This window comes from Lactuca saligna, chromosome 5, assembly GCF_052625555.1.
Source record: "Lactuca saligna cultivar CGN05327 chromosome 5, ASM5262555v1, whole genome shotgun sequence".
Lineage (NCBI taxonomy): Eukaryota > Viridiplantae > Streptophyta > Magnoliopsida > Asterales > Asteraceae > Lactuca > Lactuca saligna.
Genome location: NC_136421.1, coordinates 162,908,579 through 162,980,667, shown reverse-complemented (window position 1 = coordinate 162,980,667; position 72,089 = coordinate 162,908,579). Strand labels below are relative to the sequence as shown.

General features: G+C 40.2%; 2 protein-coding genes across 3 annotated transcripts; both read right to left on the bottom strand.

Annotated features, from left to right (window-relative positions):
• Positions 1-28,766: 28,766 nt before the first annotated feature.
• On the bottom strand, positions 28,767-31,944 carry LOC144997649 (protein PHOX1-like). Of its 2 annotated transcripts, XR_013659883.1 has the most exons (6): positions 31,089-31,944; positions 30,871-31,004; positions 30,025-30,672; positions 29,726-29,893; positions 29,552-29,631; positions 28,767-29,438 (listed from the first exon to the last, which is right to left on the bottom strand). XR_013659883.1 is itself a non-coding variant. In XM_078957530.1 (5 exons), the coding sequence occupies exons 3-4, from the start codon at positions 30,377-30,379 to the stop codon at positions 29,766-29,768; spliced, it is 483 nt and encodes a 160-aa protein (XP_078813656.1). In that variant the 5' UTR covers positions 30,380-30,672; positions 30,871-31,004; positions 31,089-31,944; the 3' UTR covers positions 28,767-29,438; positions 29,726-29,765. The 2 variants fall into 2 exon arrangements, 1 of the variants encoding a protein (XP_078813656.1); XM_078957530.1 differs by lacking the exon at positions 29,552-29,631.
• Positions 31,945-32,445: 501 nt separating this feature from the next.
• LOC144997080 (endo-1,3;1,4-beta-D-glucanase-like) lies at positions 32,446-34,782 on the bottom strand. Its single transcript, XM_078956903.1, has 7 exons — positions 34,597-34,782; positions 34,309-34,330; positions 33,805-33,922; positions 33,601-33,691; positions 33,235-33,324; positions 33,008-33,108; positions 32,446-32,741 (listed from the first exon to the last, which is right to left on the bottom strand). The coding sequence occupies exons 1-7, from the start codon at positions 34,742-34,744 to the stop codon at positions 32,583-32,585; spliced, it is 729 nt and encodes a 242-aa protein (XP_078813029.1). The 5' UTR covers positions 34,745-34,782; the 3' UTR covers positions 32,446-32,582.
• Between the last annotated feature and the right edge of the window lie 37,307 nt (positions 34,783-72,089).

Below are 72,089 nucleotides of genomic sequence, written 5' to 3'. Positions count from 1 at the left end.
CTTAAACTTAGAATGTTAAGTAATGATTGTGAGGAGTGTGTCAAATAGATTTAGGTAATGCACCTGAATAGACACAAGCACTAGCTTATTTTAGGAATTATGCCTTAAATGCTTTTATGTGCTAAATGCTTTATGCCTTATATGCTGTTATTTATTCGGATCTATGGTCTGTTGCCGACCGGATCTGGAAACCTTATGTGTTTAGGATTCTAAGCATTTAACTACGATATTAGAACTAGCATATAAACGTTTCGAAGTGATAAGGATGATTTAAACGTCAATCTTAAGTAAAGGTCTAGATTCACCTTATTCGGTGTATAGATCAAGATGGCAAGGACCCATAGCGGAAACATGAATGCAAATGGGAACCGAAACCAACCCCCGGTGATTGAGCAAATACCGGTTGTGGTAACCGCTGCTGAGCCAATAACAATGGCCAGAGTGCAAGCGATGATCCAGGCGATGTTGGATCGTCAAATGGAGGAAACTAGGCGTTTGCTCCAGCAAAATCGACAGGAAGAGACCGTTCAGATCGAACAGCCTGAGTTGAATGAAGGGCAGACTGAGGAGGGAAACTACAGTGGGACTGTTGGTCAAGCCAACCCACCAATAGTTAGGCAAAACCACCAGGATGGAGGAAATGATGGACGTGGATGCAAATACAAGGATTTCATAGCGTCCAAACCACCGAGTCTATCTGGAAGCCCGACGCCGGTGGAAGTCATAAACTGGCTCTCCGAGATGGAGACGATGTTTGAGAGTTATGAGTGTAGCAACAGGCAAAAGACCGCTCTCGCGGTTCCCCTGTTGAAATTTGGAGTACTAAGCTGGTGGAAGCTACTAGCTAATTCGATGCCCAAAGGAGAAGCGAGCAAAATGTCATGGGAGGATTTTTTGGTGCAGCTAAAAATGCAGTACTGCTCTGAACAGGATCTTCTGGAAATCAACAACGAGTTTCAGAATCTAAAGAAGGGAAAGATGAGTGTCATCGAGTATGCTGCAAGTTTTACGGAGAAAATGAAGCTTGTTCCTTATCTAGTTCCAACTGAACTCTCCAAGGTCAATAAGTTTGCCCACGGATTACCAGCAGACTTTGGTCTAATGGTCAAACAAGCAACCACTTTGAAAGTCGCCATCTAGGCAGCCAAGAATGTCGAGACCCAAATAAGAGAAAAGGGTCTAGAGAAAGTTGAAGTTGGTGAGAAGAGGAAGTTGGAAGGATCCTCAAGACCTGATAATAAGGGAAAGTTCTCGAAGTCTAACCTAGACGACCAAAGGAATGAAGCCAAGTGGTGTGAGAAGTGCAAGAAGAAGCACTTCGGAAGATGCGATGGAGAAGTGACGTGCTATAAGTGTGGTAGGACCGGTCACTATTCCAGAGATTGTACATTCGACAATAAGAAGTGCTACGAATGTGGAAATAATGGGCATATTTCAAAGAACTGCCCAAAGAAAAATAAAGCAGCAAGACCAGAAACGCCACCAAGGCCAAGGGCATTTCACGTGATCCTCGACGAAGTAGAAAACCGTGCGAGGAATCAAGGATGAGGACTTCATATCCAAAGATCAAGTTATGCAGTAGCCATAGTATTGTATGATGTAGCCTATTAGAGGCATAGCCTAGGGTGAACTTGAACACCTATGTAATTGTTTCAAGAAATAATATAAAACCTTTGTTTTTTTATCTGATGAGTTAAGTTGTTGTGTGATTCGCTGCATGGTGACTTGGGAAACTGCGAGACAATACTTGGGACGAGTATGAGTAAGTGTGAATGGTAGTAAAGGCCTATACTACCGGAAGCACAGGACTCACACTTGGATCAGGGAAAGTCACAAGGTTACCAAGAAGCCAGTAATTGATTTCTTTTTATTCAAGTATGTCGTTACCATTGTTTCGGTAATGACTAAGAAGATTGTTGTTATCCCAACCCTAGTGGTCATGTCACATTGAGTCTGACTACGATGAGTAGGTTACGTGGTTTAGAGAACCAAGTTTGATGTAGCGTCCGACTTTAACCAAATAACTGAATTAAAGCGACCAATAGAAGTATCGGCTCGACGCTAAAGAAGTTGGTAGCTAAAAATGCTACATGTTAAAGTGTGATTATATCACATTAGAACGTGAAGGAAGGCATAGTTTATTTCAGAATTTAACTCTAAAAGACCTAAGTCTAAACGAGTGTCACATGATGATAGGTCATAATTTAGAGTCTAATTTGAGGTAGAGAGCAGGTGCACGATCAATTATTGCTTACAATCAATAAGTCTAAGAGATAGACTTGAAGGAATAAAGAAGTTATAATTATTACATAGGATGAAGAGATGACGTATGGACTCATTATACAACCCCTGTTTCGTAGATGATTCCGGGATGTAATCATCCTAAGGGGGAGATAATTGTAACGCCCGTAGATCCAGGCTAGTCAATTTAGAAGCAATAGGGGTCGAAAATGACTTTTTGAGAAAAGATTATTTAGAATAAATAATCTTACCCAAGTTGTAGAATATGTCACAAGGTTTCCGTACATATAAAGAACGCCGAAATCCGAGTTATAACGAAGAAGTTATGGCCCGTTGAAGTTTCGCGACGAAACCGGCACGGCACCGGGAAGCGTAAATAGTGAATTTACGATGGAGGACTTTTTAGCCTTAGTGATCTAAATGAAATTCGTAGAATATGTTAAACTAAGAGCGTCGATTAAAAGAACGCCCAAATCTGACTTCGTATGAGGAAGTTATGATTTTTCTAAGATTCGGCCTAGTAGTGTACAGCCCGAAACTCGAATTTTAGTTCGAGCGGTTTTTAGCTTATGTGACCTAAATGAGAGTTGAAGATCTCATTAATAGGAACTCAACGGTAAAAAGACAGATGAAAACGGATTCCGTATGAAGGAGTTATGAATTCTTCGCGGTCATTTAACAGTCTAAACGCCTCCTACTGTTAAATTTGAGATCGGTCAAGAATTAGCCGACGGCGTCTAAATGAAAGTTGTAGATATTGATTTTACCTACGCGTGGATATAAAGAACATCGAAAAAGGAGCTCGTATGCGAAAGTTATGATTTTTCTAAGTTTGAAGGCTGATACGCGATAGGGGGTGACGTGTCACCACCAGAATTGGACACGTGGCACCACCAGAAGGGTGCCACATGCACCAACTCGACGAGTCATGACTCAGACTCGGCGAGTCCATCAGGTTTCTCCACTATAAATAGAGGTGTCGGGTTCCATTCATTCTCACACCTTCAAACCCTTCTTTCTCTCTCTAAACTCTCTCTCTAAGCCTCCCTAACCCCCTAAAGCCTAGGGTAACTCCATAGCACGAGGCGGAAGCCCCGGAGCGCCCGACGGCTCTGAGAAAAGAGCTTTTCGGCTCGGGACACGCTGCTCCAGCGAAGCCCGGTTTTGCGAAAAACCCGCTGTTTTATCGAAGGAATTTGTTTTGAGAGTATCGAAGCGGTGTCCGAATGCTGAGTCACCACCTACTCAGGTGAGTGCATGGTCCCTTTCATCTTACACATAGATATGAAGTATTTCAATATAAATTACGTGCTATGTGTGCATATTGTTTGAATACTTGTTGTCTATGCTGGATGAATGATTTATACATGTTTTAAATGATTTAAACTGTATATTTATTTTATATCTACAAATATGTTGGGATAAAACATGGGTAGATGAAATAGTTGGTAAGTGATGAAATAAAATAATGAGAGATAGGTGATGACAGGAAGGTGATGATAGATAGGTGATTATGAATCGGTGATGTAGGATACTACAACCTTGTCCGACAATTTGGAGATGTAGTCATCTACCAGAGTATAGATGGAGACCACGGACTATTATAGACAACCCTGTTGAAACACCAGCAGGCTAGTAACCTGTAGGTGATGAATTACGAGTTCAGGCGATGTTGTAACTACGTATTCACGCGATGATTGTCTAACCCTTATTATGAAGTACGAGTCCAGGCGATGTTGTGGCTACGTATTCATACGATGATAGACTAACCCTTATCATGATTTACAAGTCTAGGCGATGTTTTGGCTGTGTAATCATGCGATGATACCCTAACTCTTGCTAGACACATATTGAGGGAGTAATCCCCGGAATAGTATTGTCTATGCAATGTAGGCGATGATCCTTAGGTAAAGTTCGTAGGAACAATCATATAAGGAAATACGATGTAAGGAGATGAGAAGTAAAAATGATATAGGAGATGACCCTTGAGATAATATCTTTAGGGAAGACTAAAAGAAGATAATGGGGATGGGTAATTGGGTTGGGTGTTTGTTTAAAAATAATAACTATATTATTGTGGGTTGAAAACCTTATGTACTCACCAGGTTTCCCAACCTGACCCACTCAGTTTATTTACATCACAGGTGGCGATATGAAGTGACATTACACTGAGAGATTTAAAGAGATGTAGATCACTAGTGTAAATAATTGTAAGTTCTGTTTATGCTTATGTTTATGTATTAACGATGACATCCCAAACGTTTTATGATGAATAAAAAATACGTTTCTTTGAAAATGTTTTAATAACGTATTTATCGTGTTTTTCTGGGAACAAATTCCGCAACCTTTTTATAAAATGAAGTACTCTGATTTTTATAAAGCATAAACAAAATCGGTCTTTTCTGGCCGTGATTTTGGGGATGTCACAAGTTATGATTTTTACAAAGACTAACAGTTTAAGCCTATCAAAATATAACTTTAAAAATAAAGTCAAAATTAGCCAACAAGGTCTAAATGAAAGTTGTAGATCTCATCGATAGATACATAAGGATTTACAACCCTTCGAAAACAAAGCGCGTACGGAGAAGTTATGCACTTTTTAAGGAATCCAAAACCGTCGCGCACAGCCACGCACACTGACCAGATGTGCGGTGCACCTGACACCTCCACCCATCGATCGACATGTGTCACCATAAGGGAGCTGCCATGTTAGCAGCCTTAAGCATATGCATAACACGCAAGGGACCAGGTGCGCAGCACGCTGCCTACCTAGGGCTATAGATACCTTCATTTTCTGTTTAATTCCTCCAAAACTCATCCCATATCCTCAAATCCTCAAGAACTTTCAAGTATTGGTTTTAATAGATTTTAGGTGCTTATATCGAAGCCCTACCACGTTAGAAATCTAGAGAAATAGAAGTATGCTCAGTATCAGTGTCCTGCCCGTGGCTTTTTAGGTCTTTCGCTACGAATCTCTGTAAGTGAAGATATGCTAACTAGGCTTTTTAGAATAACTTATATTCATAATTATACTCGTTATAGGAACCTATAAATGCTAGATTCTTCATTAATTGCAAGTTATAATACTTATTGATCTACTTACAGGAGAGGTGTCTAGAATAGTTATGTTGGCATGGTTGTTGGATTTCAGAAAAGCTATATGACGAAATGGTCATGCCTCCCAACTGATCCTTATTTGATAGAACTATCAGAATTTATTGGGATTAGTGATAGTGTAACATTCCGTTTAAAATAAAGTAATTAAATAATAAACCTGGACCCCCAAGACGTAAATTTATATTTTATATTATTTTATAATGGCCCTAAAATCCATAATATTTAGCAGGGTTTTGGTTTCGGGGAGCCAAATGATATAATTTAGACTTTTAGGGGTTAAATTGTAATTTTGGGATTGATATTGTAAAGATTTTCAGAAGTCAGGGGATGCTTGGTAAAATATTGAATCAGATTTGGAGGTTAAGGGGCTAAATGGTAAATATTAGGGTTATGTTGAAAAGTTTTGGTGAAAGAGGGGCCAAACTTGTAAAAATAGATGGATGTTTGAAAAGAGCACGATTTTAGACCATGACTACCCTTCCCTTCCCGCTTCAAGATTTAGCATCGGAAACCGTAACCCTAGAGCATCATTTCACCAGCCGCCACTACCTTTGCAACGCCCTCATCTACCACTGTTTTGCTGATGAATGCCACTACTAGAGATGTTGTGAGCAACTCGGATAGCCGTCGGAGGCTGAAAAACGGACCATAATTGTTTTTGTCTGGTTGTGAGTGATTGGGAAGCCTTGGGTAAGGCCTTCTAGAACCTCCCTCTCTACTCTCCTTTGCATTTCTCGGTGAGTTGATGTCAGGAATGTGGTTGCAGCCTCCGGTGGCCCTATGGTTGTCATTTCCGCTTATTCCAGCATCCTCAACCGCCTCGTCGGTGGTTAGGACCTGTGGTTTCGTGTCTTTAATATATAGGTGTTTCTGTAGAGCCGTGAAGTGTTTGTGGGTGCTTGTTTGACCAGAAAAACTCAAGAAAACCTACCATGGCTGCCAACCATGGTGGCCGCCGCCATATCATCTTCTTCTGCCACCACCAGACACGGTGAGGAGGTGGTTGTGTGCGTGATTTGGTGTGTGTATGATTCTATCTCATAAGCTTACTGTTGTATGGATCTTTTCTTATCCAGGAAACCGAAGAAAACTCACCACCACCACCATGAAGTGGTCACTGCCACCTTCTGTCGTTGTTCCGCCACAACTAGCCACCACCTTCGGTGGTTGTAGGCTTCCGGGTACGTTTGGATTGATATTTGGAGTTCTTTTGGTGTTTTTTGGCTGAATATCATAAACACCACCACCGTGAGGTGGTGGCTGCCACCATGAACCACCACCAACCACCACTACCCGAGATGGTAGTGGGTAGTACCCGACTTCTAAGACTTTAATTAATAAAAAAAACTTAACTATTGGATTAATTCATTTGTGATTTGGTTGGAAACCCTAATTAGGGTTTAGAAAACCCTAATTTTGGGAATGTGAATTTTGGATTGGTAGGGACCCGTGATTCACCGTTGGAATTGGAATTTCGAATTACGCCTAACCACATTGTAAGTATGGTCTATTGGAGTAATGGAGTTAATGGATTGAGTCCTTAATGGGTTAAGTACGAAAACTTAACCTTAATCTTCATTTTATGTGAAAAAACCCTAATTGGGTTTGGGTTCTTGTTGGGCCATTTTTTGGACTAAGTTGTTGTGGGCCTTCTTGTGTGAATTGGGGAACATGTTTATGGACCAAGGAAATTATTGGGCTTTAGGATAAGGCCTATTGGAAAGGCTTGTGCCCAATTTGGAAAATTAGACCTTAGATGGGCCATCACTGGGCCTTAATGATTATGACATATTAGACCATCAGAATGCCAAACGTTTAGACTAGAATAAATGGTTGGGCCTTAGGGTACGACCATGTAGAGGTTTTAGCCCAATTATAAAAATCGGGCCATATGTAGGGTTTTGGTTCATTGTATGACTTTTGAACCATTGGAGTGGGAGTTTGGCCCTTGTGCTTGAATCAAGCTAGGTTGGGGGTAAAGTAGTCTTTTAACCCCAAGCATGGACTTATGGTTATCTATTGGAACCCAATTATTAATTTTGTGTTGTATTGATGTTCACAATTCGGGAATTTGTCAACCAACAGCTAGACTTTTATCTGCGGGACTTCGATAGTGGGAGGTGAGTCTCCTCACTATACCAATGGGTCAAAGGCACCAAGGCCAGCCCATTATGTGTTATGTGGTATGCTAGTTAATATTGTGCTATATGGTATACTAGTTGATATTGTGGTATGTGATATGCTAGTTGTGTTTGTGATACTTGCATGGATGAACATGGGTCCCAAGGCACTTGGGTGTAAGACCTTGCAGGTTTTCCATGGAATCCTAAGTAAAGACATCAGGGGGTTCCCGAGGCACTAGGGTGTAAGACCTTGGAGGGTTTCCATGGCATCCTTAGTTAAGACCATGTGGCGGTTCTAATGGAATTAGGCTAAGACCATGTGGGGGTTCTTATGATACCTGGAGTAAGACCCTGGAGGGTTTCCTAGGCTTCCTTATATGTTTGTATGTATGATTTACATGGAAGGTAGTTAAGACCATGTGGGGGTTCCCATGGCATTGGTTAAGACCACTTTGGGGTTCGAGTTGAACTCAATGTAAGACCTTGTAGGGTTTCCAGGGCATCCATATATGTTTGTATATTTATCTTATATGTTTGAATGTATGGTTTGATTGGTAGCTAGTAAAGATCATGTTAGGGTTCCCATGGCACGTAGTTAAGACCACGTGGGGGTTCCAGTGGCACTTTGCATAAGACCTAGGAGGGTTTCCATGGCATCCCTATATGTTAATATGCATGACTTGTGTAGTTGATATGATTTAGATGATTATGTGTATAAAACCTTGGAGGGTTTCCATGGCCTCCTTATTTGTGTATATGCATGGATTATGTGATTGACATGGTTTATGTGATTATATGGGGTATGCTCTGGGGAACTCACTAAGGTTCGTGCTTACAATTTTGTTTATGGTTCCAGGTATCATCGGTTTGGAAAGGAAGGGTCCGGCTTGATCACATCACACACACCCATGTTTCCGCAATATATGATTTTAAGATGAACTATAATAAAAAAAAAATTAATTAATAATGTTTTTTGACTGTTTAGATTTAGAAGATATATGTATTTTCACTATAATAAAAATAAAATTTTTACCCTTGATTTTGGATCGTTACAAGTTGGTATCAGAGCCTTGGTTTGAGGGATTCAGACATACTTTCTGGTGTGTCTGAACTCAAACTGAGGATTTGTAAAGTTTTCAAAAGAAAACTTTTTTAGAGAAAATAGTTTCTTGAGATAAGAGAAGGGAGTAGTGCATACAATCAGCCGAGCTCAAGTAAGTTTCCCTAGAATACTCATATATGTTATTTGTTATGACTTGATTTATGTCACACCTCAAAACTGAGAACGGCGGAAATGTTCTGGGGTGGAGGACATCATGTAATGTATCACAACAATGTAAAGTAGTAAACAAGAAACAACATCATCGATTGCATTGATAGTATAATCTTAAATACATGTGTGTCCTTTCATAGTATAAAACAACATAATGAATAATCAAAATAAAAGACGATTCTTGACTGCTCCGTCTTCACAAAACCTGGTCGTCGTACCTGTCAATTTGTGACCTGAGAATACAAGTTATTTTGAAAGCGAGTATCAGCAATAAAGCTGGTTAATTCATAAGTATTTATGTGTCTTTGATTTGTAAAACTGTAAAGTAAAGACTTGTAAGTATTTGGAGTAAAGTTTGTAATAGTATGAAAATGTTTGTAAGTAATTGTGAACGTTTGAAAACTCTATAAAATCCCATATTTCCTACTACTATAAAAGTAGTCTTCTACCAAGACTCGACTGTTTTGAAAGTAGTCTTCTACCAAGACCCAACTGTTTTGAAAGTAGTCTTCTACCAAGACCCGATTGTTTTGTAAGTAGCCTTCAACCAAGACCCGACTGTTTTGTAAGTAAGCATACCTGTAAATGAGATGGTTTTTCCCTATTTAGCTATTATTATAAAACTATAGTCTACCTCATCATTTATGCGTATGTGTCACAATATAAAAGTAATAAGGAAAATAGTCTATCTATATCAAATATATCCTACCTCATCGTTCACGTGAATGTGTCACAAAGTAAAGGAAGGAAAATAATATAATAACTAAAATTGTATCCTTTTGCACTAGGATATTCACGACATGGAAACTCACCGAACAGTACAATCGTAGACACCCGTCGATGATCATTTTTCGTACTGTAGCTAACAGCTTTGGGGGTAGAATGGTAAGTCCTGAAACGTTTGTAACAGATTCTACATAATAGTATCTATTAAATGTATTAATGTGAACATGTTCATGTAAGCTTATCTATGTAAACGTATTCATGTGCGCGTATCTACGTAAACCTATTCATGTAAGCATATCTCTGTAAACGTATCTGTGTAAACGTATCCATGTAAACATATATATGTAAATGTATCTATGTAAACGTATCTATGTAAACGTATCTCTTCATATAGTATGTAATGTATTAGTATAGACTCATGAATGAACTGACTCTTGTGTGTATTAGTATAGTTACTATTAATGTACGTGTATAACCGAAAGTGTGCCTTTGCTACCCAAAGGTACTTAACTGACTGATGGAACCTTTATGTCTATATATGTATACATGATATATAACTAATATTTAGATGACATTCGGACAAATAATCGGTGCTCTAAGGCCACATCCCAACGAGGAAAAGGAAATAAAGCGAGCTAGCTGTCCTAAGTCCTTTAAACATTACTTGTGTAACTATACATATATAGGCATGCATTTGACAATATAAAAGTATAAAAGAAGTTTTGTAAAACCTTTGAAAAGATTTAATAACTAAGAAATGATGACTTGATGTCAGTTTATAAAATGATTTGAATGTAGTTCGTTTGATAAGACAGTTTTAAGTATAAGGAAAATCTTTGTTTGAAACACAATTGTAATAGAGTTTGAAAGGAATCATACAGTATGTAAAGCAGTTTGATAAAGAGTTTTAACATGTAAAAACATTTGAGAAAGTCATTTGAAGTAATTTGTTTGGCAAAACAGCTAAAAGTACAGTAAATCCATTTGTATGCTACTTATTAATCACATGTGATTGATATAATAGCTAGCATGATTCAACTTGTATGAATTGGTAGACTTGCATGCTAGTGCTGAGTAGTAAACGATAGATTGGCCTGATATGTGATTCATGTAGCCTTGGAGATACTCTATGCTATGCTGGAATGAGAATGACTATTGGTATCAGTAACTGCTAATTGTATGCTTTAAAATTTGTATACGGTCAGGACCTTATAGCCATAGAATAATGTATTTGGCCTTATTTCTTGTTCTGTATATAATTTTCATGCATAAGGCAGTCGACAGTGAGGGTGGATGTGGACAACATGAGTAATGGTATATGGGTCGAATGTTCTTTGATAGCTTCATGGGTCAGAGATTACCCTAGGGTAAGCCTACGATGAGATTAGTGACAGGAGTTACTAGATCGCGAATTTTATGTGTGGATAGAATTGCTTGATTTGAGAATCTTGGTTAGTTTTTCCTTTGTCTGAATGCTTCTTGCTTTGTGCTTTGTAGGACTCTTAGCAATGTGTGTTAGCTACTAAGTGAATTGGTTAAGTCATATGTGGCACAGGCTGGATAATATCAGAGTGATGGACTTGACCCCTATTACGCAGCTCTTGTCTGATTCCAAACGTTCTAGGGTTGAGTCTTTTACTCGAAAGATTATTTGATCTATGTCACATGTGGCTATATTCATGAGGTAGCTAGTTAAAATGAATGGGAGTCTTTCAACAACTTAGGACTGGGTGGGTTCAGGATCCTAGAAAAGCCTAGGATATGCCCTAGTGGGTTTAGTGAGGCGATTTGGCGAGGTAGGTGCTAGGATTTGAGGAAGTGACTTAGAGGATTCGAGAGGATTATTGAGGAAAATATGGATAGGTGTGGAAGGTAGTATTGAGCTTGTACTACTGAAGCATAAGATCCATACTCGAATCGGTAAGAGTCTTGGAGAATCTAAGAAGCTTATGGGAAGGAGAATTCTTGGTTATGCTCTGATCGTCGGGATAGCTGCTTTGCTAGATGAGGGTGATCACACATCAGGAAGGACTAGGGTTTGATCCTGGCTCCGGTGGTGAGCCAATTAGTGGAAAGACTGCCAGGGATTTGATTTCGCGTTGGAATAAGGGATGAAAAGTGTTTTCCACACTAGTACCTACCTCTTAGGAGCTAGGATTCAGTTCTCCTTGGATCTCTTGTATCTCTTGTATTGGGTGGAAAAGATTGATTGTGCGATCTTTTATGTTTTCAGGCTTAGAGACTATGTCTGGGGAGTATTTTGTAGCCCGATTTAGGATAGAGGTTGCTCTAGTTATTGCAGTTCAGTTGTTGACGATTGAGCTGGTGAGTGTGCCAGGGTACAAGACCCCAAATGATATGATTTCTAGAGTCCAAGATCGGGAGATTGATTTGGAGCACATTAAGAAGAAGGAACCAGATCAGGTGCATATATTGGAGGGTTTCGGGAAGAGACCCAATATTTTGGATCAACTTTTGAGAGGCCAGCAGGACCAAATTTGGTGTAGCAGTTGCGGGAAACTGCACGATGGAACTTTTCGTTCCAAGGGTTTAGGTAAGTGTATCTCTGGGTTTGTTTCCCTGCATGTGTTTGGGTTGTATCTTCAAGTGATGACGCATTCCATTTGCATGCCACGAATTCTTTGTGGTTAACGAAAGGTCATATACCTATTTACGGGTTGGGACTGTGTAGTATTAACATGGTTTATGGTCGAGATTGGTTCAAGGGAATTATGTGGGTGGTCTGCGGACAGGGTCCAAAGGATGGTTAATCAACATTATCAGAATTTGGTGGTTTTAGTATTCATTAGCGGACGAAAGCGCCAAGGGAAGTGGCTCGCAGTTAAGGTATTTGTGGGAGCATCTGTCTTTTGGTCTTCAAGAACTATGTGTCGTATCATTTTAGGTATTAGATATTGTAAGTTTCACTAGGATTCAAGAGGTTTCCCTCTGGTCTTTAGGAGTTGTGCAGTCTTTGGGTATTGTCTAGTGATGGAGCATTAGTTGGTAGGCACTAGTAGTCATCGGGTGGATCATTGTAAGTTAAGAAGGACTGGGAATCCTTCAATTCTCTTGTGCTTTGAGAATTTAGTCGATTCAATGTGGGGGAGAATCATCCCGGGATACAGAAACACAAGCAGTTTTGAAACTAGGATAAGTTTTGCATCCCTGTTAGGGAGAAAGGAGGCCCAAGTGGCTATATGTTTTGAAGGTTGTGTGAGTTGGGAGTTCGGTAAAACCCCCCAGCGTAGGAATCACATTTCCTGGTGATTAATAGTAGAATTTGGGGAATCGGGTTGGGGTTCACATCATGAATTGAATTCAGTTTGGGTGTTTGGTCAAGTTTTTTCTTGATTCTGACTGTATTTTAATTGATAGATTGAGGGTAAGGCATAGGATTGCCGATGTACTGAGGTGAAATACCTGTAAGACTGCGGGATAGCTGTAGCATTCATAAGAAGTTAGATAGTGTGGGAAGTACAAAAACACTATAGGTAACCATGTTTGTGACAACCTGAAATTTTTATATTGTCCAGACCCTACATTCAATTAAAGTTAGACTTATGTCTGCTAACTTTTAGCTATGTTTAGAGTTCGTTTGGGTGTTTTTAATCATATGGCATTCAAAAATCAAGTGTTAGGAGTTATCTTCTAGGGTTAATGTGAAAATTTTAAGCCTTAAACCCCATTATGAGGTGTTTACGGCTAAACTTCATGAGATTGGGCCGTAAACTCAACCCAGGCCATGAACTCAAGCTATAAGCATGAGTTTACTTCATTTTCCATCATTTCCTTCCTTTCAAGTTCAAGAACCTCCATTATCTCTCATGTATCATAAGATCTTCATCCCAATCTTCCGGAAATTTAAGCATTTCTTCTCTTGATTTGTTGTTACATCTCCTTATCTAGTGGTTATACATGATTTCATCCATTAAATCCCTTCATTTTTATAGATCTTCAAGTGTTCTTCATTTCACCAAGAACACCAAGAACACACACTAGTGTTCTTGGACCTTAAACACCCTTACAAGCTTTTATATTGTAAGTACTCTTGCCTTAACTTGTTATATGATTGAATCACTTAGTTTACACCTTTCAACACAAAATCATGAACAAATGAGAGTTTACAGCCAAGGCAATCTCCTTGGGTCGTAAACTCTAATGATGGGTGCAAGTGAGCCCTAATTCCCTCCTTAGACTTAGAACCAGGTCTAGAACACTTCCAAATTGAGTAAAGGACCTTAAACACCAAGATGGTACAAGTTACCATGAGTTCACGGCCGTAAACTCATTATGGCCGCAAACACTTGGCCGTAAACTCATGGGGAGTTTACACTTGGGCCGTAAACTCCAAGGTGAAGCCCTACAACCCTTTGTGCTTATAACACTTGCATCAAAGTGTTTTCCATGTCATAGGTGTCTATACTTGCTTAATTAGTTGTTTAATCACTAATTAGATGCATATACGTGTCATTATGTGCTAACTAGGATCTGTGTGTGTGCTCAAGTCTTCACTTGACACCTAGCGTCCTATACCACTTGTTCATCCAAGCTACTCACTAAAGGTGAGTTCATACCACTTAATCAACCTTTTAAATGATTTTAAATGCTTTTATGGGAGGGGGTAATACAAGTTAAAACTTTATAGTTATTATATTAGTCACATGTGATTAATAACTATCAAACAAATGGATTTACTATGCTTTAAACTGTTTTATCAAGCAAACTACTTCAAACTATTTATCAAACTCTTTTACCTGTTAAACTCTTTACCAAACTTGCTCTTCTATGCTAAACCTTTTCTTTTATAGCTTTCAAACTTATATATTGTAAAAACCATGTCTAATACATATATAATTATATAAGGTTGGAAGGACTTAGGACTGATAACCCACTCTATTTCATGTTCCTTGTTTGGTTGTGGGCTTAGAGTACCTGGTTGTTTGTCCGAGTGTCATTCGATCCTTAGTTATATATTATGTATATATGTATAAGACATAAAAGCTTTTACCTCAGTTCAATACATTCAGTCATACAAACAATTCTACTAGTAGACTATAATAGGTATAGTTTAGGAAGATACTATTCATTACTTCTAGTACAATGAAACATACAAAGAGTCAGTTCATTCATGAGTCAATACATACTATTATGAGAAACTATACAAATATACTATGATGAGAAAATAAGAGAACTTACTATTATGAGAAAAAATACAAACATACTATGATGAGAAACAGATAGAGAATACTATAACGAGAAACAATACATACACTATATACTAGACAGAGAGAATATACAATACTCTAGTGCATACAATACATATACAAGTATAATATAATATAAATGTGAACCACTATTTCAGGGCATGTCATCACTTCCATGGCTCGATTTGTATCCAGTGTCTCCTGGAGGGAGAGCGTGAATTTGCGTATAGATCTATACTGGATTGACTATCCTACACCATGTTGCTAGCTACAGCGGGACCTGCAGGTCTACGGGTGCCAAATATCATTACTTCCGACATCTTTCATCGCTGTGTTTTTAGTCGATAGTATGGTATAATCAAATCACATTATACCTTAATAAAGAACTGGTTTTAAGGTAGTTAGTACAGCAGTAGTTACTATAATACAACACTACATTACTATATTATTTTCCCATTGCATTCACTTTGTGAACTTCTCACATAAACGGTAATGTATAAACTATATTTTGTTGATGATAGTCACACTTGGGAAAATTACACACTTTTACAAGAAACGAGAATACAAAACAGTCATGCCTTGGTAGAAGACTACTTTTAGTAGAAAATATAGGATTTTCTAGGAGATACAAACATTTACAAACATTTACAAACACTTAAAAACATTTACAAACTTATACATTCAAACGCTTACAAAGATTTTCATACAAAAAATGACACTAAAATGATTATGAACACACCACCTTTAAAGCTGATAAACTCTTTCAAAATAACTTGTATTCATAGGTCATCAGTAGACAGGTACCGATGCCAGCTTTTGAGAAGATGGAACACATTCAAGACTCATCTATTATTTTGATTCATATTTTGGTGCCTTATAAACTATACAGAATGCTTGTATTAAAATACACTATTAATGCAATGGATGATGTTGTTTTCTTGTTTACTATTATTCTGTGTTGTGATACTATACATGACATCCTTTGCCACATAATGATTTCCACCGTTCCGGTTTTGGGGTGTGACGTGGCATTCACCGATTCGATCCAGTGACTTAGGCCAGGGTAGGATAGTTCGTAAGGATGTGAGTAGGTCACAATCTAATTGGAATCTGGAAATGGTAGGTCGAAGGAGACACGGTATAATGTAAGACTACAGTCATTCTAGTAGCATTCACTATTCTCATTAGATTCATTGGCGACAGGTTGTCAGGATATTATAACCGATCAGACCAAAATGATTGATGGAGCCATGAGTGGCGATATAGTGAGGGTAGTTATTGCTAGTCAAAGTTTCCTTCGGAGGTCGCTTGGGGCGACTATAATATTTCTCGTTGGTCTAGCAACCAGCCAGGAATCCAGTATTTCAGATGAGCTTTCTATTAAGTATAAGTGTACTCCATGGAAATTTGGTCTATGACTATGTGTTTTGTGGGAACCTCATGTTATTAAAAGTTCAATAGCCAGTTGGGAGATATGTGCAATGAATTCGACAATGATTTAGTGTGGGTAGTCCGTCAGGGAGACAGACCATCTCAAGACTACAGATTTTAGACTGAGTAGATGTTGCAAGGAATTTGTTCATCATCGAGTTTTAGGACAATGCAAGGGATGGTTTTCGCCTCCTTGGAAAGGCTAGGGTGTGCTTGTGGTTGTGATCACGTCGCTTAAGTTGTTTAGCATGACAGGAATGGTAAGGAATGATTTCAAGGATGGAATTTAATTTAAGTGGGGGAGAGTTGTAACATTCCGGCTGAAATAGAGTAATTAAATAATAAACCCAGAACCCCAAGATGTAAATTTATAATTTATACTATTTTATAATGTCCCTAAAATCCATAATATTCAGCAGGGTGTTGGTTTCGGGGAGCCAAATGATATAATTCAGACTTTTGGGGGTTACAGTGTATTTTTGGGATTTATTTTGTGAAGATTTTTATAAGCCATGAGGTGTTTGGTAAAATATTGGACTTATATTGAATAAGATTTGGAGGGTAATGGGATAAATGGTAAATATTGGGGTTATGTTGAAAAGTAATTGCGAAGGAGGGGCCAAACTTGTAAAAATGGATGGATGATTGAAAAGAGCACGGGTTTAGACTCGGTCCACCCTTCCCTTCACGATTCAAGATTTAGCATCAGAAACCCTAACCCTAGACTGTCATTTCCCCAGCCACCACTACCTTTGGAAGGCCATCATCCGTCGTTGCTTTGCCGGTGAATGCCTTCGCCACAGTGTCGCTACCAGAGACGTTGTGAGCAGCTCAGATAACCGCCGGAGGCTGAAGAATGGACCATAATTGTTGTTGCATGGTCATGAGCAACTGGGAAGCCTCGGGTAAGGCCTTATGCCACCTCCTTCTCTCCTCTCCTTCGCTCTTCTCGGTGACTTGACAGCGGGTACGTCGGTTGCTACTTCCGGTGTCCTTATGGTCGCCTAGTCAGTAGTTGGGAGCTGTGGTTTCTTGTCTTGATGTAACACCGTAAATTTCAAAACAAATTTTTCAATTTTCTTATAAAACATAATTCGATTAATATTCATCAAACAACCATATTAATTATCCAATATAGGTTAATACAAAATCCCAAGATCACAATGTAAAAACTCCGAGTGTGTGTGTACGGATCAAGCCGGTGCCTTCTCGCGGTCGTCACTAGTACCTGAAACAATAACATCAAACACTGTAAGCACAAGGCTTAGTGAGTTCCCCAAAATACCAAATATAACACATATTAGCCACTCGAGGCTATAACTTTGTGGGTCCGTGCACCCAAACTCTGTGAGCCCTCAGGTTCTAGCTCTGATAAACATGCACTACATGAATCACATAGAAATAATGTAGTACAACACATAACATACATAGCATACAAATACTCTATCACATAACTCTGGTTACCTACTCAAGGTAATATAGTATAGTGAGAAGACTCACCTCGCGTATCTCGGTACCTCACGAATCCTGGAAATCCCTCGTTCTCGATCCTCTGAGCTCTAATCCTCCTATAACATTATATTTTTCTAATTAACACTTTATATCTCTAAGGTTGACTATCCATAAGAAGTCAATCACAGGTCAACTCTGGTCAACGGTCAACGGTCAACTCTGACCGGACTCGGCGAGTACCATTCCGACTCGGCGAGTCTAGATGTTTTCACCAACCCTCTAAAATCCCCTTACTACACATCGAGTATTCCCCCCTTTACTCGATGAGTTTCACCTGAATGAATCACGGGGCCATCCTGACTCAACTCGCCGAGTCTCAAGGACAACTCGGTGAGTCCAAGTTTGACTCAGTCCACTCGTCATCCCTCTCCAACTCACCCTGAATCACTGAGTCTACCCATGACTCGATTGGACCACTCGCTGAGCAGTCCCAACGCAATCTTCAAGCTACTCGCCGAGTCGGATGAACAGACTCGGCGAGTCCATGCCATGCAACCACTCCAACTCGCTTCTAAGGTCAGATCTGCTTCCAAAAACTATAGATCTGGCCTCCCTCGACTGATTCATCACGTAAAGCTCCTATCTTGGTGCTCATAACACACCCTATAGCTCTTAAATGGAGTTTTTGACCTAAGGCATGAGAATTCCAGTCCAAAGCCTCCATTGATTCTCAAAAAGCTTGGGTAAAGGGACACTCTGGACCTCTAAGGGTCCAGATCGATGGTTCCAACCTCATAAGGGACCAAGAGGACACTAAATCTTGCCATAAAAGGGTTCAACAAACCCTAAATCTAGATAAACAAAAACAAACAAGAAGGTAACTCGGATTTATTACCACAAAAGTGATGCTTTGGACTCCAAACCCACACAAGTGGCTTCTCTTGCTTTCCCATGGCTAGCTCTTCTCCTTCCTTGCAACAATGGCACCTCCAAGGTCAATAATGGCCTCCTACTTAGCTCCAAATGCTCACACTCGATTAGGGTTTCACTCAAGGGGCTGGTGAGCACAAATGACGGCCATTAGGCCCTTTAAATAAGTCTCAAACCCGAGAAATTAGGGTTTCATTACACAGCGCTGACTCGCCGAGTCCATATCCTGGACTCGTCGAGTCCAGGCGCGATCCCGCGTCCAGATCCGCGTCCCTACTCGGCGAGTCTGAGCTCCAACTCGCCGAGCCCCCGCACAAATCAACAAAAATATAATAAACAAGATACCTGATAAAAATCCAGCTGTTACAACTCTCCCCCACTAGGACTAGACTTCGCCCTCGAAGTCTCGCTCTAAAATTAGCTCCGGATACTGCTCCTGCATCATATGCTCTGGCTCCCAGGTCATCTCTGATCCCCTCCGGTGTTGCCACTGAACCAACACCAGAGGTACCTCCTTGTTTCTCAAAACCTTGATCTTCCGATCCCTGATGGCCACTGGTCTCTCGGCATAATTCAGGCTTGCATCCACCTGAATATCCTCTAACGGAACCACTGCCGATTCATCGGCTATACACTTTGTCAACTGCGACACATGAAAAGTGTCGTGAATTTGTCCCAACTCTGCTGGCAACTCCGACCGATAGGCTACCCGGCCTTCCCTCGCAATCACACGAAATGGACCTATAAACCGGGGCCCCAACTTGCCCCTCTTCCTGAACTGAATCACTCCTTTCCAAGGAGAAACCTTCAGGAGAACAAAGTCGCCGACCTGAAATTCAAGCTCGGACCGACGCCTATCCGCATAGCTCTTTTGTCGGCTCTGGGCGGTCAATAACCTCTGTCTGACCCGCTGTATCTGCTCTGTCGTCTGAATCACGATCTCTGTACTGCCCATCACTCTCTGCCCAACCTCACCCCAACAAATGGGAGTCCGACACCTCCTACCATACAACAGCTCAAAGGGCGGCATACCGATGCTCGAATGATGGCTGTTATTGTAGGAAAAATCTGCCAAGGGTAAATACGTATCCCAGCTACCCCCAAAATCCAATACACATGCTCAAAGCATGTCCTCAAGCGTCTGAATCGTCCGCTCACTCTGGCCGTCTGTCTGGGGGTGATATGCGGTACTAAAATACAGCTTAGTACCCAACTCCTCATGAAATTTCTTCCAGAATCGGGAAGTGAAGCGCACATCACGGTCCGAAACAATCGAGATCGGCACCCCATGCCGAGATACCACTTCTCTCACATAAACCTCCGCCAACTTCTCCGCCGAAGAACTCTCACTGATGGCAAGAAAGTGAGCGCTCTTCGTCAACCTATCCACAATCACCCAAATTGCATCAACTCCTTTGGAAGTCCTCGGCAATTTAGTGATGAAATCCATAGTGATCTGTTCCCACTTCCACTCGGGAACCTCCAATGGCTGCAACTTTCCATGCGGTCTCTGGTGCTCGACCTTCACCCTTCGACAGGTCAAACACCTCTCGACAAACCATGCGACGTCCCTCTTCATACAAGGCCACCAATACTCCTTCCTCAAATCCAAATACATTTTTGTAGCCCCAGGATAAAGTTTCGATCTATGAGCTTCCTCCATCAATGTAGTACGCGTACCGCCCACAAACGGTACCCAAATCCAGCCCTAAAAAGTCATAAGCCCTCGACTATCCGACACAAACTCAGAAACCAAACCAACGACCCGGTCTCATTTCTGCATCTCCGGATGCACAGCCTCGGCCTATGCCCCACGAATGGCATCCAGAACTGGAGCTATCACGGTCAATCTCAAACATACATTTCGCAGTGGAGTACTCTCCGCCCTGCGACTCAATGCGTCGGCTACCACATTAGCCTTACCCGGGTGGTACAAGATCCCACAATCATAATCCTTGACCACATCTAACCACCTCCTCTGTCGCATATTTAGGTTAGGCTGATCCATCAAGTACTTCAAGCTCTTATGGTCCGTGTATATCGTACAACGAACCCCATACAAGTAGTGTCACCAAATTTTGAGAGCGAACACCACTGCCCCCAACTCTAAATCATGTGTGGGGTATCTCGTCTCATGAGGCTTCAACTGCCTCGATGCATATGCTATCACGTGTCCCTTCTGCATCAGCACCGCTCCCAGCCCTAACATCGATGCATCACAGAATACCACAAAATCTTCCATCCCTTCCGGGAGAGCTAATACCGGAGCTTCGCACAACCTTTGGCGAAGCGTCTCAAAGGAGGTCTGCTGCTCGGGACCCCATAAAAATGTAACACCCTTCCGGGTCAATCTGGTGAGTGGCACTGCGATCTTGGAGAAATCCTTGATAAACCTCCGATAGTACCCTGCCAACCCAAGGAAGCTCCTGATCTCAGAGGGTGACTTTGGCACCTCCCATCTCATCACCGCGTCAACCTTGGCCGGATCGACCAATATCCCTTTCTGATTAACGAGGTGCCCCAGAAACTAGACCTCCCGCAACCAGAAATCGCACTTGGAAAACTTTGCATAAACTTTCTCCGATCTCAAAACTCCAAGAACTTCCCTCAAATGCTCCTCATGCTGCTCTCTAGATCTCGAATATACCAGAATATCATCGATAAATACAATCACCGACCGATCCAACATCGGCCTATATACCCTGTTCATGAGGTCCATGAACACAGCCGGGGCATTGGTGAGCCCAAAAGACATCACCACAAACTCATAATGCCCATAACGCGTCCTGAATGCTGTCTTCTGGACGTCCTCGTCCCGCACTCTCACCTGATGATAGCCCGACCTCAAATCGATCTTGGAGAACCAAGATGCTCCCTGTAACTGATCGAATAAATCGTCGATCCTCGGCAACGGGTAACGGTTCTTGACCGTCAGCTTATTCAATTCTCGGTAATCAATACACATTCGATGCGAGCCGTCCTTCTTCTTCACAAACAGAATGGGTGCTCCCCACGGCGAGCTACTCGACCGAATAAACCCCTTCCCCAGCAGCTCCTGAAGCTGCGAGGATAACGCTTGCATCTCTGGAGGTGCAAGACGATAAGGCACCTTAGCGATAGGCGCGGCTCCCGGAACCAAATCGATACTGAACTCCACTTGCCTTACGGGAGGCACACCCGGTAATTCTTCGGGAAAAGCATCTGGAAACTCACGCACCACCAGAACTTCATCCACTGAACTCGGTCTCTCGGAGATCACTCGCGTATCCATCACATACGCCACAAAACCCTTACAGCCCTGCTGTAAACACTGCCTCTCCCTAGCGGCCGAACAAAAGGCTGATCTAGAACGTGTACCCTCGCCGTATACCGAAAGAACTCCCCCACTAGGATCTCGTATGGTCACCAGCTGACGCTCGCAGTCGATAACCGCGCCGAATCGGCTCAACCAGTCCATGCCCACTATGACACAGATATCACCCATCGCAATAGGAACCAGATCGATCGGAAACTCAACCCCAAAAATCTCTAACACACATCCCCGGAGGACCTCTGTGGCACAAATCACTCTGTCGGCAGCTATGGAAACCCGTAGAGGCCGACTCAATGCCTCACGACTAACACTGATATGTTGACTAAAGGCCAAAGATACAAAAGACCGACTCGCACCCGAGTCAAATAACACTAAAGCAGGCACAGAGTTCACAAGGAAGGTACCTATGCATAGCATAATATAAGCATAATATCTCAACACCAAAAAATAAATATATAGAAGGAAACGTACCAGCCACAACGTCGGGTGCAGCACGGACCTCTTCCGCAGTCAGCTGAAAGGCTCTCCCTCGAGCTCTCGGTGCCTCGGCCTTCATGGGCCGACTATCTGTAGCACTGATGGCGGCGAGAGCAGATCCCTGAGATACTCCACGCAGCAGTGGACACTCCGCCTTCCGGTGTCCGGTCTGGTTGCAGTGAAAACACACTGCAAACCCCTTGGGGCAGTCCTTGGCCATATGCCCCTCCTTGCCACATTTGTAGCAAGATCCTGCTTGACAGACTCCATCGTGACCCTTGCCGCACTTCCCGCAAGTGCGGCCCTTCTGGCTCCCGGGTTTGGGATCAGTGGGCTTGGCCCGCTTGGCTGCCGGCTGGAGCCGTATCGGCCGCCGATCCCTCCCCAGAGACTCTGCCTCCTCCCTGGCCTGAGTCTCAAGCTCAATCCCCCTCTTCTGGGCATTCGCCTGAAGCTCAGCAAATGTCCGATAGGATGAGTTCGCGGCGAACTCCCGAATATCCCGTCTCAAAATACTTAGGTAGCGGCTCATACGTGCCTGCTCAGTGGACACGTGCTCAGGGCAGAACATCGCCCTCTCATGAAACATCCTCGTGATCGCTGTAACTGACTCAGTACCCTGCTTGAGGGTCAGAAACTCCTATGCCAAACGCTCCCTCTCCACCTGGGGAACGTACTCATCTCGGAACATGGTAGTGAACCTCTCCCAGGTCACTGCCGAAAGCTCAGCAGATGTGAAATGCGCCGTCACAAACTTCCACCAGTCCTTCGCTCCCAAGCGAAGCTGGTTCAGCGCGAACCGAACCTTCAAATGCTCAGGAGATGAGCAAGTGAAGAAGCACCCTTCCATATAAGATATCCACCTCATAGCTGCCACCGGATCCTGTGTACCATCAAACTCTGGTGGTTTGGTGTTGCTGAACTCCCGAAACAGTGACGCATCACCTCCCTGGGGTCTCGCCGCAGCGATCGCTGCAGTAGCCGTTGCAACAGCAGCCTCAGAAAGAGCGGCATAACGCTCGTCAAACGTCTCAATCAGCACGGTCTTAATAGACCCGAACATCTCTGGTATCTCAGCTCTGATGACCGCAGCCACCTCCTCATGAATGATGTGTCGAATCTCCTCATCACTAGCTCCGGCACCCTCTGGCATATGACGTGTCCTCAACATGATCAACCTCTGAAATACAACATGCGATAAATTAGAATTCACTCGAACATTCTTACACTCGACAATCCACCCCTCCTTGATTCTTGGTATCCCAAGATTCTTATTTGGACTGTGTACTGCCCTGGTGCTTTCAGTAGTATGAGCCCAATACTACTGTCCACACCGTCTCAATACACACCTCAAACCTTCCTCTTCGGATCCCAATTCCCAAGTACTCTATCATGCGTAGACCACTCTCTAATAGATCTCTCATAAACCCCTTGCTGCTACCTACTCACTCTCAGCATCTCATAGCAGCTCACCCCTCCCTAGGCTAAGGCATCACAAATCAAGCCACTCTAGTCCTATTAGCAATACCTAGCCTACTCTAGCATGCAGATACATCATATCAATATTAATATCACGTAATATAAAGGTATTTTGGGAATTCACCGTTCGGGCGCTGACTGATCGTACACACGTTTCTTCCTGGAATTTGTTTCTTTTTCAAGAAAATCTTTTACTCTTAGAAAAGTTAGGTTTTCTTTTGAAAATATCTTTCCAATTCCTCAGTTTGAGTTCAAATACTCCCGAAGGTGTACCCGAATCCCTCAAACCAAGGCTCTGATACCAAATTGTAACACCGTAAATTTCAAAACAAATTTTTCAATTTTCTTATAAAACATAATTCGATTAATATTCATCAAACAACCATATTAATTATCCAATATATATTAATACAAAATCCTAAGATCACAATGTAAAAACTCCGAGTGTGTGTGTACGGAGCAAGCCGGCGCCTTCCCGCGGTCGTCACTAGTACCTGAAACAATAACATCAAACACTGTAAGCACAAGGCTTAGTGAGTTCCCCAAAATACCACATATAACACATATTAGCCACTCGAGGCTATAACTCTGTGGGTCCGTGCACCCAAACTTTGTGAACCCTCAGGTTCTAGCTCTGATAAACATGCACTACATGAATCACATAGAAATAATTCAGTACAACACATAACATACATAGCATACAAATACTCTATCACATAACTCTGGTTACCTACTCAAGGTAATATAGTATAGTGAGAAGACTCACCTCGCGTATCTCGGTACCTCACGAATCCTAGAAATCCCTCGAGCTCGATCGTCCGAGATCTAATCCTCCTATAACATTATATGTTTCTAATTAACACTTTATATCTCTAAGGTTGACTATTCATAAGAAGTCAATCACAGGTAAACTCTGGTCAACGGTCAACGGTCAACTCTGACCGGACTCAGCGAGTACCATTCCGACTCGGCGAGTCTAGATGTTTTCACCAACCCTCTAAAATCCCCTTACTACACGTCGAGTATTCCCCCCTTTACTCGACGATTTTCACCTGAATGAATCGCGGGGCCACCCCGACTCAACTCGCCGAGTCTCAAGGACAACTCGGCGAGTCCAAGTTTGACTCAGTCCACTCGTCATCCCTCTCCAACTCACCCTGACTCATTGAGTCTACCCATGACTCGATTGGACCACTCGCTGAGCAGTCCCAAGGCAATCTTCAAGCTACTCGCCGAGTCGGATGAACAGACTCGGCGAGTCCATGCCGTGCAACCACTCCAACTCGCTTCTAAGGTCAGATCTGCTTCCAAAAACTATAGATCTGGCCTCCCTCGACTGATTCATCACGTAAAGCTCCTATCTTGGTGCTCATAACACACCCTATAGCTCTTAAATGGAGTTTTTGACCTAAGGCATGAGGATTCCAGTCCAAAGCCTCCATTGATTCTCAAAAAGCTTGGGTAAAGGGACACTCTGGACCTCTAAGGGTCCAGATCTATGGTTCCAACCTCATAAGGGACCAAGAGGACACTAAATCTTGCCATAAAAGGGTTCAACAAACCCTAAATCTAGATAAACAACAACAAACAAGAAGGTAACTCGGATTTATTACCACAAAAGTGATGCTCTGGACTCCAAACCCACAAAAGTGGCTCCTCTTGCTTTCCCTTGGCTAGCTCTTCTCCTTCCTTGCAACAATGGCACCTCCAAGGTCAATAATGGCCTCCTACTTAGCTCCAAATGCTCACACTCGATTAGGGTTTCACTCAAGGGGCTGGTGAGCACAAATGACGACCATTAGGCCCTTTAAATAAGTCTCAAACCCGAGAAATTAGGGTTTCATTACACAGCGCTGACTCGCCGAGTCCATATCCTGGACTCGTCGAGTCCAGGCGCAATCCCACGTCCAGATCCGCATCCCTACTCGGCGAGTCTGAGCTCCAACTCGCCGAGTCCCCCCACAAATCAACAAAAATATAATAAACAAGATACCTGATAAAAATCCGGCTGTTACACTTTAATAGATAGGTATTTCTGTAGAACCGTGAAGTATTTGTGGGTGCTTGTTTGGCCAGAAAAACTTGAAAAAAACCACCATGGCTGCCAACCATGGTGGTTGTTGCCATATCATCTTCTTCCGCCGCCACCCGCCACTGTGTGGAGGTGGATGTGTGTGTGATTTGGTGTGTGTATGAACGTATGCCATAAGCTTAATGTTGTGTGGATCTTTTCTTAGCCAACAAATCAAAGAAAAATCACCACCACCGCCATGAGGTGGTGGCCACCACCTTCTGTCGTCGTTCTGCAACTGCTACCAACATCTATGGTGGATGTGGGCTCTTGGGTGCGTTTGGATTGATATTTGGAGTGTTTTTGGTCTTGTTTTGGCCGAATCTCATAACCACCACCACCGTGAGGTGGTGGCTGCCGTCGTGAACCACCACCAACCGCTAATGCCCGAGATGGTAGTGGGTAGTACCCGGCTTGTTAGACATTAATTAATGTAAACACTTTACTATTAGATTAATTCATAAGTGATTTGGTTGGAAACCCTAATTAGCGTTTAGAAAATCCTAATTTTGGTAATGTGAGTTTGGGATTGGTCGGGACCCGTGTTGGACCATTGGAATTGGAATTTCGAATTACATCTAACCACATTCTAAGTTTGGTCTAATGGATTAAGTTCTTAATGAGTTAAGTAGGAATACTTAACCCTAATCTACATTTTATATGAAAAACCCTAATTGGGTTTGGGTTCTTATTGGGCCATTTTTTGGACTAAGTTGTTATAGGCCTTCGTGGGCTAATTGGGGAACATGTTTATGGACCAAGGAAATTATTGGGCTTTAGGATAAGGCGCATTGGAAAGCCTCGAGCCTAATTTGGAAAATTGGGCCATAGATGGGCCATAACTGGGCCTTGATGAGTATGAGAAATTGGACCATCAGAATGCCTATTGTTTGGACTAGAATAAATGGTTGGGCCTTAGGGTAAGACCATGTAGAATTTTGGCCCCAATTTTCAAAATTAGGCCATATGTAGGGTTTTGGTTCATTGTTTGACCTTTGGGCCTTTGGAGTGGAAGTTGGGACCTTAGGCTTGAATCAAGCTTGGATGGGGGTAAAGTAGTCTTTTACCCCAAGCATGGACTTATGGTTATGTATTGGAACCCAATTATTATTTGGATGTTGTTTTGATGTTGACAATTTGTAAATCTGTCAACCAGCAGCTAGAGAATTATCCGTGGGACTTCAGCAGTGTGTGGTGAGTCTCCTCACCATACCAATGGGTCAAAGGCACTAAGGCCAACCAATTATATGTTATGTGGTATGCTAGTTGATATTGTGCTATGTGGTATGCTAGTTGATATTGTGGTATGTGATATGCTAGTTATCTTTGTAATACTTGCATGGAAAACATCGGGGGGGTTCCCGAGGCACTTGGGTGTAAGACCTTGGAGGGTTTCCATGGCATCCTAAGTAAAGACCTCGGAGGATTCCCGAGGCACTAGGGTGTAAGACCTTAAAGGGTTTCCATGGCATCCACAGTTAAGACCATGTTAGGGTTCCCATGACACTGGGTTATGACCATGTGGGGATTCCCATTGCACCTGGAGTAAGACCTTGGAGGGTTTCCAGGGCATCCTTATATATTTGTATGTATGATTTACATCGTAGGTAATGAATACCATATGGGGGTTTCCATGGTAGTGGGTTAATACCACGTTAGGGTTCTAGTGGCACCCGATGTAAGACCTTGGAGGGTTTCCAGGACATCCATACATGTTTGCAAGTTTAGCTTCTATGTTTGAATGTATGGTTTGATTGGTTAGTAGTGAAGACAATGTGGGAGTTCCCTTGGCAGGTACTTAAGACCACATGGGGGTTCCAGTGGCATTCGGTGTAAGACCTTGGAGGGTTTCCATGGCATCCCTATATGTTTATATCCATGACTTGTGTAGTTGGTATGATTTATTTGATTATGTGTTTAAGAGCTTGGAGGGTTTCTATAGCCTCCTTATATGTGTATATGCATTGATTATGTGATTGATATGGTTTATGTGATTATCTGAGGTATGCTATGGAGAACTCACTACGCTTCGTGCTACAGTTTTGTTTATGGTTTCAGGTATCATCGATTTTGAAAGGAAGGGTCCGGCTTGATCGCAACGCACACACCCGTGTTTCCACAATATATGATTTTGGAACGAACTTTGATAAATATTTTTAATTAATCATGTTTTTGGATTGTTTAGATTTACAAGATACCTGTGTTTTGACTATAATAAAAATAAAATTTTTACCCTTGATATTTGGGTCGTTACAGATAGGTCTATGCTACATTACAATATTGGCCTAGGGACTAATAAGCTTTAGTATTATAGGTTAACGCCGTTAGATGCATACTCACCAATTGGATCACTAGGTTAGCTGTTAACCATCTGAGAAGCTGTCAAGGTGAGTTATTCTCACCATATTGTATACTCCAGTATGTATCCTCTGTATGTTAGGATATAGTTGCCATGTAGATTTCAAATAGGCAATTAGACTAGGATAGTTAGATGCATCACCACTAGAAAAACAGCCTTTTACGACGCGCAATGCGTGTCGTAAAACGCTCAGACGACGCGCAAATGCGTGTCAAGGAAGGCCCTGCCATAACGAGAGACGACACGCTTTTGCACGTCGTCTATAGAAAGGCCATGTCATAAACGAAAAAATTTACGACGCGCATTTATGACACGCAATGCGTATCACTAAAGCCGGTGTCAAGAAAGGCCATGTCATAAATGAAGATGACACACATTTTTGCGTATCGTAATTTTAAATTTTTAAATATATATATATATATATATATATATATATATATATATATATATATATATATATATATATATATTTATAGATTTACTAATTTTCAAATCAAATGTGCATTTCGTATGTCATAATAGAAAATAAAATAACATATACAAAAAATACAATTCATTGCACAAAAGTTAATGTCATACAAATAATCATTCCAATAATAAACAAATGTAATACATCAAATGTGAAAGAGATGAAAGTCATCAACCAATAATAGTTGAACTACAAAAACTTGTTTCCCACCTTCACAACATCCTGAGCTACTTTGCTTGACACTATGCACATTAACAAGACTTACAAATTTGAATAATGCAACCATTAAATTTCAACTTTTGGCTAGCACTCTAACAACCCTATTGAAAAAGGATTCGATAAAGGTGGATAATACCAACAACAGAAGCTTCAATAATCACCCTGAAATAAATATATACAAACTACTTACAGTTAAATAATGAAGGGAATCAGATATGTAGGGATGCTTAGGGGAATAAATCCCAGGTACAGATGCAACCGAATGTCTGGCAACAATGTTGAAATCAAACTTAGCTAATTCCAATATCCAATGGGCTTGATCAGGAGCACCAACTAACAAAGTTGCCATGAATCCAACAAGTTGAGCAGCAAAATCAGATTTTGAAGGTTGTCAAAAGGATTACCTCATCTACATCACCTGCTATTTCAGTGCTCGGTGATAAATTGCATCACCTTTGCAATAGAGTACCCTGCTTTACAATGGAACTGCACTAGCAATTTCCTAAATCACTCCCTTAAAAGAAGAAAGAGCTTCCAACAATAGTGATTCGCTGTAATACAATAAATTAGATGGTGATCACAAATTAGGAAAATTGATAACTATCAACTAGATTCAAGTATGAAGCCAATTAAAACAAGAATTCAATCTAGTTATTTTTCCTACTTGTAATGTTCATCAAGTTTGAACTAGTTTTTTGTTTCAAATACTAATAATCATCATCTAATTCTGGGGTCAACATTACCCTACAAAATGGAAGAAATAATTAATAAAAGAAAACCTTAATGAATAGTTAAGACAAGGGTATTTTTGGCACATGAAAAATAAAGCTAACCATACATGACTAGATCACACCAAGGGTAAAAATGGAAATCCCAATTCAACGATGTTCCACTTCCATGAGAGAATGCAATTTTGAGACGCGACGCCTAAAGAGTGGTTCAAGGCGAAAAGAGGGAACACCAGTCAGCCATCTTTTAACCTCATACATCTCATTCCATGCTTGAACTATTTCATCAATTTTAAAACCAAGACTTGAAAAACACTCATACAAAACATTCAACTTTGGACTAAATATAGTAAAAATCAGAAAAGCACAAGGAATTTTTTGTAATTTACTTGAAACTTTTCTAAATTACCTGCAGAAGCTGTTCCATTTGAGCAATGATTCTTTATAATTACTGCAAGAACTGTTGGTGATGAAACCGCAAGCTCAAATGTTTCAACAGCAGCAGCTAAAGATTTTTCCCATGCTGACAAATCCATTTTGAATTCACCAACAGATCTCTCATAAAGCAAAGTCCCCCATAAAATATACATCTGAGATCTCAAATGAGCAGCTTGTTCAACAGCTTCATCAGTAGACACTTCTTTCAAGCATATCACTAAATTAAAATTGTCATAAATGCAACAGCTTAACAATAAAAAATAATCAATATAATTTAGATACTCAAAATTACATTTAAAAAACTTGGTACAAAGTTTTAGAATCATTCAGCCTTGTGTAGGAAAGGATCTGCAGGCCTGACATAAGTAAATCCCTTAAACGGGTTCTCCTTAAATTTGGGACTCGTAGTAGGGGGATCCAGAAGCAGGGGTAAATTTGTCCAAGAATCTTCAAAATTCACAATGCATTGCTTCCCAGCTACTTGTGGAACAAAATTTAGCTTTATTTCTCTACCCTCCAGTTTCCTCTAATTAATCAATTTAAACCAACCATGTTTTTTTATTTCATCACCTCAACCTACCCCAATCGCAAGTTACCTGCTTGAATCCTTCTGTAACAACTATTTTTAGAAAAAAAAAACACCATTATTAAGCAACAACTATAAGAGATGGAAATTCATAGAATTTGTGCTTATTCAAGGTAATGATACGTAAGTAATTTGACATTTGTCTAGATCAATCAAGCTTTTCTAGATTTGATTGTTTTGACCCAAAATACTGTGAAAATCCCAATTGAAAGAAAAGCACAAGTAAATTACCTCTCCACCAAGTTAAGCTAGGTCACCCAAAGAAGTCAAAGAGGTGTCATGGAACGCCGATCTACCAAGAACCCTAATCATATCAGGCTCCACCATATGCTTCCCTCCAAGTATCTTCAGTATCGTCGTTTTTCCTTTTGTTTTAAAATTCAATAAAAACTTCACGATCGATATGGATAGAATTGAAATTGAAAAAAGTAGGACAGAAGGGGACGAACCTATCCTATTCAAGAACATTTGAAGGCATCAGGCTTAGTTGGCTGCTCTGATGACTCCGTGCCTGGACTCGCTAGACCATCCGCGTAAATAGTGCTGGTAGGGGTGACGACCATGGTTCTTAGAGTGATACCGACAGATTTCTTCATGAAGCATGTTAGAAGTTTTTAGGGCATAGTGCGTAAGAGGGAGTATGTGAGAAGGGTTTTTAAAGGACAATGCAAAAGAACCGATTGATATCTTGAGATAGTGTGCGAGAGATTTAGGTGATGGTGGGGAAGAGGGAGTACTAAAATTTACATGCCACAAATAGAAGAGATCAAAACCAGAGGGTGAGGAAGATTCCAACAATCGATTCTTAGATATTTTGCGCCAAAAGGAAGATCCAAGCAACTGATTTCTACTTTGATGGAGGAAGAATCGATGACTACTTCATTTTCCATTTATATAGAATTTAAGGGTTTTATGGAGATTCATATATAGAGATGGTTGTGAATGCGGAGGAGATGGAAAAGAGGTGGAGTCACCGATGATGTTTGAGGGGGGCGGCATAGAGTATCATTCTTAGGGCTTAGGTTATCAGAAAAAGGAGCGCGCATTTCTAATTTTTAGGATTTCCATCTCCCGCCCATAGATACTAAAGGAGGCGCACCTTTACCTAAAAAAATTATAAAACGACACCTAATATTACGTCACGCAAAAATGCGTAATCTAAATCCTTTAAATTTTATTAGAGATGACGTTTTTTTTACGAGACCCACTTTTGCGTATCATACATTCGTGCGTGTCATAAATTGCGTGTCCTTAAAGGCCTGTTTCCTAGTAGTGCATGTTATGTGAACTATTGATATGTGTGTGTGTGTCTCTATATATATATATATATATATATATATATATATATATATATATATATATATATATATATATATATTGTTGAGGGCGGACCAGCTTTGTACTGAAGGCCAATAAACTCGGACGGACTAGTTTAATGCTAAAGGTCAAAAGAAAGCGGATCAGCTACATGCTAAAGACTATATAGGGTGGACCAACATATAACTGAAGGCCAAGGTACGAACCAGTTATTAAGCTGAAGGCCATTATGTGTATGTATTATATATATATATATATATATATATATATATATATATATATATATATATATGTTGTGGTATGTGGTATTTTAAAGGAATTCACTAAGCCTCTACTTACAGTTGTTGATTAACTGTTTTGCAAGTTGTTCTTCGAATCGAGTAAAAGCTCCCACATGACTGTACTTGCATCAAAGGAAATAAATAATACCTAAGACTTCCGCTAAGACTCACTTTTATAATTAAATATGTAATATAACATGTGTAAGACTTATAATGTGAATATCGGGGTGTGACATTATTAAGGTAAGCATTTATTCAAAAAGTCGAAAATGTAAATGCACGTCTATGATGACGCTTTATTTACTTGTAGAGGAGTGTCACATTTTTCTCGATCTCTCTCTTTCTTTATATTATTGAATAGTTTGGATCAAGATGCTTGTTAAACCAACCCACAAGATCCTCATGAGCCTCTTGTGCGGAACTCACCTCTTCTGCATCTTCATCTTTATATCGAACCGTCCAACCATGTGATACACCACCATATATCTTCACAAAGTGATCCACCTGCATAGCATAGTAGTTAACCATACCGGAAAAAATTAATATCTCCTTGGCTACCTGTTCAGATATATGGCCTAATTTAACAAGGCAAATTAGGTTTTTCAATACATGCTAGCATGTATTGAACCAGAACTAGGACTTGGATTCATATCAATGGGAAATAATGGCAAACTTTTGTCCCGCCATCGCCAAAAAGTAAAAATAAAATAAAAAATAGAAAGGTGGAAGACATAATGTACACTTCACAATGCCTAGAAGAAATTAATTACCTCTAGTTTTGCTTGTAAAGCAAGCTCAAATTCTTTGACAAGCTCTGGTGGAGCTTTATTGTCAATCTCAGCACCGAGTATGGCAGTAGGAACCTTAACCCCTAAAAATCATAATAGAAATTACAAAAAATAACTTCTTGGCTTAAATTTGATAAATTGAAACATGGACCCCTATCTAGAAATTAAGTAGTAATTATGAAGTATTATTGAATAAAATTAAAACCAACCCTTGATATCATCTAAAGTGACAAATGAAGGATGCAAAAGAGCAGCAACTTGTATATCATCCTCCTTTGCTAACTCTACAGCTACCTTGCCTATTAATTAGAACAGGTTGATGCAATTAAATCAGCAAATTATAATTAACATAATAGCATTAGGCCCTTACTTAATAAACGACAGAACACTACATTGTTCTGATGTTAATGAGACAAAAAATAAAATTTCAAGTCCCACCCAAAATGAAAATAAGACTAGGCATCACTATCATTATCTCGTATGTGTAAAAGACATTATTGTCTTTCCTCTTCCACATCTTTGAAAATAACCTTTGAAAGTTTGTCATTTTTGGTGTAGATGAACTTTATTCTTACCACCCCAACAAAAACCTGCAGCGCCAATTTTAGTTATACCCTTCTCTTTAAGAGCCTTAATAACCAGTTTGGCGGGTTCAACTGCTTCTACCTAAAAAAGATATGGAAAAAAAAAAAAAAAAAAAAAAGGAATAGTAGAGGAAATATTGCTTTTAAGAGAATTGGATATTTATGATGGAAGAATAATAAAATTTAATAACCAACCGGTCCATGATTCTTTAGCCAATCTGAAATCGGAGTTTCAGGAGTTATGGGGTCTCCATGAAAGAAGTCAGGGGCAACTACATAATATCCAGCAGAGGCAACTTTGTCGGCAAGTTTCCTACAAATTTAGACCATCATTTCGTATATTTATACAGCGTCTTAATTCATTGCGTTTTAAAAAATCTATCTAATATAATAGTAATATCAATATATCATTCAAATGCAAATCCATTTTTACCAATATAATTGACGATTTTCAAAAATATAATGCATGATAAAGATAAATAAAAATAAAAACTGGAAGTACCTTAATAATAACAAACAAAATGGAACTACAAGTCTACAACGTCCCAATAACAAGAAATCAAAATGGGATGCTATAATTCACTGATAAATAAAAATAACATTACTTTCTATTTTTAGCATTTAACCTTAAAGTAAACCACAAACAAATGAGTTTTTTAACATAAGGTGTTGTTCTAATGTTCTTGCTACAAAGCATACCTGAACTTTGGAACTCCATAGCCTGCACATAAAGTACCAGACACAAACAAATTAGAGCAAGCTGACGTTCATACAAACTATTTTGGACTTGCAAAAATCATAAAACCAAAAACGGTAGGATTCGTACATACTTAACATGTTGCAATCAAATTCACTTTGCAAAAGTATTTTAATGAATTAGCTTCTTGATATGTAAAGTATTTTCGGAATTTCATCTAATTTTGGAAACACTAACAAGCAGACTTGGTTGATCAGAAAGAAAATTACAAATAGAGTTGAGTTGAGTACCATGTATATTAGAAATAAAAAGAAGTGCGACTTTTGAATCAGTATTCCCGGAAACATAAGAATTGAGGGAGGCGATCTGCAAAACATTGCCGGAATTACCGCCGGAGACCAATGCAGGAGGGTTCTCGAGGCACTCCGAGCCAGACATTGTGTGTAATGAAGTAGCTTGTGGAATATGCGTAGTTTTAGGAGTATTTTGTAATGGAGGGGTTGGTAGCTTGCTGCACTCTGGTACCCTGGGGTTTCTAAGGTACTACAAATCATACACGTAAGTTTTGAGACTTTGCACATTGATACACATAGTTTGTAGTTTTAGGGTTTTTACCTATTTGGTGTTGGGTAATTCTTTGCCTGTTTATTAATGGAATGCGTAGAGTATACAACTCCCTTGTTTTCGGCTTAATGACAATAAGTAACCAATAAAGAACGTGATAGAAGATGTGTTAGGTGTTACACTCGAGATCAATGATGTCTGTCTTTTCGAAATATGGAACTCAAAGTCAATGGGTCCAACAAAGACACGAGGAGGCGTAAGAGATTGTATTATTACATGAATTATTAAGAGTAACACGAGAGTATTTGATGCTTAGAATTAGACTAAAGCATGAGAGCTAAAATAACATATTGTTACCATGAATTTTCGTATGTACCGGGAACAAATAATTAAAGGCCAAATGCCATAAAAGTCTTTATATTTGTCAAAAATGTTGGTTTTACCCTAAGTTATTTTTAATGTCCATTAATGCCCTCGTATTTGTTAAACAAATGTCGAGTTTTACCATTTGAAATATGATTACAGGTTTGCAAAGTTAATATTATTAAGTTTGTTTTTATTTCCATTAATACCCTCATATTTGCCAATAAATACGTTTTCAAGAATACATATACGATAAAAAAAAATAAGTAAAAGTTTAAAAAAAATGTGAACTTAAGGGTAAAAACATAAAATAATAATAATAATAATAAACTTAAAAGTTTTCTTAAAAGTTAATATCATAGTAACCTAAAAAACCATTTATCACAAGTAAAAAGATAAAAACATATATTTTTAGAATTGATATCATGATAATCTGAAAAACTGTGATAAGTGAAAAATAAAAACATATATTTTTTTGGCAAATATAAGGACATTAATTGAGGATATATTCGAATATTTTTTACAAGTACGAAAGGTTTTATGAAATTTGGCCGTAATTAAATGATAACATCATACTAGTTTTCGTTTCGGTCATTAAATGTGAGCATATAGTCATATACGTATTAAATTTACCTGGTTTTGTTTACTTTAAATGTATGCGAGAGTTAATGCCTCAATGAAATTATTAAGTGCTTATAAATTTAATCTTTTAGTTATTGTTTAATTCAATAATGTCCGTATCAGATTATTATATATAATTAGGGAGAATTTTATGTGTACTCTCTTAAATTTTAAAATATTATATTTATCCAGTTTAATTTCTCAATATCATATTTACTCTTCATAAACCTTTAAAATATCATATTTATCCAAATATTTTATTATAATGTTTTTAATATTTTATAATCATTTTTATACCTTAGAATTATTATAATAATTAAGAAATTTAACCATAATATCATTACGTCTATGATAATGGAATGTAAACTTCTACATTGTTAGAATATCGGCTTCTTAACAGACAAAAAGATTTATCTTCAACCATTTCTATGGAATATATATTTTGATTGTTTAGTTTTTGTTGTTGATTGTTATTATGTTGTAGATAGAGGTATTTTAAAATATTTTCATTAACATTTTGATGTCTAAAAAGTATATATATATATATATATATATATATATATATATATATATATATATATATATATATATATATATATATATATAGATATTTTGATATTTAAGAATAGCATATATATGATATTTTGATGTTTAAAAATGACATATATGATATTTATAAATTTTATGAAGGGTAAATATGATATTTATAAATTTTATGAATGGTGAATATGATAAACTGTATGTATGCTCTATGATAAACTGAAAGATATCTTTTATCTTTTCCAACAACAATAAGTTTATACAAAAGCGAGTAGCTAGAGTTACATAAAGTTCAAACATTTCGGAAACAAGTTAACTACACAATTCTATCATTTAATAGAGTATTTGGGTTTATCTTATATGAAGATTTTATTTAGCCTTTTAGCTAGCTAGTTAATCTTAAATACCTTTCATATTTATAGTTTTTTTTAATTAACTTTTCCTTTTAATAATAAACCATAGCCGTTTTTTGTTTGTGTTTATCAATTTACATGTTATCAAAGTTTTATTCGATACACCACTATTGATTTGATGACTGTAGAAGACTTTATAGCAAGCACCATTATCATGTATCAGGCTTTTTAGTTTCGATTTTGTTTGTTTGTTGGGTGTGTTTTCCGATTTCGTTAGTATTAAATTCTTGTTGTCGTCGTTTGTTACAGGTTTAGTACTTGTTTTTGGGTGCTAGATATAAGTTTTTTTTCTCGATTATTGGCACTATGGCTCTAAAAGATGATTATCTCCTGTAAATTAATACTTAACTTAATGGAAAGAGTATGCCTAATGTTATATAGTTATTTAATGAAGAAATTTCTATGTGGTAAACAAATATAGGGTATTATTGTCGGTGTAAAAGGAAAACCGCCAGATAAGAAAGTCACTAATTATGCAACTTTACTTAATATGTGGGAGATTAATAATTCTAAGATTATCATTTGGATCCACAATTATGTTATTCTATCAATTGGCATCCAATTGGCTAAGTGTGATATGTCGAATGAAGTTTGGAATCACTTGGATATGTTGTACATGCAATCAAATTTTGTTGAACATTTGTAAAAGTCATGAAATTTTTAAATTTTTTAAAAAAACCCATAAATCATCATTGTTTACAAAATAATTTTCAAAACATGTTTAATATCATAGTTTTCCCAAAATCATAAAACAAAATACGACGAGGTACAAGATCACGCCTTCGCCTTCACGCGACCCTCTAAGGTACCTGAAACATAATTCAAAACTGTAAGTCCAAAGCTTATTGATTTCCCCCAAAATACCAACACACAACAAATAACACATAAACTATAATAGCATGCAATGGGTCCACAGCTAACAGAATGGATTACCCATGAGCCCACACCATTAGTATGGCTTGCCCTCGGCCCACAACTTATGTCTGGCTTGATCCGTCAACAAATCAGTCCTCAGACTAAATACCACTAAGCTCTCAGTACGAGTCTGGCATGCCTTTCTCGGCCATCAACTCGTATCTGGAATGCTCATGAGCCCTCAGTATGAGTGTGATAAGCCCTCCCCGGCCCTTACCTCATATATGTATTACTCCATGGTTTGTTGGCTACCGCACGGAGCAGTAAAACCTCAATCCAAGCCACACAATATGTCGACATATAACTGATATTAACATACACAGATCATCAGACAGTATCACAGTTAGTCCTACAGATCTACCAGACTAGCATATCAAAACTAGCATACATATATATTCCATACTCAGCATATCAACATATATCAACTTATCAAACCAATGGGTTGGCCTTGGTGCCTTCGACCCGCAAGTATAGTGAGCAGAACTCACCTCGCAAACTGGACAGAACTGATGAGGCCCAACTCTGAATCTCATCTCTCTACACAATACCTACATCCACCAAGTGACCAATTCCATCAAAATCCCGAAATACCCAAAATGCCCTCAAAGTCAAACTTAGTCGAACATGGTCAAACTCAAAGCCAACTGGTCAAACCTACTAAACCAACTGAGTCAGCCCAGCAGAGTCGACTCAACCGAGCCAACTCAACAAGGGTTGACTCATGCGAGTACGTAGGGCCTAACCCAAAGGTACGCGAAGCCTCTCATTCACCAGGTTACAAGGAGTTGACCGAGTATGTGGGGTGTACTCCCATCTATGCAGGACATAACCTCGCAAACCTCAAATCCTCATTAAGTGTTTAATGGCTTAAGCACTTAAGTTCATACTTCAGATCTATGGTCCAAATGCACCCTAGAGTCATAAAGTCTCCAACTTTATGACATTGCACGTCAATAAAGTCCTTAACACAAGGTCTTAATCCATTAAAACCTTCTATAGGATGCATAAGACAATTCTAGCCATTGGGACCTCATTTTTATGGCTTATGACCCTTCCTAGGGTCTTGAATGACACCTCAAAATGACAATAACCAAACATGCATAGCATGGGACCTTTAGGACAAAAAAAAAAGCAACATAAAACTCCTAAAAATAGGATCTAACAACTAAGACATCAAGGTATAGACTTCATACCTTCTGGAGCTTTACAAAAGGGCAAAAATTCCCAGATCCACAAGCTTGCTTCCACTTCAAGGCTTCTAGATGCAACTTCTCATTCCTCTAACACACCAAAAACAATCTCTAGGGCTTAAAACACACTCTTGGGGGCTAGGGTTTTGCAAAAATGTCTCAAAGGATATGGAGTGTAACACTCCAAATTTGGTAGTTACTTTTTATAACCTTGAAATGAAAATTATTACATAATGGTCCCTTCATAAAATGGGCGTACTCTTGAAGTATGCTTAGCATACTAAGGATGGATGATTGCGGAGGGTCAGCACATACGTTGGGCGTACTAGAGGGTACGCGGGGCATACATGGAGAATATGAAAAACCCTAAATTTCAAACTTGACACCAATTTAAACATCCTTAAGTCATTGAAGCTAAACCCTAGCAAACCTCTACAGCCCTATTTCGTCCCTTAACCTCATATTTCCTTGTGAGAGTGTTTCTTGACCTTAGAGAGTGTATTGGTGGCCATTTTAGAGGTTATCTAAGAAGGAGAAGATAGTGATCAAGCTTGGTGGCACATTGAGCTTCAAGATCCTACATTTAGATCATCTTGAGGATATTCTGGAGGTATAAAGCCTTAACCTTGTCATCTTAATCATTAGATTGAGTTACGGTTTGCTATTATCCCCTTTTGTGTTCATGAATCATCTCATGGGAGTTTGAGCAACTCCAGAGCTTAGGAAGAGTAGATATGAGGTCCCTTGGTTCATTAGTACCATAAAAATGTAGTCTTGATGGGTGTTTTAACCTCATGCGTGAGTTAAGACCCTTGGAAAGGTCTTAATGGGTTGTGAAGGGTTGTTGGGAGCATATGGAGTATGCAAAGGCATAAAGTTGCCAACTTTATGCCTTAGGACGTCTTAATGGACTCAGATCTAAATTTTGACGTTTAAATCCCAAGTATTAAGCACTTAATGGCAAAATGTGCACATCTTGCATGTACGTCGTGCGTAAATTAGAGTACGCATCGCATACTGCTTGAAGGGATAGAATGCTGAGCGTACTGGAGGGGTACATAGGGCTTACGCACTCTATTTGGGTTTTGGGCTTTGTGCGAGCTTGTAAGTCCTTTGGGCCTTATTCAGTTTTGGGTCTAGTCATATTTTAGGTTAGTGGTCCGGTTTATATGCTTTGGGTCATGGTTGTTTTGGTTGGACCTTATTGGGCCAAGTAGCCCATTAATAGATTTGGATAAGGATTTCGGACCCATTAGCAAAGGGAAGACTCTTGAGCCATTATGAACGGACTTCGGCTAAGAATGTGTTTGGGCTTAAAAGGAAGGCCCATGTGAGGAGTTAGGGAATATTCTGCCCAATTTGGAAAATTAGGCCATTAGTGGGCCATTAATGGGCTTTTATGGATTTTATAGTTTTGGGCCTTGTCGGTTTTGGACTTGGGACTTAGTTATGAATCTTATTGGGCTAGGGGTAAAATGGTGAATTTACCCCCAAGTATGATTATGGTTCATGGTTTGGAACCTAATTGCTAAGGATTTCTTTTACGGAGTTTCAGCAGTGCGAGGTGAATCTCCTCACCATACCAATGGGTCGAAGGAACCAAGGCCGGCCCATTTTGGGATATATGGTATACTAGTTGATGTAGTGATATCTGGCATACTAGTTAGTTATATTCTATGTGATATGCTAGTTTTTTACTTGATATTTGCATGCACGACCATTGTGGGAGCCCATGGCACTTGGATGTAAGACCATGTGGGGGAGCCCATGGCTTTCTAGGTAAATACCATGGGGGAGCCCATCGCACTTGGATGTTAGACCATGTGCGGGAGCCCATGGCTTTCCAAGTAAAGACCATGGGGGAGCCCATGACACACAGTTGTAAGACCTTTGGGGGGAGCCCAAGGCATCCTGGAGTAAGACCCTAGGAGGAGCCCACGACATCCTTATACGTTTATATGCATGGCTTATGTGATTGATATGGTTTATGTGGTTATGTGGATTATGTGGTGTATGCTACGGGGAACTCACTAAACTTCGTGCTTACAATTTAGTTTATGTTTCAGGTATCATTGGTTTGGGAAAAATGGGCCCGACTTGATTATAGCACACACACCCATGTTTTCCGCATTACGTGATTTTTGGACGTAACTATGATAAATGTTTTATTTAAGAAATGTTTTGAATGATTGGATGAAGTAACATTTGTATTTAACTATATTGAAAAATGAAATTTTTACCCTTGATTTTTGGGTCGTTACAAGTTGGTATCAGAGCCTTGGTTTGAGGGATTCGGGCATACTTTCGGGTGTGTCTGAACCCAAACTGAGGATCTGTAAAGCTTTCACAAAAAAAAGAAAAATGTTTTTAGGGAAAAAATTTAACATTTCTAAGACATGAAAGGGTGTGGTGCATGCAATTAGCCGAGCTCAAGTAAGTTTTCCTATAATACCCATATATGTTATCTGTTATGACTTGATTTATGATTTGTCAATTGCATGCTAGTTAGGGCTAGGAGAGATGCCTTTATATGTTGTATGAGCTGGTAGACTTGCATGCTAGTGCTGAGTAGTCAGCGATAGATTGGCTTGATATGTGATGCTTGTAGCCTTGGGGATATTGGATGCTATGCTGGAATGAGAATGACTATTGGTATTGTAACTGCTAAATGTATGGTTTGAAAATTATATATGGTTAAGATCTTATAGCCTTAGAATAACTTATTTGGCCTTATTTCTTGTTCCTTGTCTGGTTTTGGTCCTAAGGTAGAGTCTATTATTCGACAGTCTATTAGATCCTTTTTTGGGTATAATTTGCATGCATAAGGCAGCCGACAATGAGGTTGGATGTGGATAGCATGAGTTGTGGTATGTGGGTTGAATGTTCTATGATAGTTCATGGGTTGGAGATATTTGCGCTAATGCTGCTTGCTTTGTGCTTTGTGGAACTCTTGAATGATGTGAGTCGGTTATTAAGTGAATATGATGATATTCAGGAGGTGGATGGCTGGCATCATGGGGAGTTCTTTAGCAGCTGATGGTAGGGTGAGTTTAGGAGCCTAAGAAAGCCTAACATATGCTCTAGTAAGTTAAAAGGGATACTAAGTGAGGTTGGTTACCTAGGGGGAGCCTAGGAGGTGCTTCGGTGAATATCGTGTTGTTGTTTAGAAGATGTTTGGTGCATCAGAGGAGTAGGTGACTTAGAGGTTTTAAGAGGATTGTTGGGGAAAGTATGGATAGGTATGGAAGGTAGTATTGGGTTCGTACTACTGAAATCACAAGATCCATACTCGAATCGGTTAGAACCTTGGAGAATCTAAGAAGTTTACTGGGAGGAAAATTCTTGGTTATGCTTGGATCGTGGGAATAGTTGCCTTACAGGATGAGGATGAGCACATATGGGGAAGGACTAGGGTTTGGTACCGGCTCTGGTGGTGAGCCAGTTACTGGAAGGAATGCTCGGGGGATTTGGGTTCACATTGGACTAAGGAGATGGAAAGTATTATCCGCACTAGTTCCTACCCCTTAGGAGCTAAGGTTCGGTTCACTTTGGATCTCTTGTTCGGGATTAGAGACTATGTCTTGGGAGTAGTTTGTAGCCTGGTTAGGGTAAAGTTTACTCCAACTGCAGTTAATTTGTTGACGATTGAGCTGGTGAGGGTTCCAAGCTACTAGACCCTGAATGATATGAAGCACAAAGTCTAAGGGCGGGAGATCGATTTTGGGTACCTTGGGGAGAGAGGATCAGGTCGGGTGCATTTAGTAGAGGGTCTTGGGAAGAGACCTAAGATTTCTAAACTGGGTTGGAGAGGCAAGCAGGGTCGGGGTCGGTGCATCGCGTGCAAGAAAGGCACCATGGAGCTTGCCAATCAAGAACTATGGGTTGCTATGAAGATAGCAGGTTGATCATGTCAGTAGAGATTATTCCCTACGGAGGCAATGGAAACCAATGCTCCAGCAGATGGTTCGGCAAGTGTGTTATCGTTTACGAATTTCGGTGGCTATCGGTTTCTTGTTGCCTGGAATCTTATAGTATGTTGGGTCCGTATTGTCTTTGGGTTGTGATTATGTCATCGTTGGATTGTATCTTTCGGTAGTATCTTACGCCTTTTGCATGCCATGAATCATTAGTGGTTATTCAAAGGTCATTTATCGTATAGCGAGCTCCAAGTGTTCGGTTGCATGTTGGGTGATAGTCAAGATCGGTTCAGTAGCGTTGTGAGGAGGATTATGGTCAGGATTCAGTGGGTTAACTCTTTTGTATCGTTAGGATTCATTAGTCTTTCTAAACATATTGATTGGCGTTTAAGGGCGACTAGAGAGGTGGTCCATTGCTCAGGTTTTAGTTTAGGCATCAACTCTAAGGGTTACAAGTGTTGGGTGTAGTATCATCTAAAGTATTTGGGATAAATAATGTTGTTGGGCTTCAGGAAGTCTTCAGTAGACCGTTAGGGGGTAAGAAGGATTAGGTAAATCCTTTAATTCTTGTGTTCCATGAGTATTTGTCGAATCAAAGTGGGGGAGAATCATGCAAATATTCAGGAGAAGGAGCGGTTATGAAACTAGGATAAGTTCTGCATCCTTGTCAGGGAGGAAGGTGGCCCAAGCGACTATTTGGTTTGAGGGTTGTGTGAGTTGGGAGTTCGGTAAAACTCCCCAGCATGTGAATTGCGTCTTCTTGGTGCTTCATAGTAGAATTTGGGGAATCAGGCTGGGGTTCCGGTCATGAATTGAGTTCAATTTGGGTGTTCGGTCGAGTGCGTGCTCGACTCTGTGTGCGGTTCGAATTGATAAATTAGGGGTAAGGCATTGGGTTGCGATTGTGATTTAGGCAAAAGTGTTGTAAGAATGTTGGGGAGTCTTTGTCACACCCCGAAACCGATGGCGGAAAGGCGGAGGACGTCATTTGAAGTATCACAACCAATGTACATAGCAAGCATAGTAAACACAACCATTACATTACATAGGAATATTTACATTTGTTTGAAAGAAAAGTAATACATGTTTTATATATATACATCAGTACGAACAAAAGTAAACACGAGACTTCTATATGCTCCGTCTTCTCCAAAAGATTGCGGAATACCTGTCTAACGAGGACCTGAGAATACAAGCAGTTTTAAAAATATCAGCATAAAGCTAGTGAGTTCATAAGCATGTTTCGTTTCTGGTAAAAGAATAAGTTTCCTTTGGTTTTATGAAAAGTTGTTTCCCAAGAAAATTCCATATTTTCTTATAAAAGTAGTTTGGTTATTCATTTCTTAAGCAACCTTTTTAATGATAAGTAAAGTTATCCCAGGAAAAACTCTTGATTTCCTTAAAAGTTGGTGGTTGGTTATCGATCCAGAATGAAGTGTACAAGTATCTACCATACTTTGTATCGTTAAGTGAAGTTTCCCTGAAAGCTTGGTTATCCTCGAGAAGTACATTAGTTTTAACACGTATATAAAACTAATAAGTAGGTAGTGAACTAAATCCTAAGGGTATTATTGATACCCTCTAGTAATCAAAACAATTATTACTTTGAGGTTAGTTCACTAGGTTCATTATTACTAAAAGTAAATCTCCATTATCTATGTCGCAAGTTCCATAACCATACGATAAACTGGATATGGCACGTAACGGGGCCAGTATCAAATATGAGTTTTGTCACCTGTAAACATGTCGGTCCCACTGTAGCTAGCAGCGCTCAAGTCACATTCTCCCTCCAGGAGATTCTGGTTATAGGGGCGGTCCTCCACTCGCGTATCTTCGTGGAGTGTTACCGAGGATGTGTCTCCAATCTTAATAATAACGAATTTACAAGTAATAATATGGAAAATCCTGTTTTATGAATGGGATGAAATCCTTTGTGAAATATAAAATATAACATTTTATAATAGGTTTCACAATTAGTTTGAAAATTATCTCTACAAATTAAACGGTCGATAATACGGTTTTCTGTGTTAAAAGCATACTGAACATGTAACATTTCATACGAAATAATAATTTGGAGTACAAGATTCCCTTGTACTTTTTCTTATATCCCCCCCCCCCCCAGAAATCATGAAAAACAAGGAAAAAGTTTCAGGGGTATGAACTCACCAGACGAGAATGTGCCGGGTAGGATGCTAAGTGTCAATTTAGGGCTTGAACACGTGCGAGGATACTACGTAATATGAAGTGATACATAATTGTATCTAATTACACATTAAACCACTAATTAAGTAAGATGATACACTACGATGCGCGAAAACACCTTATCTTAAGTGTTGGAAGTGATACGGGTTGCATCTAAGGAGTGTATGGCTTAGTTAGGGAGTTTACTCTTCAAGAGTAAACCCTTAGGGAAGATTACGACCCAAATACCATATCCCCATGAGTTTACGGCCGTAAACTCGTGGGTGGAGTGTTTTTGGTTGCTTAAAGGTGTTATATCACTTGGGGAATTAAGCTAGATTCAATTCTAGGGCATAGGAAGTGGCTAGGGCTTCAAATGGACCATCTAGGGGAGTTCATGGCTGTAAACATAGTGTTTACGGCCGTAAACTCTTACTTGCCCCTTCATTTCATGCTTTGATGGTTCTAGGTTAAGCATACATGTTTCTAGTCCTTTATACAAGCCATGGAGGGAAGTTAGGGCACCATTTGATCTCCTTAAGGGAGTTTACAGCCAAGGGACCAATTCATTAAGGTTTTATGGCCGTAATCTCTTTAAGGTCTTGGTTTCTTTGATGTTTAAGGTCCCTACATTGATGGTGATTGATTCTATGCATTAATCCATGCCATAGGAGGTGTTTAAGGGCAATTTAACACCTTAAAAAAGGTGTTTACGGTCCATGAATGTTCATGGTCCATAAACTCATGTTTACTCCCCTTATGACATGTTTTTGGTGTTCTAATCTCATTCAAGCAAGTCCCTAAGTCATAGCTAAGCACTAGAAAGGTTTTGGAGGGGTTTTGGGCTTCAAAAATCCACTTATGGGTGTTTGCGGTTTTGAGGGGTGTTCTTCGGCCATAAACACATAATTTTGAGGCTTTTGAATGATTTAAACACGAATTTGCATGCATATCAAGCTAAACAACAAGCTAGTATGGATCACTTACGTTTTTGGAGCTTGAAAGGGGCGTTTTTGGATCAAAATCGACTTGTAGAGAGAGAGTAGAGAGAGTGTGTGTGTGTGTGTGTGTTATGAGTGGGAAAAATCTTCAAATAGTGACCACTCAATACCTTATATAGGGGTTGAGTTTGCGGCCCGATGGGAATCTATCCGATCCCGATGTTAAACGGAGATTATGGTCGTACCCGATTACACATTCGTAACCCGACTTGGGCGAAAACTAGAAATCTTTCTAAAAGAATTTGAGGGTGTACCACATGATTTTAATTCATTCCAACACTTATGAAGTCATAATAAAAGTCTCAATTTAATTAATCTAATCCAAAATGTTAACGAAAAATTTAATAAAAACGAGTTTTATTAACGGAAATGGGTTACAGTAACGGAATAAAGTTCAGGCTGTCACATCATCCCCTCGTTAGAGGAAATTTCATCCTGAAATTTAGAATTTAGATACAAATTATGGGAAGAGATGTGGATATTTCTATTTCATCGAGTCTTCGCTCTCCCAAGTGAATTCGGGTCCCCGCTTAGCATTCCAGCGAACCTTCACTATCAGGATGCGGCTCTGTTTCGTACGTTTGATCTCTCGATCCATGATTTCGATTGGTTCTTCCACGAAGTTCAGGTTTTCGTTGATCTCGATCTTATCAAGAGGGATCACAAGGGTTTCATCGGATAGGCACTTCTTAAGATTAGAGACGTGGAAGACATGATGGATAGTGTGGAAAGTGTTGTAGCATTCACTAGTGGTTAGTTAGGGTGAAAGTGTTGTAAGACTATGAGGGAGCTGTAGAATTCACTAGTGGTCAGTTGGGGTGAAAGTGTGGTAAGACTACGGGGGAGTCGTAGCATTCACTAGTAGTCAGATAGTGTGGAAAGTGTTCTAAGACTGTGGGGGAGCCGTAGCATTCACAAGCATCTGGATAGTGTGGAAAGTGTAGAAAGACTGCAGGGTAGCTGCGGGATTCACGGATTTTTTCAGATGACTTAGGCCAAGTTGGGCCAGTTCGCAAGGTTGTGAGTAGTTCACAAGTATGGAAGGGGGATCAGTTCGTGCTTTAGGGAACGCTGAGAGGGTTGTCAAGGAATTCTTCTCTATTCTAGGATGAGGGTTTTTGGGATCCGTTGGTGAGCTTGGGTTATTATGGAAATTATGATTGGAACTGGTAGAGACTATTGAGTTAAGGGTTGGATCTTGAGTTGCAGGACATGCAGGTAACCAGTGTGTGATGCAGAGGAGTTCATGTTGGGTAGCCTGGTTTTGACTCTTGGGAACTTAGTGGTTGGACCACATGTGAGATTAGAAGTCTCGAACATAGTTGGGGTAAACCAATTCATCCATTAAGTAAGGGGGTTGGTAATCAGGAGGATGTGGTGTGAGATGTCGGTGTAGATTCGTAGATGTTGGGTTAAGAGTGTGTATGGAAACGGTTTTAGGTAAGATCTTGAGTCGGGTATCGTGCATGTTTGGTGCATGATTTTCATTCCAGCAGGATAAGGATGGAGATATTTATATGATGAGGGAATCAATTACAGGGTTCAAGGGTAATGGATGGGTTTAGTTGATGGCAGTTCGACTTATTGCGATGTGTCTTGGGTTGGTTTTATCGGTGAAATAGTCAAATTATGTTTGAAGTGAGGAAAAGATGGGTTGTTGGAGTCCGGGTAGGAGATGAGACTGCAGTGGGTCATGTAGCATTCATTCGGTTAGCAAAAGTTTGATTGCAAGATATGTAAGCAAGTCCTGTTAGTCGGTTTTCTTTTTTGGAAACACGTGGGACTGCTATACGTGTGTGTCTTTTGGCCCAACAACGGTTAGGTGTCTGATGTTTCGGGGAGTGGGCAAACAATTTGGGACCAGGGAGGTCTCGGCTACTTTTTAAAAGCATCATGTGGTAGCAGGAAGATTCGAAGTGGGTTTAGTGATTGGGATTCGTGTGTGGAATTTCTTGTTATTCGGAGTATATACGGAGATGATTACAGTTGGATTAAATAATCTCAGAGTGGCTGATTAGACCCTGTTACGCAGCTCTCATCTTAGTCTAACTGTGCAGGGGTGAATCTTTTACTCGAAGGATTACTTGATCCTCCTGACAAGTTGAGCGTTCTGTAGCCACAGTTGACTGGTGATTATGTTCTTTTGGAAGCGTCAAGTAGTCGGGAAGCTAGGTCAATTTGAATTTTCGTGTTTTCGAGGGGTAGAGGTGGTTTTATGCAAGAGGGTTTAAGTGTTATTCATGTTTAGGTTGGTAAGTCCTTTTAGATTCGGTATCATGATGCCTTGGTAAGGTTGTATTTATTCTAGAATGTGGAGGTATTGACCAGATTGTTGGAACTCTTGGGAAGGTAAGAACAGATTTCGAGGACCAAGTCTAATTCAAGCCTGGCTCAGCGACTCATCGACCACGGAGTAAAACACAGTATCATTTCAACAACCGCAAATCCACCTAGGGAGGCTCAACGCCAGGGTAGGCCTTGGAACAAAAGGAGGGGACAAACCCTCCAGGAAAACCCCAAGAAACAACAGGTAATAGCGACCCACGCTATGACTGTACCTGCCAACCCTGCCCCCACAAGCTCATATAATGGGAAACTTCCTAAGTGCAACCGATGCAGCTTCCACCACAACGGTCCTTGCCATGATCTTCAATGCACCAAGTGTAATAAGAAGGGACATACAGCCCGCTATTGCAAAGAGCCAACCCAACCATCCGTCCTAATACCGGGGTAAGCCGCGCCTGCTTTGAGTGTGGAGACACGGGGCACTACTGCAGGGACTGCCCAAAGGCAAACAACCGGAATACCGGCGGAAGGGGCCGAGTTTTCGCAATGGGACAAGATGAAGCCATTGCGGACCCTACTGTTGTTACGGGTACGTTTCTTCTCGATAACTCATATGCATGCATTTTGTTTGATAGTGGAGCGGAAAGGAGTTTTGTGAGTCACGACTTTAAAGGCCTGCTAAAATCAATACCACAATCATTAAGTGAACCATTCATAGTAGAAATGGCCAAGGGGAAAACCGAAGGCACTAAGGAGATATACGTAAACTGCACCCTAACTTTAAACGATAATCCTTTTTCAATCAACCTCATGCCAGTCTCGATTAAGAGTTTCGATGTCATCATTGGCATGGATTGGCTGAGTTCTCATCATGCGGACATTCTATGTTTCGACGTCTTAATGCACTCAGATCTAAAGTTATACGTTCAAATCCCAAGTATTAAGCACTTAATGGTCAATTGTGCACATCCTGCTTGTATGTCGTGCGTAAATTAGAGCATGCAGCGCGTACTACTTGAAGGGACAGAATGTTGAGCATACTGGAGGAGTACGTAGGGCGTAGGCACTCCATTTAGGTTTTGGGCTTTGTGTGGGCTTGTAAGCCCTTTGGGCCTTATTCAGTTTTGGGCCTGATAATATTTTGGACTAGTGGTCTGATTTATGTGCTTTGGGTCATGGTTGTTTTGGTTGGGCCTTATTGAGCCAAGTTGCCCATTAATAGATTTGGACATGGATTTCAAGCCCATTAGCAAAAGGAAGACTCTTGGGCCATTATGAAAGGTCTTAGGCTAAGAATGTGTTTGGCCTTAAAAGGAAGGCCCATGGGAGGAGTTAGGGAAAATTTGGCCCAATTTGGAAAATTGGGAAATTAGTGGGCTTTTATGGATTTTACATTTTTGGGCCTTATTGGTTTTGGATTTGGGACTTAGTCATGAATCTTGTTGGGCTATGGGTAAAATGGTCAATTTAGCCCCAAGTATGGATTATGGATCATGGTTGGGGACCCAATTGCTAATTAGGCGATATTTTGGTATTGACAGCTCGAGGAGTTGTCAGGGCAGCAACTAAGGATTTCTTGCAGGGAGTTTCAGTAGTGCGAGGTGAGTCTCCTCACCATACTGATGGATCGAAGGCACCAAGGCCGACCCATTTTGTGATATGTGGTACACTAGTTGATGTAGTGATATGTGGTATACTAGTTGGTTATATGTTATGTGATATGCTAGTTGTTTATGTGATATTTTTATGAAAGACCATAGGGGACCCCATGACACTTATATGTAATGACATGTGGGGGAGCCCCTGGATTTCAATGCAAAGAGCATGGTGGAGCCCATGTCACTTGGATGTCAGACCATGTGGGGGAGCCCATGGGTTTCCAGGTAAAGATCATGGGGGAGCCACCATGCCAAATAGGTGTAATACCTTGGGGGGAGCCCATAGCATCCTAGAGTAAGACCCTAGGAGGAGCCCAAGGAATCCTTATATGTTTAAATGCATAGCTTATGTCATTCATATGGTGTATGTGGTTATGTGGATTGTTTGGGGCATGCTCTAGGGAACTAACTAAGCTTCGTGCTTACAGTTTTGTTTATGGTTTCAGGTATCATTGATTTGGAAAGGAAGGGATCGACTTGATCGCAGAGCACACACCCGTGTTTTCCGCATTATGTGATTTTGGGATGTAACTCTGATAAATGTGTTAATTAAGCAATGTTTTTAAATGATTGGATGAAGTAACAATTGTGTTTGACTATAATAAAAATGAAATGTTTACCCTTGGTTTCTAGATCGTGACATGGAGGCTGAAATTGTGCAGAGAAATGAGCCATAAGGATGCTTAAATATCACTCGAACCCTAAAATCTAGGGTTTCCTCCTGACATGAGTATGCCCATCGTACTAGGGCACGCCCTATTATGCTCTGTGTACCCTCGTGTACGCTTAGGGTACTCCACCTACCCATAATTACAATATTGCCACTAGGGCTTCAAGACACTTTCTCTTGGACTTAAGGACCAAAATGTGATAAAATAAAACTATAGGGATAAATTTAGAAGTACTTGAACCTCGAGGTGTTACAATTCTCCCTACTTGAACTAGACTTCATCCTCAAAGTCTGTTGCGGTGAAAAAATCCAGATATTGCTCCAGATACTGAGCGTACACGACCCATTTGGGTCAACAACCCATGACTATCCGAAAAAAATCCGGAAATCTCAACCCTGATCCTCTATCTCTTCCAATTCTCCTCTCAAAAATCCTCGGCCTGAGCCTCCCTAATCAATCCCAAAAGCGGGGAATCCACTGATATCGTCATACACGATACCCCATCTGAAGACCCAAGCGACTTGTGGCTCAAGGCATCCACCACTACATTCGCTTTACCTGGATTGTAAAGGATCTTACAGTCATAATCCTTTGCTATGTCCAGCCACCTGCACTACCCCAATGTTCAGGTTCGGCTAATCCATAATATGCCTCAGACTCTTATGATCTGTGTAGATAGTACAACAGACCCCATAACTATAGTGCCTTCAAATCTTAAAGGAAAAAACCACTGCCCCCAACTCCAAATCATGTGTAGGATATTGTGTCTCGTGTAGCTTTAGCTGTCGTAAAGCATTAGCTATCACCTAACCTCTCTGCATGAGGAATCCCCCCAAACTAGTGATGTATGCATCACGGAATACCATGAAATCCTCAATTACCTCTAGGAGGGTGAATACCGGGGCCTCGCATAATCTCTGGCGAAGTGTTACAAATGTCGATTGCTACTTAGGGCCCCATCAGAAATGCACCACCTTCCTCGTCATATGAGTAAGGGGTACTTCAATCTTGGAGAAATCCTGAACGAATCTCTTATTAGTACCCTGCCAAACCCAAGAAACTCCTAATGTTCTAAGGAGATTTCAGAACCTCCCACTACATCACAGCCTCAATCTTGGCCAGATTGACCAATATCCCATCCTGGTTAATGAGATGTCCAAGGAACTGGACCTCTGGTAACCAAAACTCGCACTTCGAGAACTTAGCATAAAGTCGTTCTCGCCTCAAAATCCCTAGAAGCTCATGAAGATGCTCCTTATGTTGCTCCTCGGTCTTATAATACACCAGAATATCATAAATGAACACAATAACGGAACGATCAAGCATCGGCATGTATAATCGATTCATAAAATCCATGAACACTATAGGTACATGTGTGAGCTCAAATGGCATCACCACGAACAGTAATTCCCATAACGAGTCTGAAACATGGTATTCTCCACGTCATCCTCTCTCACTCTGACCTGATGATACCTAGACCTCAGATCTATCTTGGAGAAGCAAGATACACCTTGAAACTGTTCAAAGAGGTCATCAATCCCTATAAGGGGATAACGGTTCTTCACCGTTAACTTGTTCAACTCCCAGTTATCAATGCACATCCAGTATGAACCATCCTTCTTCTTGATGAAGAAAATCGACGCTCCCCATTGTGAACTGCTTGCCTAGAAGCTTTTGCAGCTGAGATGAAAACTCTTGCATCTCAGGCGGTGCCAAGCGGTAAGACACCTTGGCAATCGGGGCCGCACCTAGCACAGGTCAATCATGAACTCGACCTGCCTCTTAGGAAGCACACCAGGTAACTCCTACGGGAACACATCTGCGAACTCCTTGACAACCAGGACCTCTGAAACTGAAATCTGATCCCCAACACGTGTATCCACCACATAAGCCAAATAACCCACACACCCATCTTGAATATATCATCGATCCCTGGCTGCAAAACAAAACCCTGAACCAATCATGGTGCCCTCTCCATAGATAACTAGTTCTCACCCACTTGGGGTTCGAACTACTGCGTGATGACCCTCACAATCAATCATAGCAACGAATCGGCTCAGCCAATTCATACCCACAATCGCACAAACATACCCCATGAAGATAGGGATCAGATCGATCGGATAAGGCACCCCAAAGATCTCCACAACACAACCCTGATACACTGATGATGCAGAAACCTCGTGTTCATTGGTGATAGAAACTCGCAACGGACATTCTAACTCCCCAATAGGAATATCAAACTCTCTGATGAACGATTGGGATACAAAAGGCCGACTCGCACCCGAATCAAACAACACTAGAGCAGGCAAAGAGTTCACTAGGAACGTACCTAACAGAGGCATATAAATAAGCACAACATAAAACATAACCAATAGAAATAATGGATAAAAACACACTAGTCACAACATCTGGAGCTGCTCTGGCCTCCTCGGCAGTGAGCTAGAAAGCGGAACCTTGAGCCCTCGGGGGCTCCACCCTGACCTAACTTCCATCATTGATCCTCAAAGTAGTCGGCGCTAGAGCCTGCGCCGGCCTAGCAACAAGTGAGGGATAGTTGGCCTTCACATGGACAACCTGGTCGCAATGATAACAAATCTGGGAGTTGAGTGTTGAGGCTTGTGGGTGATAATCCCTCGCCATATAGCCCTGCTGGCCACAATTGTGGAACCTAGAAGACAATCGGCAAGCACCCTCATGAACCTTGCCACACTTCCCACATGTGCGACCCTTCTCACCCCAAATTGTCGACTATGCCGGGACCAGTCCCTGCTCCCTCATCTACAACTCAATCTCAATCTCACGCCATATGGCGACCTCCAACAACTCTAATAAGGAACCATAGCATTGGGTGCAAACAAACTGTCTTATCTCCGTCTTGATCATGCTCAAGTAGTAGGTCATTTGAGCATTCTCAGATACAACAAACTTGGGACAAAACATAGCCCTCTCTTTGAACATCTTGGTGATCTCTATCACTAACTCTGCTCCCTACCTCAGGTGCAAATACTCCTGGGCCAAACTTTCACACTCCACCAACAACACATACCTAGAACGGAACATCTTTGAGAACTGCTACAAAGCCACAACAACTCTCTTCTCGGAAGAATACAAGCTGGTAACAAGTCTCCACCAATCCTTCGCTCCAGACCTCAGAAGGTTCAGAGCATACCTGAACTTCTGGTCAGTTGGGAAAGAGTTGGTGAAAAAGCATCCCTCAACATCATATAGCCACCTCTTGGATATGATTGGGTCCTAAACTCCATCAAAATTCAGGGGCTTCGTATTGTCGAAGTATCGATACTGAAAAACCCAACTCGATCCAACCCCTACAGCCGCAACGGTCGCGGTGGCTATAACAACAACAACCTCGGACAAAGCATCATAACGCTCATCGAAGTACTCAATCATGGCGGTATTAATAGACCCAAAAATCTCTGGAAACTAAGCTCAGGAGTGAACAACTGTTGGATAAGGTGTCTAAGTCCATAACTATTTCTGGTATGTACTTGACCCGACCCGGCATGGTCCATTTGGGTTGCATGGCATCATGCAATTGTTGGATAAGGTGTCTAAGTCCATAACTATTTCTGGTATGTACTTGACCCGACCCGACATGGTCCATTTGGGTTGCATGGCACCATGCAATTGGATAAACTAAATGAGAGAAATAACGCTTGGAGATTATTAATATATTATAAGTTCTAATATATTAATAATATTATTTGATTAGTTTGATCAAGAATTAATTTAGAATTAATTAAGTGATCAAAAGATAACTAATTAAATATATGGGTTGATTAAGTAAATCATCCATATCTTGTATAGTGGGCTAAAAGGCTCCATGGATCATCAAGTTGGGTTCCACCCATAGGATGCTCCATGGATGCTCCATGGGAGTTACAAACCCATGGGTCATGGAAATGAAGAGTCATGACACATTAGGGTTTAACCCTAGATGTGTCAACACTATATAAGAAACATGTCTCCACCTAAAATCGGCTACAACACATACACACTAAGTAATAGAGGGCTTGGCCGATTTTTGAAGAGTGTGTATTCTCTCATAAGTTCTTCCAAGAGCATTTGGTGTTGTGTGAAGCATTTGAGGCATCACACTTGGGGTCCTAGGCTCACAAGGTTTCAAGGAACACAAGCAACAACAAGGTAAGTTATTCTATCTATACTTTATGTTAAAATTGTTCCCCATGTATGCTAGATAGGAATATAACCTTGGAATTCAACTTTGCATGACAAATTAGACAAACATAGATCCAAGGTTATTAGGGTTGCATGTACACTTAGGAAGTGTTAGAATGCTCAAAACCCATCAGTGGTATCAGAGCCTAGGCTTGTTTGTTCTTATTTGTGCTTAAAAGTTGAAAACAGAATCGGAAATTTGCTGTCTGCGAATGGACTCGTCGAGTCTATAGGGGGGACTCGTCGAGTCCATGTGTATCTTCAACCAACTCGGTGAGTCATGTTCATGCACTCGGCGAGTAGGGTCGAATGAGTGCAGAATTTCGATTCAGTTGCTGGAAATGAATTAGAAACATTACCCTAAACTGTTTTAGTAAATGTAAACTTGTTTTTGGTGGTGTAATGTCTTGCTAATTCATTTACAACAACTAGTTATCAAAAATTACAAAGTTTTATGTAATTTTTTGATTGTGTTCATATTCATGTTCTTGTTCTTATGATGTTTTAGATGATCATAGGAATTATTTGTAACCTATTTGGTAGTTTAATTCTTGATCATAATGTGTTTTAATGGAGTTCATAACTTATCCTTAAGTTATGGAAAACCAAGAGTCACACTTGAGTTAAAACCATTAAGAAAACACAAGAGTTATAAAAATGAAGAGTCTTCATTTTATTACTCTATTAAACTCATAAGTTACAAGAAATGAAAAGTTTTGAAAGTTACAAAACTTGCCCTCAAGTTTTGGAACAAGTAAAGTTAAGTTAAAACTTTAGTTCCAACCCCTAGAATTTTAAAAGTTAAAATTCAACCCTTATACTTATATTATGATGATTTAATAATTATATATATATGTATAAGAACAAGTCGTCTTACCGCTAGTACGCCTCATTCACGAAGCCGGTCTATAAGGTGGGTATAAGGTTGTTGCCTATAAAATGGTGACATAATGGGTGAATATTCTCACCCACCGCTTGCTTGACTGGTGGAGGGTCGTTAGCCGAACGGGTAAGACAAGGACTTATAAATTCTCATTCAAAGTATGATGAATATAATAAAGTAACTAAATGTTTATTAAATTCCCAATCTTAGTTACTTTAGGAAAAATGTGAATAAGGTGCTAATCCATGAAATTACACTTTACACTTTGTCTGAGTCGTTGGTGGAGCGTGTGTGGTTAACCGGCACACTAACTTGGACTTAACAAGGTAGGTAAAGGGTGACTTAAGGTTTATTATAGTATCGGTGGAGCGTGTGTGGTTTACCGGCACATCGATTGAGTGATAAACTTTAAGGGTACCAAGTGATTTGCATGGTTACTTCACACCTCGTTTTGTGATACTCGGCATCCCAGTCACAAAACCTGGAGGGCACTCCCGAGATTGAAACATGCCTTTGAAAAGTTCATTGGATCCCAAAGAATCTAGTAATTTCTAAAACCAATAAAAACTAAATATTTAATATTTTGGTTTTCGTGGTGGAAATTGGTGAATCGTCATTCACCTACCTTTCAAATATGGTATAACTTAGATTACGGCATACCTCTTCTAAGTTATATTATATTGTGATTGGATCTTAGCCTTAATATTACATTTGGGTGTTTTATTAAGGACTCCCTTAAATCTATACTAAACTTGTTCTTCTCTTTCAGATGTCTTCAAATAATGCTTCTGGCTCGAATCCTAATGGCTCCTTTACTCTTATGAGTCTATGTGGGAAAGTCACCTTTGATGGATCCAACTTCAATAAGTGGATCAGAAACATCAGGATGATTACCCGCTACGAGGACAAAGAATATGTCCTTGACAAGGAGCTTAAGGAAATTGACGAGTCCACTGCAACTCCCCAGGAGATCGCGGACTTTCATACTCATGAAAGAGATGCAACCAAGGTGGGTTGCATCATGTTAGCCACCATGACAGCTGAACTCCAAAAGTCTTATGAAGACTTCTACCCTTATGAAATGCACCAAGATTTGATGGAAAGATACCATCAAAGTGCACGACAAGAGAGGTACGAAGTCATCTGCTCCATGATAACGACCATGATGAAGGACGGAGAGTCCGTCACGAGCCACATGCAGAAAATGCAAAGGTATGTGGATCGGTTGCTGAAGCTCAATGTGAACTTCCCTGAGGAGCTTGAAATAGATATCATTTTGCACTCCTTACCATCGTGCTATGATCAATTCCGCATGACATATCACATGAACAAGGAAGAAGTCACCCTCAGCAAACTTCAGGGACTTCTCAAGACCGCAGAAACAGGTCTTAAGGGGAAGTCGGTTGCTATCACTCCTACTCCAGACTCAACTCCGGTCTTGGCAATCGGGCAAAGTCGAGGGAGGAAGAGAAAGAGATCTTCAAAGGGTACCAAGGCTCGGACCCTTGATGGCTCTTCTTCAAGTGGAACCAAGAAAGGTTTCATTACTCCTTCTTCTGACCCAAAAGAGGCTGAATGCTTCTATTGCCATGAAAAAGCTCATTGGAAGCGGAACTGCCCAAAGTACCAGCAAGATGTGAAGGATGGGAAAGTTAAACCCAACCATGCAGGTATTTACACTATCATTTCTAATAACTCACCCCATTCGAAATCTTGGGTCCTTGATACAGGTTGCGGTATTCATATTTGTTGTGACTTGCAGGGACTAGGAAGAAGTGAGAATGTGGAGCAAGGAAGAATAAACTTAATCATGGGGAATAGGAAAGTTACACCTGTCACCAAGATTGGAGTTTATACTTTATCGCTAAGTAGTGGGTTAAATTTAGATTTGAATAAATGTTGTTATTCGCCAGAAATGGCAAGAAATATTATTTCCTTTCATGCATTGTACAAACAAGGTTTCACCTTTTCGTTTGATAATGAAGTTGGTTCGATTAATGCTTTCTTTAATAATGTTCTTTATTTTAAAGCATTACCTTGTGATGGTGAAGTAGATAATGTTTTGTGTATTGATTCTACTAATAATAATAACTTGGATAAAGCATCATTATGGCATTGTCGTCTTGGACATATAAGCAAGAAACACATAGGCCAACTCCAAAAGGATGGAGTCTTGGAGTCGTTTGACCTAAAGTCAAATGATAGTTGCGAATCATGCTTACTTGGAAAAATGACAAAGTCACCCTTCACAGGCTCGTGTGAAAAGGGTGAAGGTTTGTTGGACCTTATACACACGGATGTGTGTGGACCATTCAAACATGCCACAAGGGATGCTAATCGTTATTATTTGACTTTTACCGATGATTACAGTAGATATGGATATGTCTACTTAATCAAGCATAAGTCAGAGACTTTCGAGAAGTTTAAGGAATTTAAACAGGAAGTCGAGAATCAATTGGGCAGGAACATTAAGATGCTTCGATCCGATCGAGGTGGTGAGTATCTTAGTTCAGAGTTCCTCGACTATCTAAAGGAATGTGGGATTGTCTCACAATTGACACCTCCCAGGACACCGCAGTTGAATGGTGTGGCTGAGAGGCGTAATCGAACCTTGTTGGACATGGTTCGTTCCATGATGAGTCGAGCTTCGCTACCAATCTCATTCTGGGGGTATGCTTTAGAGACTGCCGCCCATATCCTTAATCTAGTCCCTACAAAGAAAGTTGCCAAAACTCCTCACGAGATGTGGACTTGTAAAGTACCTAAACTAGACCACATCAAGATTTGGGGTTGCGAGGCTTTCGTGAGACGCGAGACTCATGATAAGCTCGAACCCCGAAGCGAGAGGTGTATTTTCATCGGCTACCCACAACAATCCTTTGGTTACCTCTTCTACAGACCTAGTGACAATGTGGTCTTTGTAGCAAGAAGAGGAGTCTTTCGAGAAAGAGAGTTTATAAGCCAAGGAGACAGTGGGAGGCAAGTTGATCTTGAAGAAATTCAAGAGTCAAGTGGTGAAGGAACTTCAAACTCTAGCCCTCAACTTGAGGAGGAAACTCCTGTTGAGCCAATTGACGAATCTGTACCTCTGAGGCGTTCCACGAGAGTTAGGAGTGCACCTGAGCATTACTATGGATTCCATATTACTGCAGAAGGTGAGACACTTATTAGTGATGAGACACTAGTAAGTCAAGATGATCCTAACAGCTACGAGGAAGCCATGGCGGGCCCCGAGTCTGCCAAATGGAAAGAGGCTATGGATAGCGAGATACAATCCATGTATGACAATAAAGTTTGGAACTTGGTTGAGAATGTACCAGGTCGAAAGACTGTAGGGTGCAAATGGGTCTTCAAGAAGAAGACCGACATGGATGGTAAAGTACACACTTATAAGGCTAGACTGGTTGCAAAGGGCTTCTCTCAAATTCCTGGAGTGGATTATGATGAGACCTTTTCTCCGGTAGCCAAGATTAAGTCTATTCGGGTTCTGTTAGCCATAGCCGCATTTCATGACTGTGAAATTTGGCAAATGGATGTCAAAACCGCTTTCCTTAATGGAAAGTTAGCTGAAGATGTTTACATGAGTCAGCCAGAGGGTTTTGTCAGCAACAAGTACCCTAATAGAGTGTGTAAGCTTGAGAAATCCATTTATGGATTAAAGCAAGCACCTCGCAGATGGAATCTTTTCTTTGATGAAAAGGTCAAGGAATTTGGCTTTTCTAGGAGTGAAGATGAATCTTGTGTATGTGTCAAGGCTAGTGGGAGTATAGTTAGCTTTTTGGTATTGTATGTAGATGACATACTACTCATAGGAAACGACATTCCAACCCTGCAGGAAGTAAAATCCTGGCTTGGAAAGTGTTTCGCTATGAAGGACCTTGGTGAAGCTGCCTATATTTTGGGGATAAGGATCTTGAGAGATCGGAGTAAAAGACTAATTGGACTTAGTCAAAGTACCTACTTGGAGAAGATTCTGAAGAGATTCAGAATGCAAGACTCCAAGAAAGGAGAGTTACCCATCCAGAGTAGCGCCAAGTTGAGTAAGACACAAAGCCCTAGCACTGAGGCTGAGATAGCAGAAATGAGTCGAATACCTTATGCTTCGGCTGTAGGTTCGATCATGTATGCTATGACGTGTACTCGACCTGATGTAGCCTTTGCCTTGAGCATGGTTAGCAGGTTTCAGGGGAACCCTGGCAAGGCACACTGGATTGCGGTAAAGAATATTCTCAAGTACCTACGAAGGACTAAGAACTGGGTCCTTACCCTCGGTGGGAGTGATGACTTGAGAGTTGTAGGGTATAGTGATGCTAGCTTCCAGACTGATAGGGATAACTTCCGCTCTCAGTCGGGCTGGGTCTTTACCCTAAATGGAGGAGCAATTTCTTGGAAGAGTTCCAAGGAAGAGACAGTGGCAGATTCTACTTGTGAATCAGAGTATATTGCAGCTAGCGAAGCGGCAAAGGAGGCGTTATGGCTGAGGAACTTCATTGGAGACCTTGGAGTTGTACCAGCTATTAAAGAGCCGATGGAAATTTTCTGTGATAGTGAAAGTGTTGTTGCCTTAGCCAAGGAACCAAGGGATCACGGGAGATCCAAACACATCGACAGAAAATACGATTTCATCAGACATCGGATCGAAGAAGGACTCCTCGTGGCAAAGAGGGTATCATCAGATGAGAATCCGGCAGATCCCCTCACGAAGGGACTGACTCGGGTTAAGCATCTCCAGCATGCTCGGAGCATAGGGCTGAAGGATGATATTAGATTTAGTAGTTAGATAATCTCGAAATTTGTAAAGTGTAATTGACATTTGATGATGAATAAAAGTGTTTTATTTATGAGTAAAGTGTTGCTATCTCTTGTCGATCGTTTACTATATTTCTTTTGCATGTTTTGACTTCTAGAATAATTTTGTTTGGTATAACATATTATTCAAACCTCCACAGTCGGTCATATGTCGGAAGTAGGTATGAATCAAGACTGTCATGTTTGATTGTAGAGGTCTGGGACAAGGCTACAACAATCATGAGTGCTCATAAGTTCTGAGCATTGGGCTCAACCCACGCTCACTGGAATCACTTCATGGAATTCTATCTCGAGTGATCGTGAGACGGTAATATCATATAAGTCTTTAAACCTAGAGATATGATTTGTTACTTACAAGTTGGTTAGGCATTGATTGTACGAAAAACGCATTGGTAACTCGATGTTATAAAATCGTGCTCTTATGTGTAATTCAATGAGTAGTAGAACAAACATATGAGTCGAAGTTTATCTGTTCCTTCTTGGATTAGAAGCTGATATCTGGGCCCCTCGATGATTTTGTTTTGACCTATGTACCGGGCCCGGTCAGAACTAAATTGATGTGTTCAATAAAGTTCTTTGTCAAACAAATCGGAAATCGGGAAACAAATGTTGGACAATAAGTAAGACATTGTTCCATGTATTTGTCCGACTGATATCTAGAACAGAGGATTATATGATCACTTATCTTAAATGGCGTACCATCATCTTCTCAAGTTTCGAGAAACCTTGTAAAGAGCTACGATTGCCGATCGGTTCCTGAAGTCATACTTGCAGTAATAGTTACTAGACTTATCCAAGTGGGAGACTGTTGGATAAGGTGTCTAAGTCCATAACTATTTCTCGTATGTACTTGACCCGACCCAGCATGGTCCATTTGGGTTGCATGGCACCATGCAATTGGATAAACTAAATGAGAGAAATAACGCTTGGAGATTATTAATATATTATAAGTTCTAATATATTAATAATATTATTTGATTAGTTTGATCAAGAATTAATTTAGAATTAATTAAGTGATCAAAAGATAACTAATTAAATATATGCGTTGATTAAGTAAATCATCCATATCTTGTATAGTGGGCTAAAAGGCTCCATGGATCATCAAGTTGGGTTCCACCCATAGGATGCTCCATGGATGCTCCATGGGAGTTACAAACCCATGGGTCATGGAAATGAAGAGTCATGACACATTAGGGTTTAACCCTAGATGTGTCAACACTATATAAGAAACATGTCTCCACCTAAAATCGGCTACAACACATACACACTAAGTAATAGAGGGCTTGGCCGATTTTTGAAGAGTGTGTATTCTCTCATAAGTTCTTCCAAGAGCATTTGGTGTTGTGTGAAGCATTTGAGGCATCACACTTGGGGTGCTAGGCTCACAAGGTTTCAAGGAACACAAGCAACAACAAGGTAAGTTATTCTATCTATACTTTATGTTAAAATTGTTCCCCATGTATGCTAGATAGGAATATAACCTTGGAATTCAACTTTGCATGACAAATTAGACAAACATAGATCCAAGGTTATTAGGGTTGCATGTACACTTAGGAAGTGTTAGAATGCTCAAAACCCATCAGCAATTGGATAGACTAAATGAGAGAAATAACACTTGGAGATTATTAATATATTATAAGTTCTAATATATTAATAATATTATTTGATTAGTTTGATCAAGAATTAATTTAGAATTAATTATGTGATCAAAAGATAACTAATTAAATATATGGGTTGATTATGTAAATCATCCATATCTTGTATAGTGGGCTAAAAGGCTCCATGGACTATCAAGTTGGGTTCCACCCATAGGATGCTCCATGGGAATTACAAACCCATGGGTCATGGAAATGAAGAGTCATGACACATTAGGGTTTAACCCTAGATGTGTCAACACTATATAAGAAACATGTTCTCCACCTAAAAGAGGCTACACTAAGAAACAAGAGGGCTTGGCCGATTTTGAGAAGTGTGTGTTCTCTCATAAGTTCTTCCAAGAGCATTTGGTGTTGTGTGAAGCATTTGAGGCATCACACTTGGGGTGCTAGGCTCACAAGGTTTCAAGGAACACAAACAACAACAAGGTAAGTTATTCTATCTATACTTTAAGTTAAAATTGTTCCCCATGTATGCTAGATAGGAATATAACCTTGGAATTCAACTTTGCATGATAATTAGACAAACATAGATCCAAGGTTATTAGGGTTGCATGTACACTTAGGAAGTGTTAGAATGCTCAAAACCCATCAGTGGTATCAGAGCCTAGGCTTGTTTGCTCTTATTTGTGCTAAAAAGTTGAAAAAAGAATCGGAAATCTTGCTGTCTGCGAATGGACTCGTCGAGTCTATAGGGGGGACTCGGCGAGTTCATGAGTATCTTCAACCAACTCGGCGAGTCAGTTCATGCACTCGGCGAGTAGGGTCGACTGATTGCAGAATTTCGATTCAGTTGCTGGAAATGAATTAGAAACATTACCCTAAACTGTTTTCGTAATTGAAAACTTGTTTTTGGTGGTGTAATGTCTTTGCTAATTCATTTACAACAACTAGTTATCAAAATTACAAAGTTTTAAATGTAATTTTTGATTGTGTTCATATTCATGTTCTTGTTCTTATGATGTTTTAGATGATCATAGGAATTATTTGTAACCTATGTGGTAGATTAATTCTTGATCATAATGTGTTTTACTGGAGTCCATAACTTGTCCACAAGTTATGGAAAACCAAGAGTCACACTTGAGTTAAAACCATTAAAACAAATACAAGAGTTAGAAAAATGAAGAGTCTTCATTTTATTACTCTATTAAACTCATAAGTTACAAGAAATGAAGAGTTTTGAAAGTTACAAAACTTGCCCTCAAGTTTTGGAACAAGTAAAGTTAAGTTAAAACTTTAAGTTCCAACCCCTAGAATTTTAAAAGTTAAAATTCAACCCTTATACTTATATTATGATGATTTAATAATTATATATATATATATATATATATATATATATATATATATATATATATATATATATGTATAAGAATAAAGTCGTCTTACCGCTAGTACGCCTCATTCACGAAGCCGGTCTATAAGGTGGGTATAAGGTTGTTGCCTATAAAATGGTGACTTAATGAGTGTTTACTCTCACCCACCGCTTGCTTGACTGGTGGAGGGTCGTTAGCCGAACGGGTAAGACAAGGACTTATAAATTCTCATTCAAAGTATGATGAATATAATAAAGTAACTAAATGTTTTATTAAATTCCCAATCTTAGTTACTTTAGGAAAATGTGAATAAGGTGCTAATCCATGAAATTACACTTTACACTTTGTCTGAGTCGTTGGTGGAGCGTGTGTGGTTAACCGGCACACTAACTTGGACTTAACAAGGTAGGTAAAGGGTGACTTAAGGTTTATTATAGTATCGGTGGAGCGTGTCTGGTTTACCGGCACATCGATTGAGTGATAAACTTTAAGGGTACCAAGTGATTTGCATGGTTACTTCACACCTCGTTTTGTGATCCTCGGTATCCCAATCACAAAACTTGGAGGGCACTCTCGAGATTGAAACATGTCTTTGAAAAGTTCATTGGATCTCAAAGAATCTAGGAATTTCTAAAACCAATAAAAACTAAATATCTAATATTTCGGTTTTCGTGGTGGAAATTGGTGAATCGTCATTCACCTACCTTTCAAATATGGTATAGCTTAGATTACGGCATACCTCTTCTAAGTTATATTATATTGTGATTGGATCCTAGCCTTAATATTACATTTGGGTGTTTTATTAAGGACTCCCTTAAATCTATACTAAACTTGTTCTTCTCTTTCAGATGTCTCCAAATAATGCTTCTGGCTCGAATCCTAATGGCTCCTTTACTCTTATGAGTTTGTGTGGGAAAGTCACCTTTGATGGATCCAACTTCAATAAATGGATCAGAAACATCAGGATGATTACCCGCTACGAGGACAAAGAATATGTCCTTGACAAGGAGCTTAAGGAAATTGATGAGTCCACTGCAACTCCCCAGGAGATCGCTGACTTTCATACTCATGAAAGAGATGCAACCAAGGTGGCTTGCATCATGTTGGCCACAATGACAGCTGAACTCCAAAAGTCTTATGAGGATTTCTACCCTGATGAAATGCACCAAGATTTGATGGAAAGATACCATCAAAGTGCACGACAAGAGAGGTACGAAGTCATCTGCTCCATGATAACAACCATGATGAAGGACGGAGATTCCGTCACGAGCCACATGCAGAAACTGCAAAGGTATGTGGATCGTTTGCTGAAGCTTAATGTGAACTTCCCTGAGGAGCTTGCAATAGATATCATTTTGCACTCCTTACCATTGTGCTATGATCAATTCCGCATGACATATCACATGAACAAGGAAGAGGTCACCCTCAGCAAACTTCAGGGACTTCTCAAGACCGCAGAAACAGGTCTTAAGGGGAATTCGGTTGCTATCACTCCTACTCCAAACTCAAATCCGGTCTTGGCAATTGGGCAAAGTCGAGGGAGGAAGAGAAAGAGATCTTCGAAGGGTACCAAGGCTCGGACCCTTGATGGCTCTTCTTCAAGTGGAACCAAGAAAGGTTTCATTACTCCTTCTTCTGACCCAAAAGAGGCTGAATGCTTCTATTGCCATGAAAAAGCTCATTGGAAGCGGAACTGCCCAAAGTACCAGCAGGATGTGAAGGATGGGAAAGTCAAACCCAACCATGCAGGTATTTACACTATCATTTCTAATAACTCACCCCATTCGAAATCTTGGGTTCTTGATACCGGTTGCAGTATTCATATTTGTTGTGACTTGCAGGGACTAGGAAGAAGTGAGAATGTGGAGCAAGGAAGAATAAACTTAATCATGGGGAATAGGAAAGTTACACCTGTCACCAAGATTGGAGTTTATACTTTATCGCTAAGTAGTGGGTTAAATTTAGATTTGAATAAATGTTGTTATTCGCCAGAAATGGCAAGAAATATTATTTCCTTTCATGCATTGCACAAACAAGGTTTCACCTTTTCGTTTGATAATGAAGTTGGTTCGATTAATGCTTTCTTTAATAATGTACTTTATTTTAAAGCATTACCTTGTGATGGTGTGTATGAAGCTGTATCTGTTGTAGATAACTTAGGAAATAATGTTTTGTGTATTGATTCTACTAATAATAATAACTTGGATAAAGCATCATTATGGCATTGTCGTCTTGGACATATAAGCAAGAAACGCATAGGCCAACTCCAAAAGGATGGAGTCTTGGAGTCATTTGACCTAAAGTCAAATGATAGTTGCGAATCATGCTTACTTGGAAAAATGACAAAGTCACCCTTCACAGTCTCGTGTGAAAGGGGTGAAGGTTTGTTGGACCTTATACACACGGATGTGTGTGGGCCATTCAAACATTCCACAAGGGATGCTAATCGTTATTATTTGACTTTTACTGATGATTACAGTAGATATGGATATGTCTACTTAATCAAGCATAAGTCAGAGACTTTCGAGAAGTTTAAGGAATTTAAACAGGAAGTCGAGAATCAATTGGGCAGGAACATTAAGATGCTTCGATCCGATCGGGGTGGTGAGTATCTTAGTTCAGAGTTCCTAGACTATCTAAGGGAATGTGGGATTGTCTCACAATTGACACCTCCCAGGACACCGCAGTTGAATGGTGTGGCTAAGAGGCGTAATCGAACCTTGTTGGACATGGTTCGTTCCATGATGAGTCGAGCTTCGCTACCAATCTCATTCTGGGGGTATGCTTTAGAGACTGCCGCCCATATCCTTAATCTAGTCCTTAAAAAGAAAGTTGCCAAAACTCCTCACGAGATGTGGACTTGTAAAGTACCTAAACTAGACCACATCAAGATTTGGGGTTGCGAGGCTTTCGTGAGACGCGAGACTCATGATAAGCTCGAACCCCGAAGCGAGAGGTGTATTTTCATCGGCTACCCACAGCAATCCTTTGGTTACCTCTTCTACAGACCTAGTGACAATGTGGTCTTTGTAGCAAGAAGAGGAGTCTTTCGAGAAAGAGAGTTTATAAGCCAAGGAGACAGTGGGAGGCAAGTTGATCTTGAAGAAATTCAAGAGTCAAGTGGTGAAGGAACTTCAAACTCTAGCCCTCAACTTGAGGAGGAAACTCCTGTTGAGCCAATTGACGAATCTGTACCTCTGAGGCGTTCCACGAGAGTTAGGAGTGCACCTGAGCATTACTATGGATTCCATATTACTGCAGAAGGTGAGACACTTATTAGTGATGGGACACTAGTAAGTCAAGATGACCCTAACAGCTACGAGGAAGCCATGGCAGGCCCCGAGTCTGCTAAATGGAAAGAGGCTATGGATAGCGAGATACAATCCATGTATGACAATCAAGTTTGGAACTTGGTTGAGAATGTACCAGGTCGAAAGACTGTAGGGTGCAAATGGGTCTTCAAGAAGAAGACCGACATGGATGGTAAAGTACACACTTATAAGACTAGACTGGTTGCAAAGGGCTTCTCTCAAATTCCTGGAGTGGATTATGATGAGACCTTTTCTCCGGTAGCCAAGATTAAGTCTATTCGGGTTCTGTTAGCCATAGCCGCATTTCATGACTGTGAAATTTGGCAAATGGATGTCAAAACCGCTTTCCTTAATGGAAAGTTGGCTGAAGATGTTTACATGAGTCAGCCAGAGGGTTTTGTCAGCAACAAGTACCCTAATAGAGTGTGTAAGCTTGAGAAATCCATTTATGGATTAAAGCAAGCACCTCGCAGATGGAATCTTTTCTTTGATGAAAAGGTCAAGGAATTTGGCTTTTCTAGGAGTGAAGATGAATCTTGTGTATGTGTCAAGGCTAGTGGGAGTATAGTTAGCTTTTTGGTATTGTATGTAGATGACATACTACTCATAGGAAACGACATTCCAACCCTGCAGGAAGTAAAATCCTGGCTTGGAAAGTGTTTCGCTATGAAGGACCTTGGTGAAGCTGCCTATATTTTAGGGATAAGGATCTTGAGAGATCGGAGTAAAAGACTAATTGGACTTAGTCAAAGTACCTACTTGGATAAGGTTCTGAAGAGATTCAGAATGCAAGACTCCAAGAAAGGAGAGTTGCCCATCCAGAGTAACGCCAAACTGAGTAAGACACAAAGTCCTAGCACTGAGGCTGAGATAGCACAAATGAGTCGAGTACCTAATGCTTCGGCTGTAGGATCGATCATGTATGCTATGACGTGTACTCGACCTGATGTAGCTTTTGCCCTGAGCATGGTTAGCAGGTTTCAGGGGAACCCTGGCAAGGCACATTGGACTGCGGTAAAGAATATTCTCAAGTACCTACGAAGGACTAAGGACTGGGTCCTTACCCTCGGTGGGAGTGATGACTTGAGAGTTGTAGGGTATATTGATGCTAGCTTCCAGACTGATATGGATAACTTCCGCTCTCAGTCGGGCTGGGTCTTTACCCTAAATGGAGGAGCAATTTCTTGGAAGAGTTCCAAGCAAGAGACAGTGGCAGATTCTACTTGTGAATCAGAGTATATTGCAGCTAGCGAAGCGGCAAAGGAGGCGTTATGGCTGAGGAACTTCATTGGAGACCTTGGAGTTGTACCAGCTATTAAAGAGCCGATGGAAATTTTCTGTGATAGTGAAAGTGCTGTTGCCTTAGCCAAGGAACCAAGGGATCACGGGAGATCCAGACACATCGACAGAAAATACGATTTCATCAGACATCGGATCGAAGAAGGACTCCTCGTGGCAAAGAGGGTATCATCAGATGAGAATCCGGCAGATCCCCTCACGAAGGGACTGACTCGGGTTAAGCATCTCCAGCATGCTCGGAGCATAGGGCTGAAGGATGATATTAGATTTAGTAGTTAGATAACCTCGAAATTTGTAAAGTGTAATTGACATTTGATGATGAATAAAAGTGTTTTATTTATGAGTAAAGTGTTGCTATCTCTTGTCGATCGTTTACTATATTTCTTTTGCATGTTTTGACTTCCAGAATAATTTTGTTTGGTATAACATATTATTCAAACCTCCACAGTCGGTCATATGTCGGAAGTAGATATGAATCAAGACTGTCATGTTTGGTTGTAGAGGTCTTGGACAAGGCTACAGCAATCATGAGTGCTCAAAAGTTGTGAGCATTGGACTCAACCCACGCTCACTGGAATCACTTCATGGAATTCTATCTCGAGTGATCGTGAGATGGTAATATCGTATAAGTCTTCAAACCTAGAGATATGATTTGTTACTTACAAGTTGGTTATGCATTGATTGTACGAAAAACGCATTGGTAACTCGATGTTATAAATCGTGCTCTTGTGTGTAATTCAATGACTGGTAGAACAAACATATGAGTCGAAGTTTATCTGTTCCTTCTTGGATTAGAAGCTGATATCTGGGCCCCTCGATGATTTTTTTTTGACCTATGTACCGGGCCCGGTCAGAACTAAAATTGATGTGTTCAATGAAGTTCTTTGTCAAACAAATCGGAAATCGGGAAACAAATTGTTGGACAATAAGTAAGACATTGTTCCATGTATTTGTCCGACTGATATCTAGAACAGAGGATTATATGATCACTTATCTTAAATGGCGTACCATCATCTTCTCAGTTTCGAGAAATCTTGTAAAGAGCTACGATTGCCGATCGGTTCCTGAAGTCATACTTGCAGTAATAGTTATTAGACTTATCCAAGTGGGAGACTGTTGGATAAGGTGTCTAAGTCCATAACTATTTCTGGTATGTACTTGACCCGACCCGGCATGGTTCATTTGGGTTGCATGGCATCATGCAATTGGATAGACTAAATGAGAGAAATAACACTTGGAGATTATTAATATATTATAAGTTCTAATATATTAATAATATTATTTGATTAGTTTGATCAAGAATTAATTTAGAATTAATTATGTGATCAAAAGATAACTAATTAAATATATGGGTTGATTATGTAAATCATCCATATCTTGTATAGTGGGCTAAAAGGCTCCATGGACTATCAAGTTGGGTTCCACCCATAGGATGCTCCATGGGAGTTACAGACCCATGGGTCATGGAAATGAGGAGTCATGACACATTAGGGTTTAACCCTAGATGTGTCAACACTATATAAGAAACATGTTCTCCACCTAAAAGAGGCTACACTAAGAAACAAGAGGGCTTGGCCGATTTTGAGAAGTGTGTGTTCTCTCATAAGTTCTTCCAAGAGCATTTGGTGTTGTGTGAAGCATTTGAGGCATCATACTTGGGGTGCTAGGCTCACAAGGTTTCAAGGAACACAAACAACAACAAGGTAAGTTATTCTATCTATACTTTAAGTTAAAATTGTTCCCCATGTATGCTAGATAGGAATATAACCTTGGAATTCAACTTTGCATGATAATTAGACAAACATAGATCCAAGGTTATTAGGGTTGCATGTACACTTAGGAAGTGTTAGAATGCTCAAAACCCATCAACAACAACCTCCCCCTCCAAGATCTCCCTGAGCATGTCATCTATCACAACTGACCACCCTAAATGCCAGCTCCTGATCACGATCTGAACCCAACCTCAAATCGCCTCGTAGTCACCATACTAAAAATAAACCAGGAGGATATCAGATAATACACATAACATAACAAGGGAACTAACTCCCAACAAATCCCTAAGGGGTTGTGACTTCCCAGTTATGTGTACGGGACATGTGCTTTCACTAGTACGGACCTATACTACCTTCCACGCCTACTCATATTCGTCACAGAGGATCATCACAACAACCCTAACAATAAACAACAACATAATCATACACTCAATCCCTACTCCCTAGAGGAAAGGATAAACATCTCGAAATTAGCTAGCTAACCCCACACAACTCATCCATGAAACTTCCACCAACCCTTCAGCACTCGTGTATGCTAGTTATACATAAAACTAGACCTTATAGACAGTCGAATATCTAATCCTACACTAATCCCTTCATCAAAAAAGAACAGGATATAAGCCCAAGCAAACATTCTTAGGCTGTAGAATATTAGTTATGCATAACCATGATGCATGCACTAAGAAACTACAGTATTGATGTCAATTCCATTGAAGTAGAACCCTAGGCTATCAGGCATCATATAATCAGGCAACTCTATCATGAAAAATCTTGAAGATCCCAAGCCTATCACTAGCATGTTGTTCTAACATATCACAATATCAATAACAGTGTGGTATTTTGGGGTCTACTTACTGGCTTCGGCTGATCGTACACATCGCATCCTCCTTGATTATTTTGAAAAACATTTTAAAAATCGTTTTTAAAATCTTTTTCCTAAGCTTGAGACTGAATTCACATAAGTGTTCCTCTAATTCACTCAAACCAAGGCTCTAATACCAACTTGTAACATCCATAAAGTTCATGAAAAAATTAAACTTTTAAAACAATCTATAAATCATCATTGTTTACAAAATAGTTTTTAAAACATGTTTAGTATTAATGTTTTCCCTAAATCATAAAACAAAACACGAGGAGGTGCACGATCACACCTTTTCCTTCCCGCGATCCTCTGAGGTACCTGAAAACATAATCTAAAACTGTAAGCCCAAAGCTTAGTGATTTCGCCAAAAATACCAATGCATAGCAAATAACACATAAACAATAACAGTATGCAATAGGTCCACAACTAACAGACTAGATTGCCCCTGAGCCTACAACATAAGTCTAGCTTGCCCTCGACGCACAGTGTATGTCTGGCTTGCTCCCCAACTGGATTAGTCCTTGGACTGAATACAACTAAACCCTCAGTACGAGTCTGGCATGCCCTTCTTGGCCATAAACTCGTATCTTGAATGCTGATGAGCCCTCAGTATGAGTCTAGCATGCCCTCCCAGGCCCTCAGCTCATATCTGGATTTCTCTAGGGTTTGTTGGCACCACACGGAGCAGTACAAACTCAACCCAACCCACACAATATGTCGATATATAACAGATATTAACATATACAAATCATCAGACAGTATCACAGGTAGTCCTACACCTCTACTAGACTAGCATATCAAAACTAGCATGCATATTAATTCCATACTCATCATATCAAAGAATATTAGGTTATCAAACCAATGGGCCGTCCTTGGTGACTTTGACCCGCAAGTACAATGAGGAGAACTCACCTCGCAAACTGTACAAAACTGATGAGGTTCAACACCGAATCTCAACTCTCTAGACAATACCTACATCCACCAAATGACCAATGTCATCAAAATCCCGAAATACCTAAAATGTCCTCAAAGTCAAACTTGGTCAAAAAAAGGTCAAAAAAAGGTCAAACATGGTCAAAATTGGTCAAACTCAAAGTCAAATGGTCAAACCCACTAAACAAACTGAGTCAACCCAGCCGAGTCAACTCAAGCGAGCCAACTTAACAAGGGTCGACTCATGTGAGTACACTGGGCATAACCTAGAGGTACGCTAAGCGTACGCGAAGCATTGAACTAACCATCTTACTCGGAGCTGACCGAGTGTGCATGGCATATTCCTATCTACACGGGGTGTAACCTCAAATCTTCATCAAATACTTAATGGCTTAAGCACTTAAGCCCATACTTCAGATCTACGATCCA

What these genes read in the sequence shown, in the direction of transcription:
- LOC144997080 (XM_078956903.1), bottom strand. Translation starts at nt 34,744, where the DNA reads ATGTCTGGCTCGGAGTGCCTCGAGAACCCTCCTGCATTGGTCTCCGGC. An exon ending in TATGGAGTTCCAAAGTTCAG is followed by an intron (nt 33,923 to 34,308) that starts GTATGCTTTGTA and finishes CTAAATTTGTAG; the next exon opens with GAAACTTGCCGACAAAGTTG. An exon ending in CTTTACAAGCAAAACTAGAG is followed by an intron (nt 32,742 to 33,007) that starts GTAATTAATTTC and finishes TATGCTATGCAG; the next exon opens with GTGGATCACTTTGTGAAGAT.
- LOC144997649 (XM_078957530.1), bottom strand. Translation starts at nt 30,379, where the DNA reads ATGATTCTAAAACTTTGTACCAAGTTTTTTAAATGTAATTTTGAGTAT. An exon ending in AAATGGAACAGCTTCTGCAG is followed by an intron (nt 29,894 to 30,024) that starts GTAATTTAGAAA and finishes TTGATGAAATAG; the next exon opens with TTCAAGCATGGAATGAGATG.